General features: G+C 40.1%; 2 protein-coding genes across 2 annotated transcripts; one reads left to right on the top strand and one right to left on the bottom strand.

The window, feature by feature from the left end:
• The first annotated feature begins 27,872 nt into the window (after window positions 1–27,872).
• Window positions 27,873–34,016, top strand: LOC104441656 (endoglucanase 6). The gene is given in 10 exon segments (XM_010054826.3): window positions 27,873–28,738; window positions 28,857–29,069; window positions 29,327–29,527; window positions 30,578–30,667; window positions 30,991–31,087; window positions 31,090–31,154; window positions 31,668–31,952; window positions 32,182–32,530; window positions 32,644–32,694; window positions 33,141–34,016. Coding segments are annotated over 10 exon segments (1,863 nt in total). The 5' UTR covers window positions 27,873–28,522; the 3' UTR covers window positions 33,437–34,016.
• Window positions 34,017–35,549: 1,533 nt separating this feature from the next.
• Window positions 35,550–44,604, bottom strand: LOC104441657 (long chain acyl-CoA synthetase 4; the record flags this gene model as incomplete). The annotated part of the gene is made up of 19 exons (XM_010054827.3): window positions 35,550–35,890; window positions 36,194–36,313; window positions 36,400–36,582; window positions 37,435–37,574; window positions 37,665–37,910; window positions 38,110–38,227; window positions 38,332–38,407; window positions 38,927–38,993; window positions 39,208–39,295; window positions 39,561–39,671; window positions 39,816–39,983; window positions 41,138–41,232; window positions 41,313–41,352; window positions 41,665–41,741; window positions 41,993–42,041; window positions 43,295–43,351; window positions 43,430–43,519; window positions 43,599–43,662; window positions 44,186–44,604. Coding segments are annotated over 19 exons (2,256 nt in total), but the record flags the coding sequence as incomplete, so codon positions are not given.
• Window positions 44,605–72,089: the final 27,485 nt, after the last annotated feature.

Here is a 72,089-nt window from a genome sequence, read left to right on the forward strand (position 1 = left end):
GCATATGGTGTTATGAATATTAAAGATAGATTATTACGAGAACTTTCCATCTTGTCCCATATCTCAATGAGCGGTTAGCAGGTATGAAATTTTTATTATTGTGTCGTCTTAAATTTGCTAAATATGTATTGGTATTTATAGTTTAGTTGCACAATGATGCATTGTCGATATATGTGTAATTTGAATTTGTAGGTTTGCTTTTTTAGGGAGTATAAAAAATAAGACAAAAAAAATTATCGATCGGTCCCGGGTTGAGCTTGGAACCGAACCGAACCTATTAGGTCGGTCCGGTCCTTGGTCCCAGGCTCAATAGGGTCGGTCCTCGGTCCTAAAAATTGAGGACGGACACTGTATGGGTTGGTCCTAGGGTTAGAGGGTGGCCCGGACCAACCCGGACCATGCTCACCCCTAGGTACTAGGGTTAACTCAGTTGTTACTTGTTAGTACATCTCAACTATATCCATTCATTGATGCAGTTCAATTTAATATGAGAACAAAAGGAAGATGGAACAAAAAAGTGTAGTTAAATCGAACAGATTGTAAAAGATTTCTTCATATCGCATCGAGGATTTGCAGTAGAAATCTGCATAATACAATGCCTATGAAAGAAGATTTTGTAGAATCCTTGGAGTTGGCTCATTGGTTAATGAACGGACATGAGTATGGTTATGGAACACACGATGTAAATTTGAATCATCATGCCACCGAATGCCTCACCCAACCAACTTCTTAAGCAATTCTTCTTAATCTTTTCTTTTTCCCAACACCTGAGATTATCAATGATTAAAAATCAATGTTTAAACCATGATGATTTTTTTTTTTGGTTTAAAGCTCCTTATTTAGCATTAATGAAAGCAAAGATCAAGATTTTGACTAAATTTCTACAAGTTAATGCCCATCGTAGCTGGTGATACTCAATTGCAAAGGAAATATTGTGCATTCATATTCATGATGTAATATTGAAAAGACTATATTTTCTTTTCATGGTCAGAGGAAGTTTCATCTAACTAAATATCAATCCATAGATTATAAGTTATAGATATAATCTAGAATTATTTATTTCCCTAAAAGCAAATTTAATAAGGTTAAGCGGTCTAATCAAGAATGATTGGAAACTCGACTCCCATCAATGATGTCTCTCTTTCTCTTTCTTCGTTCCCCAACTAGACTTTCTGTTGAATAATAATTGAATTTGTGCTGTGGGCAGTAATGAGATGTGATGGCCAAATTTGATAAAAGACATCATCACCATGGATCAATCCATTTTTATGGGTAAGTACTTTACCATTTCTTTCAATGTCTTGCTCCGTTTACTTTCTAAAACAGGGCTTAAGTCTGTATTTGTGCGGGTGCATCATCACAGTTGACATACGGGCCAGAAAAAGAAAGAAAACATAGAAAAACCACGCGATCATCATCACGTGTCGCACAGGTCCACACATGCTTTCTTTCGTGGGAAAGAGCGAATCAGACGCCAAAAGCTCTCCAACCGACCACCGATCTGTTCGTGGATTGCGTTCTTTGACCTCTTCTTCTCCCAAATAAGTGGTCACAAAAATCGTCCACCACCACTATAATGTCAACCAAGAAAGCGGGACCTTTCGAGTTGGGTGACAGAAGCCCATACGCATTGAAGATGTAAAGTGCTAGAGTATCTTCCTTCACACTCATCTCGCAAGATGGCCTAAAAATGGACTCGGTCATGTGAACCGTCCCACCCCCCCCTCACCACCTTCCCATAAGTCAAATCCCGTCGTCCCGTTTTCACCGTCTACTTGAGAATTGCCCTCGCCGATAAATAAGACCAAGATGTGACAAACGAATCATCCCCCCTCCAATTTCGCGTAGGGAAGCATCTGACTTAACATCACGATCCTCGGTCGCCCGTATCCATATCTACTAAAAATATCAAGAAGAAAGGAGCGCAAGACTTCAAGACGCCATAGGAGACCGACAGCGATGCCAAACCTTACCAAAAAGGCCTGTGTGTGACTCCGATTTGGTTTGGCTTGGAAACGGAAGACCTTTGGAGATAAAAGATGGAGGGTTGAAGGGCGTCGAGGTAACCGCGTATGAGAACGCAAGGACGTCTTGCCAGACTGTCGGGAGACAAAAAGTAGAATGAGACGAGAGCTGGGGGAGCCCGCGCAATGGAACTCTGAAAAAGTGGATTTTTGTCGGCACGCGGACTTGGTCCAAACCCAAGTTGTCACGCCTCAGGCGCCACCGACTATCCAACTAGTCTTCTCCCTCTCTCCCTCTCCTGAGAGCGACACGTGCACCCTGTCCTTCCTCACTTCCTCTCGTATCGCGACCAGTGCTCACGAGATACCGCGAGTCCTCCTCTTTGGTTACGTCACCATGAAAAGTTATTGCAACACGATGACGCCAGAGGCCCATTGACAAGGGCCATAAAGATAGAGAGAGAGAGAGAGAGCGTAGCATTATTCAAATTGAGTCGGTCCAACATTTACTCTAAAATCAATCCGCACAGCATTAATTTTCAATTTTTGGGATGAGAAACTGACCCTTTTGTGCCGGGAACTTAGGATGGTATTGACTTTATGGTTCTGGTCCGATTTCAGGATCCACTCAGGATCAATCGAATTTTTTTGTTTATTTTTTTATTTCTTAAAAGGAAAAACATATTATTTCAAATTCATCAATACTACGACATTAAGCGACCAAACTATGAGCATTAGTACATATCAAATATAAATATAAGATGAGGTAACAACATAAATTTCACTTGTTAAAGTAATAAACCATAAACTGAATACATAAAATGAGTGAATAGAGACTAGAGGTGAGCGGCAAGGTGAGCAAGGCAAGTGAAGAGAGGTGAGCCACACGAGGCAAGCTGAGAGCAAGGCTAAGGAGAGTGAAGAGGGTTTTTTTTTTTTTTCTTTTGTCGAGTTGAATTTGGTTGGTTCACTTTCTACTTTCTAATTTATACAGTAAATTGAATTGCGAAGAGAACAAAGGAAGAAGTGCTAGGGTTTAGAGTAGACAAAAGCGCACGCGCGCGCGCACACGCACACGCACATGCACACGCACACGCACGCACATATATATATATATATATATATATATATATATATATATATATATATTGGTCCAGGTTGGACCAACCTAAACTTTTAGGACCGAGACTAACCCGCATAGTGTAAGGTCCGTGGATATCAAGATCAAGGATTGACCCAGCCCCTTGGGTCCAAACAAGGACCAATTGTTAGGGAAATCCCTTATGATGTTTTGAAGATGACAAAATAAATCAAATGCTACTAACATGTTTGATGGTTGAGTAATAAACCATGCAGATGTTAGAACATATAAAGGATATTATCAAAGTCAGAAAACGACCAGAAGACGGAACGTAACATATGCTCAAAGTATATTCTGAAGATTTCCAGACTTCTGTGTCAAAGTCTAAAGACTGCGCGACTCAAGACTCAAAGTCTCAAGATCGCTGACTCGGACTCAGATTGTAAAGTCTATGGCTATCGACTTTACATCCAGATTCAACAGATCGTAACTCAAGCCCAATCATATAACGGCTAGTGATCTGGTTTGGATTCCACATCAAGATTGATTTGATTGACTCAATCTTATTGATTGACGATTGGATCTTGAAGACAATAACTTTCTATACGAAGAAGCTTTACTTATGGAAACCAAGATTTCGTTTGTATGGGCGATCGGAATCAATTTGGGATTTTACCTTTGTCACTCAACAGCTACCAAATCTTCTAGATACGTAGCTGTCCAATGGGTATATTGGAAAACGATTCTCCGGATACCGTCCAACGGGTAGTTTGGAAGTGGAGGAGTATTTAAGGAGATCATGGACCGATGAGCAAGTAAGAGACGGAGCGTAGAATTTATAATTCCAAAGTCTGAGCGACTTTCGATCATATACTTGTCTCTTGAGAGCTTAAATGTTTGTAATCATGAGAGAAATACCAAAAGAGTGACTTAGTGAGATAGTGTGATCTACTACTAAGTGTTTGCACTCGGTTGTAATCTCTTGTTGATTGCATAGTGGAATCCAGCCAAGAAGGTCACATTATCGTGGGAGAGTGGACGTAGGCTTGGATTAAGCCGAACCACTATAAATCTCGTGTTCTTATTCTCTTCCCTAACTCCTTTATTTTGTTCATACTAGCACTCACACCAATCAGGTTAAGCCGATCCAAATTTGGTTCAGAGTTGACCCTAGACCGATACTTACATGGAGCACTTCCAACCAACTACTTCTTATGAATTTACAAGCCTCTAGTTTTCTGCAAGCCCTTCAATAGTTTTGCATCAACTAAAAAAGATTGACCAGAATCATTTCGTTTAGCGATCTATGGGATCATGGCTTGAGTGACTTCAGGCGGAGCTTATCTGTTTAGGAGGTGGCTGGGGCATTGGTGCATCAGACAGGAAGCTCTGGAACATATTATGTGCCTGAGAGGAGAGATACACTGGCACTTCATGTCCGGCGCCATTACGGCAACGAATGTCAAACCTTCACATATCTTGATCCAACCTCCAAGCAGGGAAACCAAAGAGTCTAGTTTTAGTCGTTGTGGAGAACTTTGTGGAAGCTTTTTGTAGGCAAAAGAACGCTTCAAGTGTCATAATTTTGGCCAAAGGGACACTTAAGTGCCATAACTTACGAAAGGTACACTTAAGTGCCACATTCGAAGAAAAACGGATCACTTGAGTGCCACTCCGGCCAAAGTCCGGCCAAAACGCCGACGTGGCATTTTTCCGGCAAAGCACGCCTAAAACGACGCCGTTTTGCACGCTAACGTGGCGAAATAATGCAAAAATGGCGTCGTTTTGGGCTGACGTGGTAAAAAATAATTAATTAAATTTAGTTAAATATTAAAAAATAATAATTTTAAAATTAAATTTAGTTAAAATATTTAAAAAATAATTTAAAAAACTTTAAAAATTTTAAATTTTTTTTTTAAAAAAAAAAAGAATGGGGAGGCGGCCGAGAGCCCTCGCCCGCCACCGCTACCGCCCCCACCGCCGCCGGGAAGGGCCTGTCGGTGACCGCGGGGGAGGGTCGGCAAGGGTCGCACCCTCGCCCCCAATCCAACGGCAAGGGCTCGCGGCCCTCGCCCGATCTAGCGACGAGGGCTTGCAAGCCCTCGCCGCGCCGGGCGAGGTCGCCAACCCCGGCAAGGCCCGCGACCCCGGCCGACCCTCCCCGCCGTCGCCGGCCCTTCCCGGCCGCGACGGGACAAAGGGCGGCAACCGAGGGCCGATCCCTCAACCGCCTCCCCGGTTGCCTTTTTTTTTTTTAAGTTTTTTAAAATTTTAAAATTATTTATTTAATATTTTAACTAAATTTAATTTCAAATTTAATTTAATTAATTTTTTATTTATTTTTTTCCACGTCAGCCCAAAACGACACCGTTTTGGCCACATCAACGTGCAAAACAGTGTCGTTTTGGCGCGCTTTGCCGGAAAAATGACACGTCGGCATTTTGGCCGGATTGGCACTCAAGTGATCCATTTTACTCCAATTTTGGCACTTAAGTGTACTTTTCATAAGTTATGGCACTTAAGGGTGCGTTTGGTTGTGTTTCTGTTTAAAAATTGTTCCGAAATAGAAAAAAGTGTTTTTGTTCCTAACAATTTTTGAACAAAAACGCGTTTGGTAAATTTGTTCGGGAATAAAAAATAAACAAAAACACGTTTGGTAAATTTGTATAATTTTTTTATTTCTTTTATTTTTTAATATTTTTATTCTATTTATTCTATTTTTTTCTTATTTTTCCTTTTTTTCTTTTTTCTTTTTCTTTTTTCTTTTTCTTCTTTTGGCCGGTCGCCGCCTCGCCATGGCCGGCGACCGGCTACGAGGGCCGGCGGCCTCGCCCGGCCACGGCGAGGCTCGCGAGCCACCGCCCAGTCGGCGTCGCCCGGCGGTGGCCCGGGCGAGGCCGAGCTCGCCCGGCCCAAGGCGAGGCCGACCCTCGCCGGGCCGGCGAGCCTCGCCGTGGCCGGGCGAGGCCGCCGGCCCTCGTGGCCGGCCGCCGGCCATGGCCGAGGCCGGCGACCGGCGAAAGAAAAAAAAAAGAATAAGAAGAAGAAAATAAGAAGAAAAAGAAGAAGAAATACAAAAGTGTTTCTCAAATCTGTTTCAGAAATAAGAAACACAAATTTTGTGTTTCTTATTTCTGTTTCTTTTTTTGTTCCTGGAACAAAAGAACAAAAAAGGAACAAAACGCGTCCAAACGCGTTTTGCCTCCTTTTGTTCCTAGGAACAAAAAAAAGCAGAAAAAGTGTTTAAAAATAAAAATAAAAAGAAACACAAACAAACGGGCCTAAGTGTCCATTTGGCCAAAGTTGTGGCACTTGAGGGGTCCGCACGTCCTTTTCTGTAACTTGATTTGAATTGTGTTTACCAGATCGTGATGGTACCAGGGTACCATTTCTCCTTAACTTTCAATTTTGGTGCTGCAATGTCACGTCGAGTTGTTGGCAAAGGAACAGCTACATCTGTTGTCCAACTACTCAAGGAAAGGCAAATAATCCATGTGAGTCAACACTCGACACCACTGACAATGGTAAAAGTCACCTTCGTGAGGAATTAGAAGAAACGTTGGTTTCCCCATATATATGAATGTTTGTGCACTAATCCTACCAAACATATCTATGTTATCTTATAATAAAAGAACGGGTCTGACAATAAGTGGGGATAAACATTCGCGAAAACCATTAAAAGCATCCAGGAAAAGCAGAATCTAACACCAACCTTTTTGTTGATAAAAATGTAGCACAGGCATTGGATGGATGATGAATATGAGAAGGGTTGAGGAACTGAAACTCAACATATAGTTTGGAGATAAAACCCAGTTTAGACTGGAGACAAGCATGGTTGATTAATAGCAGAGAGATCAAAAGTTAATCACAAGGGGAAGAAATGAGAAGCTAAGGATATGAGTCATATGACCTTGCCGTCAATTTCGATACTCTCAGATTGGATTTCATCAAGAGGCCTCTGAGCTCAAAAAACACAGAAAATCAAGGCAAAATATAAACCGAATCAAACGAATAAAACACAGTTTTGGCAAATTACTTCGACAAGTTTCTAGAATAGATGGATGATCATAGACTACTGACAATCCTTGTTGAATTAAGTAAGTAGTTGCACAGAAAACCCCTGATCCAAGTAGCTTAGAAAACAACTCGTGACCAAGTGAACTTAAACAATTTAAGGTGTTGAACACAAGCATAGCTAAACTTGATAAAGCAACCCAAATTTTATCTTTCCGTTGTTGGAGAAATCTTTCCAGAATATTTTGAAGCTGACAAAATGTTTCTATCAGTCTAGTCTGGATAAGTACAGACCTTCTGTTTAGAGTCTAAAGACTTTCAGATCTCAAGACTCAAGACTCAAACTCAAGACTATTCTCATTGACAGTTTTCTAATCCAAAGGACGAAGGCAATCCAGAGCCGAAGTATTTGGTTGAGGATTTAGTCCATCCTCTCGGAGAAGATCTCTTGGCTGGATAAATATAACGGATTCTTTTATTCGTAATCAAGATCGTTTGAAGATCCGATGGTCGACGAAATATTCTTGGAAGGTTCTATTCTTGGAAACCAAGATCCCGATTATATGGGCGAACATGATTGATGGGCTATCGTCAGGTTCCTTTAATAGCTCGAATGATCTTCTTGATTGATTCCGTCCAATGGGTAGATTGGAGGAATTCCTTTGGTAAGTGCCAACGAGTATGATGGCATAAAGGAGTATAAAAGGAAGACATTCTAGTTGCTTTAGTGCATGATCGATAGAGAAATTCCAAAGTCTGAATCACCTTGATTATTAGTCGATACATTTTGAGCGAAATTGTATACACAAAGAGTGTCTATACTTAGAGATACCTTGAGCGAGTGTGGTAGATCATCTACACCGAGAGATCAAGGGAGAACAACGCTGTAACATCTCTTTGTTCATAATGGAATCCAGCCAATAGGCTGTCAGTGCAGAAGAGTGGACGTAGGCTTGACATAAGCCGAATCACTATAAACCGCGTGTTCAATTTTCTCTTCTCTCAGTCTTACTTTGATTATTGTTTGTCTCAAATCTATCAACTGTCTAGTATTGTACAATTATCGAGAAAAATTCTTTATATACCTATTCACCCCCCTCTAGGTGCTTATACTAGCTATATCAATTGGTATCAGAGCCTGTGTACTCACTTTATTTGAAGTGTTTTACTTCAGAAAAAAAAGATCCATGGCTAGTATGCTAGCACCAGGGCTGATGGAAGGGCAAAGCAATACCAGACCACCCTACTTTGATGGAAAGGATTACAACATCTGGAAGAACAAGATGAAAGCTTTCCTACGATCAAAGGATCCTCTGGAATGGGACGTTGTAGAAAAAGGAATTACTCCTACAGCTGCATCAGTCTCTGAAAGAGGGAAAGAAATTGTTGAGACCAGCGGAATGACTCAGGAAGAGATAATTAAGAGACAAGCACTTGATGCAAAAGCAATTTACTCTTTATATTGTGCTTTGTCACCAACTGAATATAACAGAATATCTTCTTGTGTTACAGCAAAAGAAGTTTGGGACAGATTACATATCACCTATGAAGGAACAGGATCGAGTGAAGGAAACCAGAATTAACATTCTCCTCGGTCAATATGAAGCCTTCAAAATGAAACCAGGAGAATCTATAACTGACATGTTTAGCCATTTTACAGATATTGTCAATGGTCTTGAAAATCAAGGACAAACAATTTATGATCCCATGAATGTAAACAAGCTACTGCGTGGACTCTCCAAGGATTGGAATCACATAAAGACTTCAATAAGAGAGACGCAAAGGATTATGCCACTATCTGTAGACGAGCTAATTGGAACTCTTCATCTTATGAAGTGGAACGAATCAATGAAGATGAAGATCCAAAAGGTAAGAAATCCATTGCATTAAAATCAAATGATGATTCTGATGATACCGATTCAAGATGATATGGACGATGAGGAGCTTGCTCTCATGATAAGAAGATTCAGAAAACTGAATAAAAAAGGAAGAAGGTTCAACTCAAAGAAACAAAGTCTTCAAAGACAAAAACCAAGTTTGTTGATGATGAGGAACCAAACAAAGATGTAGTTTGCTTTGAATGTAAGAAAAATGGACACATCAGACCCAACTGTCCTCTTCTGAAGAAGAAGAGAGGAAAAGCTGAAAAGTTTCGAAAAGCTCTCAAAGCCGAAACCTAGAGTGATACAGAGTGTGAAGAAAGTGATAATGAATATGCCAACCTATGTCTAATGGCACAATCGACTCGACTCGGGATTCGGATCGGACTCGGATGTGTGAATTTGAGGCAAGTAATTTTAAAATTCATGTCAAAGTTTCTAAATACATTGATGAACTATGTTTTAGTCTTAAGACTTCTCTCAAAAGAATTTCCGAACTTAAAAAGGAAAACTCAGCTCTAAAACAAAAGGAAAACGTTTTAGAAGAAAAAGAGTTAAAAGTCTAGACTTGAATTTTTCTATTCTTAAAGAAAATGAAGATAATATTTTGAAAGAAAATGCCCTTTTAAAACTGACTTATCAAATATTTCAAAGAAATTTTCAATAGGGTCCGAAAAACTTGAGAAAATTCTTTTTTCAAAGGCCTTACTTCAATAAGTCCGGTCTAGGTATGACAGCGAAACAATTCCTTGATTGATTTTCCTAAAGTAAAAGAAAGAATTAAGAAAAGACCCTCGAGAGAGGCTTACAAACATCATTTCAAGAAAGTTTTTGTAAAGTCTCGTAGGTCGAAATGCTCTAAGATGTTCAAAGTGCAACAATCCGGATCACTTTGAAAAAGAGTGTCCTATGGTTTGGAAACCCATTAAGAAAGTATGTACTAGTAATGTTTATCTTACTAACACCAAAGGACCCAAGAAAGTTTGGGTACCAAAGAAAGCTTGAGACTCTATTTTAAATGCGGGTCTCCGTCAAAAAAAGGTAAAGTGGTATCTTAACAAAGGATGCTCAAGACACATGACAGAGACTCAAATTGCTTCATAAAGCTTGTTCAAGTAAATGGTGGAAAAGTTTCATTTGGAGGAAACAACAAAGGAAGCATTGTGGGATTTGGAACTGTGAAAATTGGAAATCTCACAATAAGTAATGTTTCCCTAGTAGAAGGACTCAATTACAATCTTCTTAGCATTAGTCAATTGTGTGATACCGGTTTTAAGATCTTCTTTCAAGAAGGAACATGTTCGGAATCAAGCAAAGACTCTACTCGCCTTTCATGGGTCGAAGACATGGAAATATCTATCTCCTCTGATGTGAAACCAAATGAATCGCAATGCCTTATCTCAATTCAAGACGAAGCAAGCTTATGGCACGAAAAGCTTGGCCATGTCAACATGAATCAATTAGCCAAAATCTCATCAAAGAAGCTTGTTCGAGGTCTACCCAAATTACCATACCAAAAGACTGATCCATGCACTCCATGTATTCCGGGGAAAGGTGTAAGAAATTCATTTAAGCCAATAAATCATGTCTCTACTAATCATGTACTACGCTTGCTGCATATGGATATCTTCGGACCAACCGAACCCGAGCATTGGAGGTAAGAAATATTGCCTAGTAATTGTGGACGATTACTCCCGTTTTACTTGGGTATATTTTCTTGCAAGTAAGTCCGAAACCTTTTCGTATTTTGAAAAATTTGCTAAAAAGGTTCAAAATGAAAAAGGATGTGTTATCTCAAGTATAAGAACAGATCATGGAGGTGAATTTGAAAATCAAGATTTTACAAAATTTTGTGATGAATCTAGCTTTAAGCATATGTTCTCCTCTCCATATACTCCTCAGCAAAATGGAGTTATGGAAAGAAAGAATAGATCTCTTCAAGAAATGGCTAGAACTCTTTTAATTGAAAGCAAAATTTCTTCACGATTTTGGGCTGAAGTCTTTGTTTCAAAGATGCTATATTATCAATAGAGTCTTTTAAGACCTATTCTAGAGAAAACCCCTTATGAGTTATTCAAAGATAAAAAGCCTATTGTTTCATACTTTCATGTATTCATTGTGCTTTATATTGAAAAATGCAAAAGATCGTTGGTAAGTTTGAAGAAAGATCGATGAAGGCATCTTCCTTGGATATTCTACATCAAGCAAAGCCTACGAGTCTATAACAAGAAGAGTCGGTTAGTGGAGGAGTCAATGAATGTCAAATTTCAAGACTCAACGCAAGATGAATCCGGTCAGACTCATCATGAAGAGTCTAAACCTACTCTAGACCCTCCAAAGCTTACAACTCAAGAAGCATCTCGACTGAAGACCAACATCAAGAAGCACATGAAGATTCAAATAAAGAAAGAGATCATCAACTAGGAAAAATCAACCGAACGGAAGCATAAGTCCAGTCATCCCAAAGATCTCATTATCGGTGAAATTAATGAAGGAATTCGCACCGATCCAAAAGGCGTGAAGAGTCTAGTCTTTGTGGCTCTCATTTCTGAAATTGAACCAAAGAGCATAGAAGAAACTTTATCGATGAAAGTTGGATTGAAGCTATGCAAGAAGAGCTCGAGACAATTCAACATTAATGATGTCTAAACCAAAAAAAGGTAAAACTCGTTATTGGAACTAAATGGGTGTTCAGAACAAGATGAATGAGAAAGGAAGAGTCGTACGAAACAAAGCAAGACTCGTGGCCAAATGGATATACGCAAGAAGAAGGAATAGACTATGATGATACTTACGCACCAAGCAAGGTTAGAAGCTATTCGACTATTACTTGCGTTTGCTTGTTATAAAAATTTCAGGTTATTCCAAATGGACGTCAAAAGTGCCTTCCTAAATGGATTTATCCATGAGGAAGTTTATGTGGAACAACCACCAGGGGTTTGAAGACCCAAAGAAGCTAGACTCGCCTTCGACCGAAAAGGCCTTGTATGGTTTAAAGCAAGCACCTCGAGCTTGGTACGACGTACTAAGTAAGTTCTTAATACATAATGGTTTTGTCAAAGGTAAAGTAGATACTACTTTATTTATCAAAAAGGAAAACAAAAGTTTTTTACTTGTTCAAATATATGTGGATGATATTATTTTTGGATCATCTAATGAAAGTCTGTGCAAGAAATTTTCTAAGTCTATGCAGGACGAGTTTGAAATGAGTATGATGGGAGAGTTAACATTCTTTCTTGGTCTTCCAAGTAAAACAATTGAAGGAATGAACTTTTATTTATCAAGAGAAATATGCTAATGATCTTGTCAAAAGTTTGATTGGAAAAGTGCAAAAAGACCGACATACCAATGTCAAGTTCTTTGAAGATAGACAAAGATGAAGAAGGGAAGAAAGTTGATCAAAAGCTATACAGAGCATCATTGGTTCACTTCTTTATCTTACTGCTTCTAAACCTGACATTTTGTTGAGTGTTTGCATCTGTGCTAGGTTTCAATAAGATCCTAGAGAATCCCATCGCAGTGCTGCAAAACATATTAATACGTTGCTTCATCTTCAAGCATCGGTCTTTGGTATCCTAAGAAGGGAGACTTTAATCTTCTAGGATATTCGGATGCAGATCTGGCCGGTTGCGAGTCGATAGAAAAAGCACTTCGGGGAACTTGTCAAATACTTGGAAACGGGACAATGTCTTGGTTTTCAAGGAAACAAAGCACCGTGGCTCTCTCAACAACGAAGCAGAGTATGTAGCTCTTGGAAGTTGCTGTTCGCAAATTCTATGGATCAAAACAACAGCTACAAGACTTTGGAATTGAAGACTCATGCACGAAATTAGATGTGACAACACCAGCGCAATCAATCTCACTAAAAATCCAATTCTTCACTCAAGAGCAAAGCATATAGAAATTCGACATCATTTCATTAGAGATCATGTTCAAAATGGAGAAATCTCGATTCAATTTGTTGATTCAAAAATCAACTAGCGGATATATTCACAAAGCCTTTGGAAAAAAATCAATTCATTTTATCCGTTCAAGACTCAACATTTTGAAGCTTAAGGAAGTTAAAGTCTAGAGACTCTCTTTCAACCTCGGACTCGGACATTCATGGCTATAGATTGTAAGTTGTTATTATATTTTCATTTATCTCAAAAGGTATGATCATTAGTTCGGTTAATTTATAATTTCCGAAAAACTGAAATTTGTCTTTTTTTTTAAAAAGATTAACTTTTATTTGGCGCTTATCGATTTTAAAAGAGTGATAGTTCATTTTCCTTTGTGCCGATTGGTTTTTTCCTTTTTAAACTAGTTATATATATACAGTTTTCTTTTCTCCAACTTCAAAACCCTAAAAGGCATTCTCCTCCCAATCTGTCTTCTACTTCGTGTTTATCTTTGAGAAAGTTGTCCTCTTTTCTTGGGAAAGCGAGTAAAAGAATCTTTCAACGACAAAAAGGATGTCTTCCTCGAGAAAGTCTTCAAGAATCGCAAATAGGGGACCACAAGAATGGAGAAGGGACCTACCCATTTCAATCTCACCGAAGAGGAAGATTTACAAGTCAGCGACAAAGCCCGATTCACTCTCCACCTCCACTCTTCATCATCTACCACCACAAGGTGTGAGCCATCAATCGGAGGAAGAAATAATCGAGGACGCAGACCCTATAAGAGTCCAAAAACCCTCTTTTATTTACAAGCTCTATCGTGCACTGAAGAGCATTGGGACTCCGCTGAACTATATAGATGATTTTCTTAAAGATAAGAATTATGGGAATGAGTATATATTTTTGCGTCAAAAATGGAGGATTTGGGAATTGCTCCCAAAGGAAAGGCCGAGGAAGCACTTGCGAATATTCCAAGTGATCCTCGTGTGCGGGACAAAATTTACTAACGGGAACGATGATGATAAAATGTTCCTTGAATTTCAACCTAGAATGGGAGTTGCAGCAAAGGTGAAGGGAAAAAGGATGGACTTGTTTAAATCGAAGGAACATGAGAAAAAGTGTATTCCGTGCTGTTGAAACGAGGGGTGATAAACCCTAGAGTGTTAATTTCGATTTCTTGGATGCCATTAATGTGAACTTAAGAGAAAAGTTAAATTTGTTTCAACTTGAGCAATTTTGCTCCGATACCACGACGGTTATGCTCAATTAACAGCATACTTTTATTCAATCTTAGCTTTTTAGATGCGAATAGAATATCATTTAGTGTTCGAGATCAAAGTCTACGAGGTAGATGTTGACATGTTGGCGAGACATAATTGGAGTTGAAAGAGGACGATATAAACCAATCAAGGTTTCACCGCTCGTACTACACTGGAACTTGTCAAAGACAGGGAGTACGCAAGAAAAAGTTACCTATTCGAGAATGCATGCCAACAACATCTTGCTTCACAAAATTGTGATCAACCGCCTTCGACCAAAGTCTACATCAAAGACTTCGACGTATCTAACTCGAGGCGAAATTGATGTACGCGATCAATTCAGGGAAAAAAATTCTCTCTCCCTCACACCATTCTCTTCCACATGTACGAGATCAATGGTGAAGGACAAGGGCCAATTGCCTTATCCAGTCTTGTGACCAAGATCTTTAAACACTGAACATTGAACCTCCACATACTCTTTGTGTTCAACCATGCGACAAAATGGTGGTGGGTTTGAAAATGCTGAAAAAATGCATTTGAAAGAGCTTAATAAGGCAATGGAAAAGTTCAAAGTGAAGACTCCTATCTTCTGCATCAAAGAGAAAAGGAAGGAGGCCATTGGAGCCCATCCAAAAAGAAAAGAACTCTTATCTTGGAGGATGAAGATGAGGAGGAAGATGTCACTATCTCTGCTTTGAAAAGGACCAGACGTTTTGTACCTGAATCAACAGAACAACAAAAGAAAGGAAAAGAAGCGTTCAGAAAAAGAACAGAAGAAGAAGAGGGGACAAGCAAAGAACAGAGAAGAAGAGGAACAACAAGAGAAAGAGAAAGAAGACGAAGAGAAAAAAGAAGAAGGAGAAGCAAGAAAGAAAAGTCTGCAGATGAAGCCGCAGAAGAAGGGAATCAAGACGCTAAAGAGCATGACCATCACTCTTCCCCAATTGAGGTCCTAGAGACAGGGGGAGATGGCGAGCAAGGAAGGACTACACCACATGCTATCAAATAGTGAAGGTGTGAGTCGCTCACCAGCAAATCCGGAAGACTTTCGGGCTTCTCAAATGCCCGAGGAAGGTGATACGTCAACACCAAATCTGCAAGACTATACGTTGAAGTTCCATCATATACCTTACTCCATCCGAAAAAGCAAATTCAAGCACACGACGGACAATACAGCAGATTTTCATCGCATCCTGATGTTCTTTTAGAAATGTAGGGTCAAATCTATGCTCGGAATGTGAACTTCAAGTCATGAAGAATGCTGGAAAAGCATCTTCTATTACCCTAGAGGACAAGATGAAAGACCTTGCTCTTCAAATTCAAGCCAATGCCAAAGGAGAAGAGGTGGCTCATCTAAGAGAGGACTTGAAGAGGCTAGAAGGCATCGTCCAATCGATGGGAGATTTCTAGATTGTGCGCATTCCCAAGCGGACATGACTCTTTTCTCACCCTCTTTTAATGATGACAAAAAGGGGGAGAATTGCAATTTGAACTCATTAAACTCTTTGAACTACTTTAAACTTTGACGTTATTTGAATATTTGAGTATGAACTTGGGTGTGAACTTGAATTTGACTGAATTGTGTGGATTTTGAAGTTTGACTGTTTGCATTTATATCAAGTGTTGTTGTATAGGTATTACTCATGAAAGACTAACCAATTTTCTGTGGATGCGAGTCCGGTTGTTTATTAATCTTTATGAGATAGCCATATTGCTTGAGTAATATTTTGTAGGTCAAAGTTGTTCAAATCTATAAGAAAGTTTTGTCACCATCAAAAAGGGGGAGATTGTTGGAGAAATCTTTCCAGAATATTTTGAAGCTGACAAAACGTTTCTATCAGTCTAGTCTGGATATCATTGGTTTAAAGTCTCAAGACTTTGTAATCTCAAGACTCAAGACTCAAGACTCAAGACTCAAGACTATTCTCATTGACGCTTTTTCTAATCCAAAGACGAAGGCAATCCGAGCCGAAGTATTTGGTTGAGGATTTGATCCAATCCTCTCGGAAAGATCTCTTGGTTGGATAAATTTAACGGATTCTTTGATTCTTATCTAAGATCAATTTGAAGATCCGATGGTCGACGAAATATTCTTGGAAGGTTCTATTCTTGGAAACCAAAATCCCGATTGTATGGGCGAACATGATTGATGGGCTATCATCGGTTCCTTAAATAGCTCGAATGATCTTCTTGATTGATTCCGTCCAACGGGTAGATTGGAGGAATTCCTTTGGTAAGTGCCAACGGCTATGATGGCATAAAGGAGTATAAAAGGAAGACATTCTAGTTGTTTTAAGTGCATGATCGATAGAGAAATTCCAGTCTCGAAGAACCTTGATTGTTAGTCGATATATTTTGAGCGAAATTATATACACAAAAGTGTCTATACTTAGAGATACCTTGAGCGAGTGTGGTAGATCATCTACATCGAGAAATCAAGGAAGAACAACGCCGTAACATCTCTTTGTTCATAGTGGAATCCAGCCAATCGGCTGTCGCGCGAAGAGTGGAAGTAGGCTTGACATAAGCCGAACTACTATAAACCGCGTGTTCAATTTTCTCTTTCTCTTTAGTCTTACTTTGATTATTTTTTCTAAATCTATCAACTGTCTAGTATTGTGCAATTATCGAAGAAAATTTTATATACCTATTCACCCCCTCTAGGTACTTATACTAGCTTATATTTCATCAAGAGGCCTAGCTCAAAAAACACAGAAAATCAAGTATAAATCAAACGAATAAAACACAGTTTTGGCGATTACTTCGACAAGTTTCTAGAATAGATGGATGATCATAGACTAACATTCCTTGTTGAGATAGTTGCAGAAAACAACTCGTGACCAAGTGAACTTAAACAATTTAAGGTGTTGAACACAGGCAAACTCATCGCCGACAATAGATAAGCTTCCAGGCAAACTCATCCTGTCCAAACTTTCGGAACTATGGCCATTTTCAATAGGCAAATCAGCGCCTTCACCTTCGACGTCAGCTTTCTTGGCCGAAGGAAGAAAGCAAAACACCTTCAGCTTCAGGGGACAAGCAAAATTCAGGCTATGGATAGATACGAGAGAGACAACAGAAGCAAAATCTTCAAAAACGGAATTGGAAAGCCGCAAAATTTTTGGTTGATATTTCTCATTTAGTCGTGGGTAAACTTATAATGCCATTGCTAAAAAAATGCGGATATGGCAGTCAAGTTCCTGTTAAACGCCATGTTGGCATTTCATGGGCATCCTAAGTGCGTATTGCAAACCATAAGATAGTTAAATAAACAATATTTGTCAAAATTTAGAAGAAAGAAACTAAAAAACAAAACAAAAAAAACAAGAAGTTGTTTCTAGTTCGAACCTCTAGAGCCTTTAGCTCTCTTTCTTTTGAAATTTGGTAGATAAGATTTGAAATTTGCCTAACTAAAACAAATATCTCATAAACCCTTGCTTTAGCTTTCTCTTCGCTTGTTTGAAATTTTGCAAATCTGCTTTTGATCTTTAACCTCATTTTGGAATTGAAATTTTTAGTTGTATTCAACTTTGAATCTGGGAAACATCCCTCTTTTTCTCCACTGGCGACGAGTTTCTAGAAGCATCCATGCTTCTTTCGACAATGGTAGCCTCTCTCAATATGCAGACATATTTATTACTCTTGGACAAAGTTGGAAACCTCACAACACTATAGTTACATTACATTAATAAGCCAACTACTGGAAAGCACAAGAAATTTCACACACCCAAAATGAATAACCAAAGACAAGGGAGGAGAGGCAAGAGATTGCTTATTATTTATTTATGTGCTTCTTGCCTGTCTCAATCTCTTTAACTTGGCTACATTCACCACTATAGCCACATATGCCTTTTCTATTACATGATCCGCAAAGCTGGAATATGTACATCTCCAATCCTTCTTGAACTGCAAAACCCCAAAGAAACCCCAAAACCCCATCACAAATCCAACCATTATGACCTCGAAGAACATCACCTTTTCAAGCTTATCCTCTTCATGTGTATCTTTAGGGTGAGGGATCTTGGAAGGTTGAGGCGCGTTGACACCGAAGCATTTTCTTCTCAGAAGATCCCCACATAGTAGAGGTTTGCCGGCATATATGGAAGGATCATCTAGTGTCTAAGTCCGATTTCCTTTTGAAATTTGCCCCATAAAGTTGTTTTGTGATAGGTTGAGGTGGCTCAAAAATGTTAATGCTGAAATGCCCTGTGAAATTGTCCCCGAGAGGTGGTTGTTCGAAAGATCAAGAGACTCGAGCGACACCATGTACCCAATGTCAATGGGCATACCTCCACAGAGAAGGTTGTGCGACAAGTTCAAGCCATGCAACCTTGAGAGAAAAGTAAGTTCTTCAAGAATTGACTTGATCAAATTGTTGCTTGAGAGATCCAAATTGACCACAAGTCGCATAACACTTTCAGTGTATTCATTGTATCTTCCCTTCATGATCTTAATCACAAGCTCTTGATCCCAAAATTTGATGATGAAAAAGTAGGAAGTGGTAATGGAATATCTCGTATAAGAACAGCTGCAAATCCAATTGATTTGACTTGATCGAAGTTTATCATGCTTCTCATATTGCCAAGACAACATGGGATCGTTCCTGTCAAGTTGTTCACTGCCATGCCTAGTATTTTCAATCCTGAGGGTGAGCAGAACTACGAAGGGATGCTTCCAGTGAACCTATTCTCTCGTAGCCTCAGGATGGACAAGGATGGAAAGCTTCCATTGAACCATGCTGGGATGCTTTCGGAGAATTTATTCTCTCCAAGGTCTAAAATTTCTAGACTTGTGCAATATTGCAAAGATAGAGGAATCTCCCCATTGAGACGGTTTCTATTCAAGTGTAGGGTTGCAAGGAAAGGTCTCATTAGGTGTGGATGGAATGGGACGACAGATGAGGAATGCTTCCAACAATCTAGAATACTACCAAATAGCTTATTATTGGCGAGATTCAAAGTAGTCAAGCCCCCTACGTCACATAACGATGATGGCATTGTGCCATTGATTATGTTATCATTGAGACACAAGTATTCAAATTGGTACATAAAACCAATATATGTAAGAAGAGATCCGGAGATCGAGTTGTGGGAGAGATCCAAGTAGGAATAGTTAAAAGATAAGTTGGGCAAAGGTCCGGTAATTTGATTGTGAGATAGATCAAGCCCGTAAAACGTCAAGTTGGCTAACCAATTTGGCAGGAGGCCAAAAAGGTAAGCATTGGAGAGTCTTATATATTTGGTTGCCACTTGTGTCTGAATCCATTGGGAAATGGAGTTTCGAATGTAAAAGATCTCATCCCAATGAATATAAGTTGGAACTAGGGTATCCAGCTAAGTTCTGCCTTGAAAGTCAAGTTATTATTGTCGCTAACATCCAAGGTCTCAAGCCTTATATTTAAAAAAATGGACTTCCAAAATCAAACCTCCCAAAGAATTGTTACCAAGATACAAACCTGAGAGTTGAGAAAACTTTCCAAAACTATTGGGTATAGACCTAGCCAAATGATTACTTTCAAGAGCTAAGTATTGTAAACCCCACAATTTCCCTAATGATTCAGGAATATGCCCCACCAATTTATGATTAGAAAGATCTAACGATATCAATGATGACAACCGACCCAGTGATTATGGAATGGGTTTGTTTAATTGATTATTTGAAAAATCTAGTGTTACCAAGTTCAACAATGACCCAATGACACTAGGGATTGAACCGGAGAAGGAATTCAAGGGAATCCAAATGTGTTTTAAGTTAGTAAAGAGCACTAACCAATTGGGCGAAGCAACCTTAAGATGATTACCAATCACCGGATTCACCATCTAAGTGCATGCAATAAGCTAAGTTACAAATGAAATTATGGCTCTAATACCAAACCCGAGGGGCTCGGCCTCAAAAGACGCCTTGTGAGGTGAAGGGAGCCGCAATGGTTTTCAAGTGGATCAAAGGGCTTTTTCCCAAGCGAAGTGGAACTGCCTTGCATAGCAACGGACAATAATCAACATACACTTGGATCCACCTTAACTTGGTTATGATGCCAATTCGGGGGACCCAACCTCAAAAGACATCTTGTGAGGTGAGGGAGTCATAACGGTTATCAAGCAAAGGGCTTCTCCCAAGTGATATTGGACAGCCTTGCATAGTAATGGATAGGAATTAGCATATACATGGTTTTGGGGTAGAGTCAAACTTGAGTCGGCCCAGAACCTAAGAACTAGATTGGTGAGAATTTGTTTGGTTCTAGATTCTAAAATATGTAGAGTAGGTTCCATGTTTTTAAAATTGGAGAACCTATTTCAATGGGTAGGTTCTAGATTATAGGTTGATGAACCTAGAACCTATAATTTAGAACTTAGAATAAGTTTTTGTGTTTTTTTTTTTTTTTTTTTCTATGTGTGATCTTGCGATATTTCAAGTACTTAGTGATAAATGTATCATCTAGAACCACTAGTTTGAGCTTCCATTTTTATGATAGAGATTTTCATTTTGTTAATATTTCATATTTTTCATGTGTCTAAATATAAGTTATAGATCAGTAAATTGTAACAATAAGTAATGGTCATTAAAAATAATAATTCATTACAAACATTTAATTAATAATACAGAGTGGAACCTTGGTAGATCTTGAAACCTATGACAAGGTAAGTTCTAAGTTCCAGGTTCCAAAAAATGAGGAACATTTTTAATGGATAGTTTTTAGGTTTTAAATGGAATTTGTAGGAATCTAAACCATTCGCCCCTAATTACAACACTATTAAACCAAAAAGAGTTTGATTTTTATTTATTTTGTAAGGACGAGAATACATTTGAGTGACTATATTCATTGCTTCAAAGTTGTTGCGTAACTCAATTATTAGGGTGCTCAAGTCGTAAGTGTGTTCACCTTCCTTAGCTTGAGTTCAAATCACCTCGTTTATGAGTACAAACTCGTGTCTCTTCGATGAATACGAAGTGCGCAGGGAGAGGAGTGTTACGCCGGACGGAGATTACACATAAAATCTATTGTGATAAGGAAATTGATTCGATAATTATAGAAAGTGGGACAAATCTATCCCTCTCTAATTGATTATATTTTTCAATGACAATCCGCGCAACGCACAGAAGTGTCTAATTTTATCTTAAACAACAGAAGAAAAGGTGATGGATCTAAATCCTAAACTAAAATGTCCATCCAAGTTATGGATCTTGAGCTCCCATATCTCGCACAGAAGTAAATGCCCATCTCTGGTATCAATTCCCTGGACCGAACCAGGAAGGACTCCAACTCCAAGTGGGCTTTCTCTACAGGCCAGCGCAGAGATTCTATCCTTTTCGGCGTATCTCGGATCCTCCTACGAACAAAAACCCCGTCTTTTAAACCCGAAATGAACGACAGCATTCGTATCATGCCCAAACGCGCGGTCTTAGATCCAAGACGGGCAAAATTCCACTCGGTAATTGGAATCTTAGATCCAAGTTTGAGATGGCAAAATTCCATAACCATATAGTTTAGTGATATAACATTGACATGTCCCATGTCAGCTTCTGCTGAACATAGGTTTTTCCTAAGTTGGTCACCCACCCCACCCCGTTTTCGGACGCTCCAGATAATCTGGCTAATCTCGAATTCCAGATCCTGCCCACCTCGGCCGGTTCCGTGTCTTTTCCCGTATCGGCTATACAACTAAGCTCGCATGCTGCTTCAGTTTCAGTCATTAAATTTTGGCCCCTTCTAATCCTGCGGGATATTCGGCTGCACAAACACCAAAAGCTCCGTACCGTTGTGCTTGCGTTCTAAACCTCCAGCTTGTCCTTCGTTCTCATGACCCCGTATGTGAACGCGCTATCTTTCGGTGTCGCTAGGAGGTATAAGGCGTTTGCCGATGACCAACTAGTCCCAGGGGATAGAGATAGACACGATAGGATAAATTACCCAAAAAAAGACTTTAAAACTGTCAAATGACGATTAATTCAGTCATAAACTTATCGAATGATCAATTTAATCCTAAATTTCAACAAAAAAATATAGTTTTGAATCTTTTGATAATTTATTTATATAATTTTTTCAACCAATTTTGACAAACAATTACTAATGCGGACATCGGCTCTCCTACGTAACTAGCTAAGGGACAAACTGGGAATGGTCCCTTTGGGGGCATTCCTCGAGTATCGAACAATCAACCTATAACTAGTACGAATAAGGGAAATTGACCATTTAATTAAAACAAAGCTTTGCAATGGTCCCCGCGGATGCATATTCTATTCCTCTCATGTCATTTCACAAAGTTGGATTAGAGTCAATCTCAAGAGGGTCTTCTTTCCCTTTGCCAAGGTTGTTCCCTTGGTTGTGGTTTCACTATATTTAAGTTATCTGTAAAAAACTCAATTTGATGCTCAATAGTGATCGTGCTTCAAGGCAACCCACACATTTCATCAACGACATGTGCCCTTTGGAGAACAGGTCCCCTACCTATTACGAATGACGCTTGATGAGGAATTAAGGAGCATCAGACGATAATGCAAAGATTGGAATTGGATATATAGAATTGAATCGCTACGGTGTCGCGTCAAAGTAGATGCCAATTATGCTACAGTTATCGTTAATTAATGCGAATGGGTAACTTTCTTGTTTTTATTCACGTCTCGATGTGGTGAGGTTAGAAAAGAAATAACGAACAAATCATTGTCCAAATGGAGCCAACATAGAAGGAGCATGTGAGACGTAGCAAGCAAAGCACCAAATGAAACGAAAGGAAAGCCAACAGGACCACACCCGCACACAGCCGCACATGCACGTTTTCGTCCCTTTGTGTGTACTGTCGGCAACGGGGAGATGATCCGACGCGATGCGTGATAGGGAGTGGCACGTTGTGGGTCTCCGTTCCGATGCTGATTAAGGAAACCACGAGTCCTCACATGATCCAAGATGGTCGTTAGCGCCATAAATCGATTTCAAATCCTGCAGGATCGTCGGTGGCCGTATTCGACCATGACCTATTGCGAACGTGGTCCAATGAACAAGTGTTGGCCATGATCAAGATTCATTGCTCTTGATTTGGCCATTCAGAACACCGGCGATGCGGTGACGATGATAGGAAATCATCCGACGGTGACGAGAATTAGATCTCAAAGGGGGCAATCCAAGATCGTATCACACCCTTCCTCCATCTATACGGGGGCATATGTCAGATTTTAGATGGTGGGTCTCGTTACTTTCTGGAGGCTTCGTTGCCCTTTGTCGGTTCTTTGGCACCTTTAACAAAAGCACACCAAAAAATGAACAGTCCCTAATGCAAATGTAATTAGGAACGAGCAGATGAAAGGGTCAAATCACAAGCCAACTTTTAACGTAGAGGACGTGATCGAGGTAAAGGTTTCGGAGTAGTGGCTTAGCACACATTAGAGTGGGCTTAAAGCTGGAGATAGATGATGGTCATGAAGTAGGAAAGGTGGATCATCGGCATACAAACAGAGGCAATTTGGTTGAACGAAATTTCTTTGCAAGCCAAAGCCATTTTCCGGCGGACCATAACACGATCGACTGATAAAAGGACATTTAGTCCGGTAATAGGAAGGCGGATTGTCTGTCGGCATACACTCGGGTACTTTCTCCCTCCCGCTTTTTTCGCATCCAGGAACACACCTCCTTCTTCAATTTCTCTCATCTCTAGTGCTAGCTTGAGTATTAGAGGGCCAATCCCGGCACCAAACCCGGATGTCTGGACTCGCTTGTTTTGGTACATAGCAATTTTCCAGTGAAATTGCAGAGCAAGTTGGTGGTTCCCATCTCGAGCTTCACCAGTCTTCCTGTGCAATTATCGCCTACAATCTCAGAGGCATTTCGTACGAGCGGCAATGAGGCCTTTGCTTCTCCTCATGCGATAACCCTTTTGTAATTGATACAACTCGCGTTGACCGTGACATTGACAACAACATAACCTAACCCCACTCCCCCGGAGGAAGTAAAGTTACTGGCCGCACATAAAAGTGAATCCTACGTGGGCTCTACTCTACGTTAAAGTATCCTAACGTAACGTGTGTCGTTTCCGGACAAAGCACAAAAGGTTTGATAATCATTTTCCTGGTCTCTCCGACAAGTGAGGCGCCACCGGGAGCGGATGAAGAATTTCTTCTATTCGAAGCCACGATCAGTTGTCTTTGATGTGATGCCAAGATATTTTTGAATCTGTGGATATGTGTCGCAATGTATAACTAAAGGAAGAAAATAACGAGTTTTCATGTCAAGGATTTGAAACTTTGTACGTTGACATTCACATTACTCTCACTCTTAAAACTTACGCGTTCCCACCCCATCTCCTGTAAAGGTGGGGATTTGAACCCCCACCTCTCCATTCCAAGCCACCGAGGTGAATCCCAGTAGTTTATTGATGTCCATATTTTGAATGGTCATTTATAATTAAAAGAAACGTAAAACTTTAGAAGAGATAGAAATTGAGATTATTATATCTAGAGATAATGTTTGATTCTAGTGTGAGATGAAATAAATAACAATGAACCGGTCCTGTCAAAAGCATCTTCCAAAACCTCATCGAAAGCTCAATAGCACTTGTGATCGAACGAAAAGCCACGTTAAGATTTTTTTTTTTTCATTTGTAGAGGAGAGCGTTCTTGCTTTTGTGTTTTGTCTCCTCATGATGTTTTGTAGGCCGGTCCATTTCACGAAATAAAGAAAGGGAAAATATTAAAAAGGGCAAAAGGGGAGGGGATTGGTCTCCGATAAAAAGTTCTCCGCGATTGATTCCTCCATATTTGGCCCACCATTCATTAGGTGGGGTTACATTCTTTGCCTAGATTTTTATATTGGCGTTCCGGAATGTCAATCGGACCTTTTTCTTCTTCTTGTTTTCAAATTGCAATTTCGAATTGAATTATGCTGAAAGTCTGGCTGCCAAAGCACATGAGTTCTGGAAGATAGCTTGCCTTAATTACTACATTGGTGGTCAAAACTCCGGAACATGTCTCTCTTTCCAAATAGTGAATAGGCTACCAACTACTATATTAATATTTTAAATGATGATTAAAAAATTAGCTAAAAAAAAAAAAAAAAAGATCAAAATGATGACTAATATTCTCGGGAAGGGCCTTAGGTCCATAGATCAAGCTTAGAAAAAACAGTTTTTGCAGAACTTAAAAAATTTCGATATGATTATAATGTCCTAAGCAAGCATTTACAGTCTAGCTACTGGGGCAGATGGATAGTGGGGGGGGATCAATCATTTCATGCATGCATGCCAACATCAACCATTCATTTCTCGTGTGAACGTCCTTTCGAGGGCCATTCGCAGCAAATGTCGATCATTTAAAATGATGTGGATGGGAATACCGGAGGGAGTTGATCGATAGACAAAGCACCTTGGGCACTCCATTAAAGAAGGGGAACATGCAAAACCAAGCGTATCTCAACGTGAATCTTCGCTAGGTCCATTGGTGTCTCCCTTCGAGTTCGAACTCGCACGTGTGATGATGGGTCCGTACCCAAAAGTTCAACTTACCTTTGAACCTTAGAAAAAGGGCTTCTGAAGTTGCTGTATGAAAGTGGAGTCATGATGCAACAACTGTTCTCACTTTGTGCGGAAGAAACCCTAACATGCACCATCGGCCTCCCCGGTCAAGGCTCGGTTTCCCACGGCGTGCACATCTCAGATCGAAGGGGTTTCATAGTTAGGCTTATGAACGAGAAAGTGTATCATATTCATATATAGCGTGCTTATATCATGGTGTAAATTAAAATGGGTCAAACCATTTAATTGATCGGCAATATTACACAATGCAAAAATCATATTACGCATGTTAAAGATTATTACATGAAACATTTTCTCTTTAAGGATGGCCTCTATTTTTGTGGAGGCTCTTTCGTGCTTCATCTCTTATTAAAAATTAGTAATATCTAGGAACATTCTTTAATCGAATTCCTATTCCATCCTATTAAATTATAAAAAAGCCACACCTCTCTCTCTTCCCCAACATTGCGTCTCACCTTGTCCAGCGCACGTAGTTGTTGCTCCTTCGAAGGTCATTGCCATCGTATCCACATCAGGTGCAAGGCCAACAATGGTGGTTGGGTTTGCTTAAGGATAGTCAAGGTCAAAGGAACTTGATTTGGCGGCCATGGCCACAATGCTCGAGCTTTGTTGTAGGGCTCAGATTTGTGATAGAACTCCATGTCTCGGACGCCACGGCTCGCGCGAACTTTGCCACCCTCAAATTTGAGGCTAGCAACGATTGTTGGCCTGGCTCAAGAGTAGATTGAGGTTGACAACTACTTTAATTGGCATTAGCACAAATTAAAGTTATTAGATTAGAGAATATACAATATAGATTTTGAAATATGAGAAGACTATTTGGCATTTGGAAAAAAGAAATAGATGGATTTTGTAATTATGTTGATGCAAATTATGCTGGCGGGCAAAGATCCTTGTCGTGTGCCGCATTCGGTTTGTCATTTCAGGTGATCTCACTGTGGAGTGAGGAAAGAGGAGAATGAAAACATATGCCGCCATGGACGTCGCAGATCGGTGCCAACCGGTCATCTCAGGGAGCCTGCTCATTTGACTTAGAATGGGGTGGTGTCCACTGTCCACAATGTCAATTTGGCTCTCTGTTTAAAGTGAAAATCACTCGACCAAAAAAAAAAAGACCTTAAAAAACACAAAAGCGATTAAAGGAAAAGAAGGAAAGTACAGACAATGCCTCTTTTTCCGCGAGTCCGTTGATTGCGGTTGGGAGATAAAGCGCAACGACATAGGAATCAACCCTTTTGACCATTTTGCTGCTTACTTCCTTTCCTATTGATTATGTTCCTTTACTCTTTTCTTTTTCCATTTTCAATTAATCAATATGCTTTTGCTCAAACATTTCCGGTGAAATCTATTCAAGAATTTGATTCCGGGATTGGTCTAAGCATGTCGGTGGGAGGCTTCAGCCCACCTATTGAGCAAGGTGAGCATGGTCCAACTTAATTTTTAAATTCAAATATTAAATTGTTGCCATTTTAAAAGAATGCGAGAATCTTTCAAGAAAATGATAAATGGTTACAGAAATCCAAGTAGGGAGGCACCTGTGCACATGAAGCAAGATACAACTTGAATTCTCACTTTATTAAGTGCAATCATATTTTAATCACCTCTTTAAATTTGTCTTATGCCTTATTTCATTTATTTTGTTGATGAAGTGACAGAAGTGATTTGGCAAAAAAAAGAAGAGAAAAATGTGATTTCTCTCTAAACAGTAAAAAAAAAAAAAAAACGAAAGTTAAACAGCCTAAACTCTACCAAATAATACTCTCTTTAGTCCAATCAAAACAGAATCTGATTTGAAAACCCCCAAAGAAACAGAGAAAACAAGAGAATAACCTGGGGCTCTCACTCTCATGCATTCGAAATTTCAAAAAAGTGCCAATTTGCTCAAATCCCGAAAACCCAAGTGAGCTTCCCGGAAAGAGATGGGGAGAGACTCAACATCGACATTTCAGAAGTGGGGGTCGCAATATAAAAATGACATTTTTAAGGGTTAAAAAAAGAGCCTAAAACCAGCTTCTCTGAGCATTTATTTTTGACCTCTCCAGACTACTGTAACGTAACTGCGGCGAACTAATTGCTCTGGGCAAATTGCACGTTCTTCTTTCTTCTTTTGGGTAATTCTGGTTGGCTCCAGGGCTTCCATTCTACCTGCGAAAATGTCGCTGTTCCATGCCCCTAGTCCACAATCTCGTGATTAAATCTCGGTTAATGCTTGTACTTTGCTGCCTCTGCCCACCGCTATATTCTGCATATATCTTGTTTTTTTGCCAAGACAAATGCTGCACTGCACTCTGGCTCCGGACGTTTTTCTTCCCAACGAGAATCCTTCAAAACCCTCACTCATCCTTACCTGTAAAGAGCCTGGCACAGCCACATGATTCTGTTCCGTTTTTCAACCGTTCCCATTTGCTGCGGTCACCCAAAAGAGAAATAATTTGTTGCAAGAAGCAAATTAAAAGCAAGGGGGAGACAGAGAGAGAGAGAGACTGCTTTTATTGGCCCCATTCAGCAATTTCTGGGCATTAAGGACTTTCCTTTCCTCATCAGTATAAAGGATCACTTCCTGCTCTTACACTCCCTCACTCCCTCCCTTCCTCTCTCTCTCTGTTCCTCTCTTTCTGTCCCTCTCTCTCTCTTTTTCTTTTTCACTCTCTGCGAGTACCAAGGAGTAGTCACTCTCTGCTTCCTGGGGGGTTTATCAGAACATTTATCTGATAAATCAGACCGACATTGCCACCTTCCCTTCAACCACTTCACTCTTTTTGTTTTCTGGGGTTCTTTTTTGTGTTCAAACGTTGGAAGCAAAGAATAATCCCATTATCATTGTTTCATCTTATATTTCTGATTCCCCATTACAAACCCAAACACTGTCCCAACACTCTCCGTTTCCTAATACTTGGCATTTCTGGGAAGTTTCAATCACATTTATGAAGAGGCCTGCGGGGCTCATCATTTCCATGGCTCCTCTGCTTCTGGTGCTGGTTCTGTGCATACCCACGACGGTTCTCGGTGGTCATGACTATGGGCAAGCTCTGAGCAAGAGTATCCTCTTCTTTGAAGCTCAGAGATCTGGCTATCTCCCCAAGAACCAGAGGGTTCCATGGAGAGCCAACTCTGGCCTCAATGATGGCAAAGCCAGTGGAGTAAGTCACATTTTCATCATCTCTTTTGAAAACAAGAAAATGTGAGACGTTCTCCTAAACGGAACTTGATTTTTTTCTTTTCGGATATTCATTCTCTTTTGGGGGGGAACTGCTGCAGGTGGATCTGGTGGGAGGGTACTATGATGCAGGGGACAATGTGAAGTTCGGGCTGCCGATGGCGTTCACAGTGACGATGATGTCGTGGAGTATACTGGAGTACGGGAGGCAGATGGCCAAGAGCGGCGAGCTCGGCCACGCCATGGAGGCTGTGAAATGGGGCACCGACTACTTCATCAAGGCTCATCCTCATCCCTACGTCCTCTACGGAGAGGTACCCAAGACTCTGTTCAGAAACCTTCTTCTTCCTCTTCAAAAATGAATCTTTAATAATTACATGCATTGATATCGATTATGGGGGTCATCTTTCTGTCTTCCCTTTCCTCTCTGTCGCTTTCAGTGGATTCATCTCGTGCATTTTCCATAGCTAAAGCAGAGAGCGATTTGATTCGAACATTAGTTTATGAGCAGATGCTGATAGTTTTCTTTCGATGTGGTGTGGGGAATGCGATTGTGGACATTGTCGTTTAGGTGGGGGACGGGAACAGCGACCACTACTGCTGGCAGAGGCCCGAGGACATGACCACCGACAGGAGGGCGTACCGGATCGACCCGAGCAACCCCGGGTCGGACCTCGCCGGAGAGACCGCCGCCGCCATGGCCGCCGCCTCCCTTGTCTTCCGCCGCTACGACCCGGCCTACTCCGCCGAGCTCCTCCGCCACGCCCAGCAGGTTTAATGCTCTGTTTCTGCATTTGAGCTTGGTCGGTGCGAGAAGACACCTGTTGCTTGCATTTCATAGAGATCGACCAGCTAGCTAATTCCTCTACATTACATTGTCCTTGGCCAAAACAAATCTTAATAAATAAATAAATAAATAAAAAGAGGATTTAAAAGGAACTATTATTAAATTAAGAAGCTGCTGGTGTAAGCTAATCTGTTTATGGTATTCTATTTCAATTAATGTGACATGAATATCCCTAAAACAGAAACTGTTTTTGTAATTATGGAATAGATCCTGGGCCCTAATGATTCCTACCCTTTTTTTTTCCTTTTATAGCATGATGCCTCCTTTTCCCCTCCAAAAGATTAGGGACCAGTCGGTTTAAAGTCAAAATTATGGCAATTATTGATACTACTATCTTGTCATGTGTATAGGGTCTAAGTGGTCTATGCAAATAATCTAGAAAAAGGGGACTTAGCTTAATATCGAATTTGAAAGCAAATTATTTGTTTTAGACCTCTACATGAAGGACAAATTCATATTCGAATTTTAAAAGTTTATATTAAAATTTTGGGAGTAAAAAAATAATATTAGAATTAAGATAAAAATGGTGGCAATGAAGCTCGGCGTACGTTTTGGATCTTGCACGTATTTTTTGCGCCTATCGCGCGTAGCGTCTTGTGGACCGTACAAAATCTAATCGTACCGCCGAATCTGGGCCGTCCACGTGTACCGATGTTCTACAGGATGCGATCCTCGTCGTCCTTTTGTTATCTCTTGTCATGTGAGGGGACACTGTCGGCGTCGGCCTACCCGCCCTTTACTAGCTTTTTTCTTTTTCTTTTACTTTATTTTTTTGCATTATTTTCCTACGTCTTCTATTAAATTGCAGGAAAAAAAAAAACCCAATTAATTCTTGTAATTGCACAGCCCAAAAAAGAACAGAACAGAACAATTATCTTTAAAATTCCTATTTTTCTTTCTTTTTTTTCTTGGGTGAGAAAGGAAAATGACAAAGGGACTTTGCTTGGGTGTCTTGTTGTTTCTTCTCGTTTCCAGCTATTTGAGTTTGCGGACAAGTACAGAGGGAAATACGACAGCAGCATCACCGTGGCCCAGAAGTACTATCGATCCGTCAGTGGTTACAACGTGAGTGTCTCATCATCATCACGACTGTCCGGTTCTAAGTGTTCATTTTTATGTCTAGAGAACTGGTGGATGCATGAACATGGTGATTAGTTCGAGTACTGTTTGATAAGTTCCAGGGTAGTACTGCTTTGGATTTATTTTCAGCTGCTTTCAAGATTTCATCCGTCTGAGAATCGTGAGCTATGGATATATGCACTTGAGATTACAGTACGATCGTGTGTTTCGATCAAAACGGAATAATCGAAGTCAAGGGATGGTTTGGATGTCGGTGTCATAAGGAAAGCATTGAGATGGGCTTAGTTGATTCTTTTGGGGTGGTGCAGGATGAGCTCTTGTGGGCAGCTGCGTGGTTGTACCAAGCAACAAACAATCAATATTACTTGGAGTATCTGGGCAAGAATGGCGACTCCCTCGGTGGGACTGATGGGCCATGACTGAATTCAGCTGGGATGTCAAGTATGCCGGTGTTCAGACGCTTGTGTCCAAGGTCACTTCTTTCTCAATCACAGCACACACCAAGCACATCTCTTGTCACTCACTTGATTACCCATTTTATTCATTTGGCTAGAGATGAAATTGAATAGTACGCATTGGGCTCACCTCGTCTCGTTTAGTTGATCATTGGCATTATAGTTGTCGCATAATGCCTGTGTAGCTCATCGCCACTCGGCTCTGTGGAGCTTGATTGCTTTTTAATGGAATGTATCCTGATATATGCAGTTATAGACATGAGGGGTTGATTTCTTATCATTCAATTAGCATATTGGTGGACATCAACTCACCACAGATCTTGTGTGGTTTCTCAATCAAATTTGATGAAGTCTTAGCTCGATGAAGGATAAACTCGATGAGTTAGTAAAATCGATCTTGGATAGATAAATAGGCGGTTTTGTAATCATGCAGTTAAATGATTCCTCTATATTAGGCAACAACAGCACTCTGTTATAGTGGTTTGCGTGAGGAAGCTTAACTGGGTTATTGTGTGTTGCTTCCACTGCAGATCCTGATGCAAGGAAGAGCAGGTCACTATGCACCGGTGTTCGAGAGGTACCAGCAGAAGGCGGAGTACTTTATGTGCTCGTGCCTCGGCAGAGGGACTAGGAATGTCCAGAGGACACCGGGCGGTCTCCTGTTCCGCCAGCGGTGGAACAACTTGCAGTTCGTCACCAGTGCCTCGTTCCTTATGACCGTCTATTCTGATTACCTTGCGTCTTCTAAAAGGAACTTGCACTGCTCCTCGGGTGCTGTCGCTCCTTCTGCACTCGTCTCGTTTGCAAAATCACAGGTATGTTGACTCTCTCACGTCTTTTCCCGGTTCAATTTAAACCTTTTTGATATAGTGAAGTACAATTCGAATGCTAATTCATTGATCTTACTAACACGTGTTGTTCCTATACTCATAACCTCATGAATTCATGAGAAATACAATAAGGAACTCAGCTAACAAGTGCATTGACAAGATAAAAGTGCGAAGATTCCATCAATTGCTGGAGCCTAAATCATTAAACTTGCAGGTGGACTATATTCTTGGGGACAACCCGAGAGCGACAAGTTACATGGTGGGTTATGGAGCCAACTACCCGAGGCAAGTCCACCATCGGGCTTCTTCAATTGTCTCTTTTAAGGTCAACCCCACATTCGTGAGCTGCCGAGGAGGTTATGCAACCTGGTTCAGCAGAAAGGCCAGTGACCCGAATCTCTTGACTGGTGCAATAGTCGGCGGACCCGATGCATACGACAACTTTGCAGACCAGAGGAACAACTATGAGCAAACCGAGCCAGCCACATACAACAATGCACCTCTTTTCGGAGTGCTTGCAAGGCTAAGTGGAGGCCACGGCGGATATAACCAGCTTCTTCCAGGTGAACGAATCATGATAATGAATGTCATATCCGAATTTTGTTTTGATTAGAAGAAGCATCTTGGACTATGTCTCTGGTTGTTCATCTATGACTAATAAGCATATACTTTGCAGTTGAGCTTCCTGCCCTAAAACCGATTGTTTCGCGACCAAATCCAGTCCCAGGTAATTGAATTATCTATAATTGCATCAACACATTCACGTTTCTTCTTTTCTGGTGGGAACTTCTACATCATAGATCCGACTTAAATCATTCATACTAATAGTAACAGAACCATTATGGCAAGGAAAAGTATAATTCAACGAGAAAAGAAGAGGGAAAAAACTTGAACAAAAATATCATTTGATCCATTGATCCTCAAAAGAAGAAATAAGCAAAAGTTTTACATTAGTGGGCAAAAATGGTGATGACTGGATGAGACATCCGTGCTAAAAAATAAAGAGATTCGTCACTGATTAGTACGACTTCTAAATCAGATTCATTCATGTAATGTTCTAACACAAAGCAGTAAAAGTGATTTGTTTTCCACTGGCATATGGTTTTGATCGATATCAATTCATTGATCTTGCATTTTTCTTTCCATTGTCGTGAACATTTTTTCCTTTCGCAGCTATCACTAGTCCAGTTGCTGTAGAGCAGAAGTTGACCTCTTCTTGGAACAGCAACGGAAGAACTTACTACAGATACTCAACTATTGTAACAAACAAGTCCGATAAAACTCTGAAAAACCTTTGGCTTTCCATATCCAAGCTCTATGGTCCCGTTTGGGGTCTCACAAAATCTGGTGATTCATACACTTTCCCTTCGTGGCTCCACTCATTGCCAGCCGGAAAAAGCCTCGAGTTTGTCTATATCCACTCTTCTTCTCAGGCAGCAGTTTCGATCTCAACCTACACTTTGGAATAGGTATTGAATCACCTACATGACAACGGCAATCCGAAGTCGGAAGACAAAAGAAGAGGTTTGCGCAGTTGTAGTGTAAGGATTGTGCATCTGTAGGATAGGCATTGGAAGAAAAAAATCAGTGCTTTTCTTGTCCATTTAGTTTTATTACCATCTTGAGTGGAATGTGCTTATGAGGTGTCGGATGAAACTGGAATAAACTAAGGTAGAAGATGGAAGGCCAGAAAGGTGTGAAGAGACAGAATGCAAAAGCAGCAGAGCTCATCCTCTTTCTCCTGCCACTTCACCTGATGCTACATAGAGGACATTATAAAGGTGATGAAAGAGTTGAAAAAACCTTGAGAGGTCAAAAGAATGGCTTCCCAACAACAGGTTACAAAAGAGTGGTTTTCCTTTCGCTTTTCTAGCATTAGACAGAAGATTTGGCTCTGTTTTGTGTTGTGTTGTGTTGTGTTGTGTTATTTATGATGTTGTAAGCTCTGCAACACTACTTGTATCTTCTGCAAGAAATTGTGTAACTTCTGTTCTTGGCGATGACCCAGTTTCTTATTTCTTTGCAACAATTTGACAGATATTCCCGTCACACGAGTCTGTTCTCCATGCTTTTTAACGGCTTAAGCATTCGTACTCTGTCAAAACTCGAGGGCCAGGATCTGTTCTGAGCAAATTGACTATCATTTCGGAAGTTCGAAAGCATTAATTGTAACAAGTATACTCGACTAGAAATCCACTTACATTGGTGTAAAAACTACACTAGGGCATAGATGTGCTCTGGATCTCAAAGTCCACAAAGATCATCATCCCTCCATCTTGAGATAAGATGCAAATGAAAGGACAACAATCATTCATTCTTCTTTTATTAGGGCAAGTTAATCCCCACTATGGTAATACTTTTTTTTTTTTGGGTCAACACCATGGTAAGTACTTAACCAACTGAATTCTAATGAATCTTGTGGGTTTTCTTAGTGTGATCCAAAGTTAGCAATCAAATAAGATTAGAGTTGACGAGATTGACTTTTTAACTGATAATTTAATTTGCCATCAGAATATGAAAATAAAACAAAAACTTGATTCTGACCAATCAGGAAAAAAAGAACAAACAAAACAAGCAACGCTTGGTCAATTTTTAGTCATGTTCTCATACGAGAGAATTATAAAAAAGAAGAAATTATAGACCTATTGCAATTGTGCTAATTTAGTTCTTAACTCTCTTTTTTAACTAATTTAGTCTTTAACTTTTTGCATTCGTGCTTATCCGGCCAATTTTAACTTACCCAAGTTGACATGGCACTACCGATGCTGATAAGACACTTTTAAAATAATACTTTAATAATTTTTTGAATTTTTTTTTATTTTTTTTGCTTTTCTTTAATTTTTCCCCATTCCCCTTCCCTTGGAGCTGACAAGAGTTGCCGGTCGACCCTCGCCAGCCAAGGCGAGGGCTAGAACGCCCTCATTGTCTCTAGGCAAGGATGTCTCGACCCTTGCCTAGTTGAGTGAGGCCGCAACACCCTCACTCAATTTGCCCTCACCTGACCAAATCTGACCAAATCAGACGAGGGGGTGCGCGCCCACGCCCTCGCCGGCAAGGGCCAAGATGCCATTGCCTATGATCGGCAACCCTCGCTTGCTCTAGGAGAAGGGGGAAAAATTAAGAAAAGAAAAGACAAAAAAATTATTAAAATATTATTTGAAACATGCTACATAAGCATCAGCAGTGCCACATCAACATCAACGCCAACCAACCAAAACTGATCTAATAGACTCAACTAATACTAATGCAAAAAAATTAAGCCTAAATTAGCAAAAAAAAAACGATTAAATTAACACAATTGTGGTACATTTAAGACTTTTTTTCTTTTTTATAATTTTCCCATTTTCATACTTACCCCTTATACTATTCCTTGTTCTCACCTTATATTCTGATATTTTCAAACCGGCTCAGTTTGGGCAATTCATCAATTTGCGCTATTTTTTCCCTCGTTCCAAGGGAGAGCGCAACCCTGACCTATTAGCAAATTCATAAATTGCTCATTGCCACGGCCGGTTTTCTAGATTTCTAATTTTAGAACATTAACAACTATAGCAACTGGCTAATGGGACGCTTCAAAACAGGTACGGAAACACAATTAATGATACAAAATAGCAAAGGACAACCGTACAATGGCCTGTGGAGCTTCATGAGTTCCAAAGCATCACTTCTTTGTAATGGTATTGTGTAAACGATACAACTATAATGTTTGAGTAAACGATCCAGCTGGAAACATATCAGCTGTTCAAATAAACATATGTACAGTCTCCGAAATGAATGCTGGGAACAGCCATTAAGGCAGACAACGAAACTTCTGTAACTCAGCTTATTTGCACTCTTGTACAGGTTAAATAGCCACGAATGCAGACGAGGACGCTTCAGGCACTAGGCTTGTTTGCACTCTCGTACATCTTATCAATGACATCCTGCAAGAAAGTTTAATTTAGTATTCTTGGTAATAGAGATTGTCAGAATAAATCATAAGATAAAGCATAATAATGTTTCTAAAACAGCTGACTGGCAACTGCACATGCGAGAACTCATACAGACATATGATTGTCCCAATCAAACATTCGATCTTAAAGAGAGACATCTCACACAAATTTAAGAGAAACAGCGTCTTGCGCATCATGACGAGATTCCACTAACTTCATGTTGTACAAGAGTGATTGAGAAATGAATAAAAATAACAGAAAAATAAGACCTTTGTCTTAGTTTTTAAGAGCTACCTTATAGTATTTGAGCAATTGAGGCCTCTTCTTCTTATACGTAGGAGTGAGAAGGTCACGTTCCATATCGAATGGTACAGGATCAAGGTGTACAGCCTTAATAAACTCAAATCCCTTCAACTGCAAAGCACAAAACTCTTTAGTATTAGAAAGATGCCCGAAGACAGGAAAGAAAATGTTTCTGCATAACCAATATAACTCGGAACCTTCTTTTCTTTCCCAGTCTTAGCGAGCTCTCCTATGATGAACTCCTTGGCTTTGGGATTTTCACATAAAGAATTGAAATCCCCGCTAACTCCATTCTCCTGAGCCCACTTTTCAAGAGCTTCTTTGTTGGGGTTAACCACAGCAACAAGGAAGGACTCGAAGCTGCTACCATAAATCCATATCTGAAGAAAAACAAAATGACCAGTCAGATAAAACGAGCAAATGCTGATAATTCATGAGGAGCTGGAAGACACAACGAGCCTATGTTTAAGGGATGACAAGTATTTGGCCAAAAAAAAAAAAAAGAGTAGGTCAGAAAATAGTAGTAAGATCTTAACTGCGCCTTTGATCAAACATTTTAAGTCTCTATAGAATGGCAAGGGAAACAACTTGGATTAGGTTGTGCACTTCTGCATTTCTTGTGGTAGGGGAACGTAATACAATGTATTCTGACCAGAATGCACCACTACTTCAGTAGACATTTTACTACCATAACACTGTAATGAGCAGCTTGTAGAAATTCTTGTCAAAAGTCATGAAAAATGACAAATATCTAAGATCATTCAGGATCGAACCAATGTATAAGTGCAATTCTGAAAGCAGATGGCATTGGCAGTGGAAAGCATAAACTGACATGTTAATCATCCTGCTAGATCCAAAACCATGTAGGACAGATAGGACGGGTAATATCTTCATGGAACTGTGTGTTTACATCCTTTCGATGCCCACGAGAGGGTATCTATCTATCTAAGCCATAGAATTCTCAAAGAATGTAGGAGCCAGTAATCATTAGGATTGCTATGATCTGAGTCACACGCAATTTAAATTGATAGTGACTGATTTTCCAGTCAACAGGACAATAAGACACCACACTTCAGAAGGTAAAAGCAAACAGGAGGAATAACTCCACGAAAGATATAGCAGTAAATATGTATCAAGCTCATCAGTACCTAATGAAATAGGAAATTTGCATAAAAATGTAAGACACAAATCAAATGCCAAAAGGAAGAAAACAGAAGACTAAGGAAGCATACCGAATCAATAGCACTAACGAGGTCATAAATGTTTTCCAGGTTTTCAACAGCAACGTATTCTCCTTGTGAAAGCTTGAAAATATTTTTCTTGCGGTCAATTATTCTCAAGCTTCCATCAGGTTGCCACTCGCCAACATCCCCTGATTCAAAACATCCATACATTTTGACTTAAGAGACTCTGAATGGCACAGGTTAACTTTCACTAAATCTAAGAAGAGGGCTACAGATACCTGTATGAAACCATCCATCCACCACGACTTCTTTAGTCAGATCTTCCCGTTTATGATAACCACTGAATAAGGTCTTCCCCTTCACACATACTTCTCCTCGTGGGGTGCTTGAGAGGGCATCATATCCCATTTCAGGAACAGATTCCAAGCAAACATCAACATTAGGGACCGGAGGGCCCACTGTGCCAAGCATTGAGTGCGCATTTGGTAGTGAAACAAATGTGCCAGCACAGGTTTCAGTCAGACCTACAAGTATTAAGAGAAAAAGTAATCCCAGGATAACACGGTATGCTCGCCATCATCCATCTTTTTGAGAGCTTAATTCTTGCTATTATTATCTCTTGCTATATTGCAATTTTAACAATGATTAATTCTTGAAGTTTAGAATCAACAAGAAAAAGACAGAACATGTAAAACATACAAAGAGGGAGCAATTCATTCATACCATATCCTTGTAGAACATGCGCACATGTAACCACCCTAAGGAAAGCTTCTACGTGGTTAGATAGAGGGGCTGCCCCTGATAAAATCAGTCGTACATTTCCACCCAGCCCTTGCTTCACCTGATATATGGTTAAGCCAGAGAATTTGAAAACGTCAGGATTTAGTTGGATATAAGGTTGGGAAGCACAATTAGAAATGTGCACTACAAGTCTATTTTGATCACCTTATTGAAGACAAATCTGTCAAATAAAGGAGCTGCCTCTCCATATTTGTTCCCCTTCCTCAAGCTATTTAACTTACTACAGCAAATTTATGAGCATAAATTATAATCAGATATGAAAGTACAATGCAGCAATCCATTCAGTATAAAAAACCAAGCATAAAAGAGAGGCAAAGACATCAACAAATTAAGCAGAGAAATTATTGTGATCCTAGACATAATTGGACAGGTTGTCAACCTCATCAGTCCAACATTATAGGAAGAGATCTCAAAAATTGGAATCTGAGATACAATCGGCTAATTTACTAGTCATGTCACCCAGCAAGTCTTAACTGGGAGACGTCGTCATCATTAAGCCATTTGATGCCTGCAACATTCTGGACAATCACACATCCGAGGAAATCATTTCTAGGTATACAGTGGAAACAATCAATAAGCCAAATTTCCATTGGAAGAAACAGGACCCAAACATTAAAACATTCTGCAAGGAAGCAAATAGAAGCACACTGGATAAACATATGATAAATTTATCTTTATCATGCCCAAGGAACTTTATCCACTCCCACAAGTAAAATAAAAAGTTTAACAAAGAACTTACTATGAGTATGCAAAGTTGAACAATGTATGTTTTAAGAAACCACCAGCAGAGATCTTCTGATTCAACCCTGCTTGCATAGCAATCATTTGTTAATGAATCGGCATACTTCTGTTAAGTCTCGAAGGAGCATTTAGGTAAAATGATTTTGCACACGCACGGTCCAATGTTATGTCTCTACATTCATGAAGGCAGAAGTAATCCAAATTGAAATATCAAATGCCATGAAATAGACATTAGTAAAGTTATTAGACTAAGTGAATTGGATGAGAAGAAAATTTTACCTGAGTATACCCTATCTAACACACGGGGTACGGCACAGAAAATAGTTGGTTTTAATTCTCCAATATCCTCAATCAACAACTTAACATCCTGGAACAAATAAGACATGAGCAACCGTGACAACAAATTCTTTATTGGTAAAAGAAGGAAAAAAAAATTGTAACTGAAAAAATATCCTCAATCACAATAATTGGAAAGATTTCACTCTGTGTCCCATGTAGCAAAGAAAAATTCCAAGACAAACAATGAAACTTCCATCAACCACCATGCTATTTTGCCAAAAAGCCTTAGTAAATCTTCAGTATATGATTTTCCTAAAAAGCAAGGTGTAATGTATCATAGTCAGTATCCTTACCCCACGCCAAAATCCAATTGAGGCACCATGATGTATAAAACACTCCTCAATCACCCTATCAAAGATGTGGGCCAGTGGAAGATACGACAAATACACATCCTTCTGGTGGAGCTGTCAGAGTAAGAAGATATAGTGTTAAAACTAAATGAACCCTTCAATGTTCGTATCATACAGTATAAATCATATAAGCTGCAATTGGTTGCAAAATGTTTGCTCTCTTCAGCAGATCTGGACTTGAAACTGGAAAAAGCTTACCTCTTCATTGACACTCTCTAGCAGACGCTTCACTCCAGCTATAAGAGTGACAATGCTCTCATTAGAAATCATTACACCTTTTGGATCACCAGTTGTTCCACTAGTATACATGATCGTACATATATCTGTTTTCTCTTTGGCAGGAAGTTCAAATTGCTGATTATCTCCCTGCAAGTGAAGGTAGGCAGCAGATGTTGGAGCTACTATAATTAAGCAATCGCAAAGCAAATTTTTCATTTTAGAAGTTGAAAGGCATGCATGTATGAGATGCAGTATTCACTCAAGCTATCCTTTTTTTTTTTTAAAGTGTCAATGAGCCTAGACACACTGAATACAGATCCATCAGAGTTCTATTTAGCACCGGTGAGCAAATGTAAGCAAATATTAGCCATCAAATTCAAAAGCAGCCAAAAGATAAACCAGGCAAAGCAGATTCTACATTGACCTTCAAGTTTACAATGTGCAAAAGATACAAAGACGGAAAGGTCCACACCGCCCAGACCAAAAGTTGCAGCACTGATCATTGTTCTTATCTCAACAGAACTACAACAATCTAACAGCTTTCAGTGCATAATATTTCTCAAGCTCAACTTGGTAGAGAGTATGGAAATGTATCTGGTTGACTCATCTCTGTATTTAGTTGTGAGACATTTGGGTTTGGGATAAAAGAATATATAAAGCAAAAACTTGGAACCTAGTATGGGAACACAATTTTGAACAGATCACTCATATGATGGTTTTCTGTTGGAGGAGCTTCAGTATAAATTTTATTGCCATTGGGACGAATCCACACCCTTGTCATATCTAACTGACAAGGGTATAATAAAACCTCAATAGACAACTCGGAGAAGCGTAGGGGTCACTTAAACTTCTAATGCATTATAAGAATGGATCTACTACTGAACAACTAATAGAAAGCACAGAAATGCATCAAACTATCCATTGAGCTAGATTAACCTCACAAAATTACCCCACACGCAGAGACACAACACAGAGGCACTATGGAGGAAAGCAGCTAAAAATTTCCTAAAGCTACAATTCGTTTTGCAAGCACAAAAGTTTTGTGATGTCCAAAGAGAAAAAATGTCAGTTAGAAAGCTTTAGGAAAGGCTGCATTGATAATGAACATGAAGAGTGGGAACCCTTATATATAGCTTTCCAAGGATAAAGACGAAAAATGCTGACTTTAACTGTAATTTCTCACATGAAGAAGTAAAGGTTTGGCTTAAACGAAATATGAACATCCCTTGCAGTTGATGACACAAAGAAGCAGAGCAAATTTCAATGACCAACGGAACAAGAACATGGATAAGAAAACTGACCAGTTTCAAAAAATCATCCCAAGCATATATAGCCAAACCAAACTTCTCAACTTCCTGCCTTTGTTCGGGGGTTACCTTTCCAAAGCTCACGAGTGCTACAACATGGAAGACTTGATAAAAATCCAGCATTCCACAAGTATAGGTATCAAGAAAGTCGATCATCTTAATAACTTACTTTTCAAGAACTCTGTTGTGCGGGGAAATGTTTTCAATACCTGTATGTACAAAGAAAGATTGAATAATAATCAACGAAGAAAAGATGCCTCCATCAAAACCTGAGTTCTCATGCCACTATCATATTAACAATATACAGCGCTGGGAACCAAATAGGTGGCAATTAAACAAGAAAATATTTCCAGAGCAAATTCACCATAATTGATTAGCTACATTCTTGCTATCGTAATAAGTTCAGAAAACACATTATTATCAATTTCTTACTTATCAGGAAATTATAGTGTACATAGTTGTGGAATTTTCCATGAAATAGCTAAGAATGAAAAACAACTGAATTAGATTAAAATTTTAACCTCAGCAATCTTTTTCTCCTCTATGAAAGCAATTGAAACCTCAGCATGACATATAATGAATTCAACGGCACCAGCACCTGCAAATTGATGGGAAAACACATTGTCATTGAGAAAAACCTATCGGTAATATCACGCTAAGAAAAAGGCATGAACTAGCACAAATTATTCATTTTGCATCAACTATAAAGTTAGTGATGAAAATATTCTTGACAATGAATGCACTCATCAGTGGATATTGGTCACATGTGTTCCCAAAATGCTTGAAAACCATTCCAAACCTGCCGTCTCTATGTTATTACACAATTTATATCAGAAGGAAAATACCTACCTAATGTGTCATATAAAGGAACACAATAGAGCCCATGAGCATTGCAAGCCTGCAGTAGTTTCGGAATCAATTAATTCTGGAGCCAGCAGAGTACAACTTCAAATGAGAAAACACATCTAAAATGACAAGCAGCTTTTACCACACAACAGAGACGAACCACAAACACTCAACATGACACAAAAGCATTTAAAGTGCCTGTGGAAACAGATTACAAGTCTAAAACACCAAGGCACTTACCCATGATTTTAAAATACAATAAAAGCAGTTGAACTTTGAGCAGGCAATATCCTGTTTCTAATGATAGGCAACTTATTTCTGTTGCCCCTGCTCACTATTGATTCTACATGCACATCATAAAACCATAAAATCTACTTCATTACTCATCGGTATTTCTTAAATAATTTAAATCTTAAGTGAAAACCAGGACAAAAAAACTTAAAAACTCAGTGGTTTCTTCGCTTAGTTAACCGGCAGCGTAATATGAATCCAAAATCTCACTTAACAAAATGCATCTTTTTTTTATCCCAATAAAGTATATATTCCCATCTTTTGTTGAGTGATCACGTTTCAATCTAAACTTATAACGTCTTGGCAAGACCTTTTCAATTAGGGTTTTCACGACATCCTATGCTTTTTGAAGCAAATCTTTTGCATGTATGCAGATTGATTCTGGCATCAAAGGATGCCATTCTTCAAGTGACTAAATGAAGGTGTTAATTTATCAGGTGACCAGAAGTACTTGTATTGAGTAAGATGTGCTGATTCAAATTTCATATTAAATACCCTTTGCAGACTCCAATTCATACCTGGCTACACTAGTCTTTTACTCTGTAATTATCAGACCTTACAGGAGACATTGGATCTTGCTTCAATTTTTACTGCTGTTCATTGTGCCACTCAGCGTTCTTTTTTTTTTTTTCTTTTGTTTTCTTTCTTTTAAGTTGTACATGTCTACAGAAAGAAAAAAGTTGACAAACTTCAAGACGGTGCAAAGGATGGAGATCCACAAGCAACACTCAAATCCGAGGTAATTTTCTTACAGTCAACAAAGATGACATGTATCAATTGAAAAAAGAAAAAAAAGATGACATGTCCCTTTGCTAATAGACTGTTGGATATCTCAACTTGGGAAACATTAAATAAATTTTGGCATTAATAACCCAGAAAGTGAATCAGATGGCATGAGATTTGGCAGGACTATCCTCCAGGCTCCAGTGCCAATTCTTACTTCATGCTACCAAGACAGGTCACGTTTGCAAACAAGCTATAAGTCTAATAATATGTTTGAAGGGATCCACTGACCTCCATGCTCATAATCCACTCCGCGCAGTTGGCACCGTAAATTCCACATTTCGCCCTCTGTGTCACAGAAACGAAACAATTAAAACACACAACATATTATTCAACACCGGCAGTTTTATTGGTAGTATGTTTTACCGGTTCAACACCACAGCTCCGGATAGCATTCCCAATTCTGATCACTTTATCGTACACTTGTTTGTATGTTTGCCACACATATTTTCCAGCCTGCTCTCAAACAGTCCAGATATCAAGGCAAGGAATAGCAAGCAATGCAGCAAAAACGACCAATTAACCACGATTGTACCTTTCCATTCACGATCTCACGTCGACCGAGCATATGGTTATCGGGATATTTCTCGACGGTTATCCTGTAGAAGGATGTTATTTACTATCACAAGCATCACATCTAAAACAATCACTTATGCACAATACTTTCAGCGAAACAAAACAAAGGCAATCAATAGGATCGAGTTGACCAGTTGAATTAACCAAAATACACGCTCTACCGAAGCACCAGGCCAGAGAGAATCAAAGACTTGTTAGGTCTCTCCAATGAAATGAACTGCTTCACTAAAGTAACCGATCGGAATCACGCATGCAAGCAGGTCTTCGCATTCGACGGAAACACTATGGATTGCAGAAAGAGAGCATCGAATCTGAAGCACTTCACTTCATACGCATACTAAAAGAACAAACTTTAAGGACAAATCAAAACAAAACGATCCAATTTCGAACCGGAATCGACAACTGAACTTCGCCGGAAGAAACTCACTCCCACTTCGCACCAGGCAACAAGACGCGCGCACACACTCAAAAGACCTCATCATCGCGCCCCCTTTCATCCAGCCCCAACCGAACCCCACGACGACGACGACGACGACGACGACTCACCGGAAGACGTCCCAGCAGCTCTCCAATCCGGGCACCGGCGGGGGGAAGCCGTCCTTGGCGAAGACGCTCCGGTACACGGGGCCGACCGACGGCCTCCCGTCCCTGGCCTCCTTCCCCTTCTCCACCTCGATCAAGTACTTCATCTCCGCCGCGTTCACTCCGTCCACGCGCAGTCGCACGCAACCCCTCCCTCTCTCTCTCGAGCTCTCGAGCTCTCTCACCTGCCGCCGTCGCTCTCGGCGCGTGCGCGGGTTCGAATCTCGATCGGCCGGAGTTTCTCTGTGGCTCTGAACTCGCCGATGGATGGATCGATATCGAGGGGGGGTGGGTGATCTGAAGAGAGCGTGGAAACGAAGGCTGAGGCTCCAGGATCTCGAGAGGGAGAGGGAGAGAGAGAGACTATTCCCTGATTTTATTATTTAAGTGAAAAAAATTGGTCAGCATTAGTTGGCGCAAGTTGGGAAAACTCGTGGATGACGGTGTCGAGAGTTTTGACCCCGAGAGAGAGATCAGATATGGCTTTGATTCGGCGGCGAGAGTTGAATTAGGTTGGGGATTGGTCAACCCATTAGCGATTGTTTTATTCATTGTTTACCATTTCCTCCAATTTGGATCAAGATTAATTTTTCCCAATTCCGTATCATTGAGAGTGATCGTCGTATTCGACTTGCTTGGAGAATGGGACTGAACTGATTTATTATAATCGACTAGGGCCTATTTTAGGGGTGGTTCTTCGGTTTGATATCCAGCTACGAGGACTTTGGATTGTTTCTATTTCTAATTCCAAGGGTCGGAATTGTTGGCTGATTCCGTAGAGAGTTCAATTAAGTTGGGGATTAGTCCACCGATGAGCGATTGTCTCGTGAATTGATTGTTTTATTCATCATTTAACGTATCTCTAATTTGGATCGAGGTTAATTTTTCCGATTACTCTCTTGTTAGGAGTAAGCACCGAATCCAACTCGACTCAAGAATATGACTGAAACTGACGTGGATTAATCAGCTTAGGCCCATTCTAGGAGAGAATTACTTCAATTTCAACTTTTCTATTTTAAGGGCTTAGGATCGGTTCGATTTATGATTCCAAGAGTCTAAATTATTCATTGATTTTACTCACAAAAAAACCAATTCAATCAAACCCAATCCGAGCGAACTTGCTTTAAAATTGGATTTGAAGCCTTTTTTGAAAAGAAAAATATTTTTGCATAACCACTTAACTAATATATGTTTTTATAATGAAATGGTGTAGTTTATATATTTGCATAATAACAAGTGCTAGAAAGGATATTGTTATTATATTATATAGTGACACTCTAGTATAAATTCGCTTGATGTATTGTCCATTTTCATCCATTCATATAGAGCCGCATATTTCTTATGTTTAGTCACCCACCTTGAGCAAAGATATGCGGATCAAGCTGAATAAAACGCTAGGCAACTCCTCTTTCTTTGCCTCAGACTGCATAACAATGTAAGAAAGAAAGCAAAATGGCAAAAAAGTCTTAGGGTGCTTTTCTAGAGTAGTTTATCTGAATTTTCTGTTTGTCAAATCTTATTCTAGGTTAACCGAACGCTTCCTAGGACCGGATTTAATTATATTAAGGAAATTACTTGGAACATATTAAATCTATTATGTGAATTCCGACTTAATTTTAAAATTTAAATTATGCAAATACAATTAATTCTTTTTCAATGATTTTCTAATTTTGTCCACCTAGTGCCGTCCTATATGGTTAGGGATCCATTGTGTACCATTCCCCTCAAAACATCTTCATTATGAGAAATTTTGTAAACTTTTTGATTTCTTTCTTTCTTTTTTATATTGTTCCTGATCTCCTTCTCCGTTATTAAATTATTATTATTTATTCATCTTCTTTTTAGGCCATCCACCTGCGCCGGAAATGGTCGGCAGAGATCATTGAGGCCTCGGTGATAGCCAGCTAGGTTGTGCCCCTATCTAGATGATTTAATTACGTTGAGGAAGTCCCCAAAACATATTAAATCTATTATATGAATTCTGATTTAGTCATAATATTATTAATTTAGTCAATTTAATTATAATTCTTCGTTACTGAATTATTAATATTTTTTTCCTCTTTCCTCATTATTCATCTTCTTTTTAGGCCATCCGTCAGCGCCGGAAATGGTCAGAAAGGATCGTCGGAAATGGTCAGCAAGGATCGCCGAGCCCTCGGGATCGCCGGCTAGCCTTTGCCCATACCTTGATGCTATCCCCGAATCCCTATCGAGATCGGGCTTCTTAAGGCAGTGGGGTCATCAACTCCATAGACGAATCCTGCGGAGCAGGTCCTTCTGGAGCTTGTGGAGATGTCTTCATGTATCAGCGAGTCATCGGGTTTTCGTCCGTGGGGGGCGACGGAGATGATGAGCTCAGGGCCAGCGGACTCTGCAGCTTGAACTTCCTCACCATTGTAGCCACCAGGGGAAGCATCCGAAGATGAATCCAGTTGAAGATGATGATCAGTTATTTTCTGTAAGGCAGAAAATAGTGGCGCCGGCGAGGTTCATCGGCCACCGCCGAGGCTCCGATGAGAGTCGCAGACTTTCTCCAGGCCTGGGTGAGGGTCTCCGACCATCGCCGAGGTCCCCCCGGGTCCACCGCCCAGCCTTTGCCGGGGACGGTAGGGCAGGAGAAAAATGAGAATGAACAGTGATGTCTTTTTGTCGGTACAAAGATGATGGAGACATAAAGAAGAACAGTGACAAGAAAACGAAAAGGTTAAAATGAAAAAACAAAAATCAGATAATTTTATAAAAATTGTAGAATCATGCAATTTGGATTTATTTCTTGCACATCACGAAAGACTTTCGACAATTAAAAAAAAAAAAAACGAAAGACGATTAGTAGAAAGGATGGGAAGCACTTATTGGACCTCTATGCAAGCATTTTCCGGCTTAAATTAACAGAATGAATTATATTGAAAAATTATTAAAATATTTATGGCTATGTAGGCTAAATTAGAAAGTTTAGCATTGAATTAAATTTTATTTAATAAATTTATGAATTTTTGAGTAATTTCCCTTATTATATAACCTTGTATTGTTGGATAATATTCCAAACAAGTATTCTATCAAAGGGATTTATTTTTTGAGTGATTCTATCCATGCTTCCAATTGTTAAAAACATATTAACGCTATATTCTCTTGGTAAGCTCGCTCAATCTCTACTAAATACAAAGTGAATTCTCAGTGAGGTTTTAAACCTCAAACATTTTATCCAGAGATTTCATGAAAGCCCCATATAAGTTGTCAAAATGAATTTGTGTTTTTGTCTATTCCTAAATTACGAATAAAGTCGTAACTTAAAAAAAATTGACGAGACCACCAAAAGGGTTTCTTAAAAAAAAAAAAAATCACTCTTTCTATGATAGAATCTTTCCAACTTTTAGAAAATCTGAATTCACTTTTATAAAATTGATCAAATCTTCAAAAGCTGTTTTCTTCGTTACTTAGGCTGCGTTTGGGAGTGGCATTTGCAAGCCACTTTGAACCCTCAAAGCCCTTTCGGCTAATTTGTGGGTGTTTGGTAAAAATTTCCCAACCCCATTTGGGGAATGCCAAGCATTCCCAAGGCTGAAAGCCCAAGGCAGGTGGGGGGCTACCTTGGCTTTCAGCGCTTCTCGGCATCTTGAGCTGAGCTTAAATAAAAAAACTTCCTTCCCAAATTGTCCCCATTGATTTTCGTTTTTCCCTTTTTACCCTAACTGTTCATCTTCTTCTTCTTTCTTCTTCGTGAGCAGTTGTCGACGAAGGGCACGCAATCGCCGGCGACTGTCGCGCCCGCCACGCCGACCCGCCGCACCACGATCTCCGCCGCGGCCGCACAACCCTTCGGCGAGGTCGCGTGACCCCGCTTGAGAGGTCGCCGCGAAGGTCGCGGCTGCGACCCATTTGGTTGCGAATCCGGTCGCCGCCGCAACCTTCGCGCTGCGACCGGATGGGTCGCCGGCCGCGACCTTCGGGCGACCTTCGCGAGAGGTCGCGACGCGGTGCGTCGCCGGCCAGAGCCAGGGCGACCTCCGCGGAGGTCGCGACCTTCGCGCAACCCATCCGGTCGCGACCTTTGCGGCGCGACCGAGATGGGTCGCCGGCCCAGCGACCTTCGCGGAGGTCGCGACGCGGATGCAGTAGCGACCGGATCCGTGTCGTCGGCCATGCTTCGGGCGACCTCCGCGGAGGTCGCGACCTTCAGCGCGACCCATCGGTCGCGGATCCGGTGCGACCACGGCGCGCAACGTTCACGCGCGACCGGATGGGTCGCCGGCGACCTCTCGCGGCGCGGTGGGTCGCCGAGGTCGCCGGGGGTCGGCTAGGCCGTCGGATGCCGCCTTTGCCCTTCTTGGTTTTCATTTTTTTATTTTTTTTATTTTTCTTTTGATAATTTTTTTTTCACAAAAGTCCTTTGTCCCCCAAACACCATTTTACTCGAAGGTACTTCACAAAGAACTTTTAAATTACAATTTACCAAACACGGTTTGCATTTTGGAAAACACATTTAACTCAAAGGCCTTTGCATTTTCGTAAAGACTTTCCCAAAAGTCTTCCCAAACGCACCCTTAGTCAACTTTTTCCATTACCTTATTCACTTGCAATGCGTGTACTTTTTTTCGGGTGGTTGGTGCATAAGTATTTTATATAATAAAATAAATCGAAGGAAGCATCATCGTCCTACAACGTTATTAACATTTAGTTCAAGATCCAGTCAGGCAGAACATTAAAATCGACCATAACCACGCGTGGTCCATCCCCAACGAGCAGGCTAGTGGTGCCACCCCATGGAGATAGAGTCGCACAATAATTCACAAAAACTCATTGATTGCTTCCCCCTTTCGATCGTGTGCAGTTATGGATCGCATGTCGAAAGGATAAATTATCAAAAAAATCCTAAACCTATTACGATTTTTTTTATTCATCTTTAAACATTTTTTTGCGCCAATATAACTCTAAATCTTTTGTAATTATATCAATTAAGTCCATCCAATTAATTTTAACCTACGGCGCTAATTTGGACAATATTTTAATAATATTAACTTTATTTCGATTTTTATTTTTATTTCTTTCCTTTGACTAGTTGCTACCTTGCCAACCCTCTGGGAAGCTTGGCCATGGCTCGGCGACCTAATCTAGGTTGCTCGTTGGGCCGGATATGGTGAGGGTCAAGTCTCGCTAGTCATGGGCGAGGGCTGCCATTGGCTGGATGAGACTCGCCCTTGCTAAATCTAGTGAAGGTTGAGCCTCATGGGCCATGGGTAGGTCATGGCCTTGCTTAGCCATGATGAGGGTGGCCTCAACATCATAAAGTGAGGTGTGCCCTCACTAGTGGCCGACAAGGCGGACCTCGTCAGTGCTTGCCGCCAGCTGGACGAAGAAGGAAGAAGAAGAAAAAAAGAAAGAAAAATAAAAAATTCAAAAAAATAAAAAATAAAACATTATTAAAAAATTTGTCTATGTCAACGTTGGCCGGGCGTTGATCGGTCAAAATTGACTGTTGACCGAATTGGTACAATTACAAAAAAGGTTTATGAATGAATTGAAAAAAAAAATTAGGATTGAATTAAAAAAAAAGGATTTAGCATTGAATTTTAAAAATTGCAGTAGATTTATAATTATTTTGGTAATTTTGCCCACATTGGAGAGACCATTAGGTTGGGCCGGTTGAACTTAAACTCATAATGATCCTTCCTTTTACAGGAATTAAGGAAGCTAGTTTCCTTCTTGAAAAGATGTTATTGCAATTGCCATACTAGAAAGCAGACCAAAGTAATTCACGATGGTTGTACACCACATTAATCATCGGGTAATGTCCTGATGCTGTCCGAAATTTAAGGCCTCTGACTTTTAAGCACGATATATGGTCATAATTCGAGCACGACATGATTTCAATTAGAGAAATCTGAATTCAGGGAGCACGAGTACGACTAGCTCCAAATCCCAACAAAAGTTAGGCGAGCTATGGCCAATATTTAATGAAAATGACTTATCGTTGTACCAACCCGAGCTCAGACCAATTCATAACGACTCGAAGGATAAGAATATGACAACACCATGCGAATGGAAATACATATTTTATGACTCGGTGTCCAGTGAGTATGTGTACGAAAGAGGGCGGTTCTAGGAGTACAAATGTTCCTCAAATTTGATATGAGAAAATTTCGTTTTGGTGTGCACCATCTGAGCTTTTTACACACCAATATTCCGAATTTCCTTTTTTTTGGTACTGTTAAATCAAGAGTCATTAAAAAAAGATACTCGCGACTTTTCATTATCAAATGTTATCAAATCAGAAAAGTCATCTTGCACACTTTCGTGGCAGTTGATATTGCTCATCTGAAGGTGCTTTCCTTGAGTCTATTATGGAAATATGACTTTGACACAACTTCTTGACCCCGGGTTCTCTTTGCGACTTAAAGCCGTAAAAGGCAGGCAACCAGATGGGTCCTTGACGTGCGGTGACCGGTGATGGAGAATTCGATTCTAGAAACACAGGGAAAAGGGAAAAGGTTTGAAAAATCACATTTCCTGAGATTTCCATGAAGTTTCGAGCATTGGAGTTCGTCAAAGTATGTTAGGACTTCTATTTAAGAGCACAGACTGAAAATAAGCTCAGAGAGTTAATGTGACAAGGGAAAAAAAAAAACCCTTCGTCCTCTAAACTAAGTCTGCTCGAGTCAATCGCTCACATTTTTATCTAGTTTGCACATGAGTGACGTTTATAACTTGTAATTCACTCAAGAGGAATGACTATAAGAAGTTTCCTCCAATCTATACATTAAAAAATAGCCCTAAAGAAAAGAAAAGTAAAACTCGAATTGATAGATTCAATAGTTTTTGTTAGTGTGCCACTTACTCGTCAAGATTATCGTCATCGACCATTTCTGGGCACCTGCATGTTCAATGAGTAAATATTCGATATTCGATGCATCGATGGTAGAATGAAAAGAACAATGAGTGTATTAAACATCGCAATATTTTCTTACCCAGTTGCTTAACAAATGTCTTGTTAGCAAAATTCATTTAAATATGAGAACATTCAATCTGGCCATACATGCATTTTGTATCTGGGAATGAATCAACGCATAAATAAAGCACAAACGAAAGATCATCCATCCCATCCCATCCCGTTGCCCAACCCCAACGTAAGAAAACTCGAATTAGATGGATTGATTGCTCGGTATTCAACTGCTTTTCTCTATTCATACATAACACATGAGAGTTTTAAATCCAACGGAAGATAAGGGTGGACGTGCCTTGCACGTCCATGTTGAGTATCCGTAAACGGAACGAAGAAGTGGTTTTAAACAAAAGAGACATGCTTGAAGACATGTGGCCTTTGCGCAAGCTCGGCCAGCGGAAAGACGTGTGGAGTTAAATAAGAGAGAATATGATATCGGCATTTAAGCATATTCTAAACAGAAATTATCCGGAAATGTCTCTTTAGTGGCATTATTCAAGCGTGCCATGTGATGTTTTCTTTTTTGCTTAAAGAATAAAGGGTTTGGACGGTGGATGGACCTATATTTATAGCCGATGGAGTGCTCGGTTTAAGGCGCCGACGAAGGACCAACTCTTTCGCTAAGCCTATTCTTTATAGGCCAGCCAAAGTTTCCTAAAACGGAGAATAAATTGAATAATCGAAGCTGTGACATTTGACTTGCAAATCAAATCTTGGATCACATGACCTCCAATCCGATCGATGCGTGTCATCTCATATCTTATTCATTGAAATGACAACAGCCTTGCCATTCTTTTATTTTTTTTCATAAGGGTTACTTCCCCCCTACCTATGTAGTTTGTTTTGCGAATCACCGAAATGGAATGGGAAGGTCGTTAGGGCATGGGCTCTAGATGACTTGCAGGATGAATGCAAATGTAGCGTGAGGGGTTTATTTATTTTATAGAAAATGAAATGATTTCCGAAAAAATATTTTCATTATCAACTGTAGGGAATGACTGATCCCCGAAAAACCGGATTCGACACCGAATCGAACCCCTAAATCAATGCGGAAGACGAAGCCCGGGAAAACACGCATCACCGATCGTAAAGCACACCACGGATTCGAGCGTACCTTTTAGCCACAGATTAAACACCGACGCCAATGGAGGAAGAGAAATCTTAGTCCCGCTGATCCGGTGAAGCAAAAACACCTTCGGCGATCCTTGTTTGCCTTTGGAGGAAAAACAACGAGAGCGGGAGGGAGAGAAGCGTACGTTGTTTCTTTTGATTAAACGGTACCTTTTCTCTCTCTCTCTCCTCCCTTTTATACCCCTTCTTTCCACGGGCCCTATTCCCGTGGGCCGGGCTTTCAGGGCCCAACTTGGGCGGACGGGCCTTAAGCCCAAATCAAATAAAGCCTTCATCTCCCACTCGCACATGGTGGGCCGAACAGGATTCTCTTTACCTCTCTTCAACTTTCATACCGGTGAATAATCCGTGCGACCAGCATACTTTGAGAGCTCGTTCTATATCATACGTTAGGAATATGTAGCAGCTCATAATTGGGCGTCACACTCCGGTAGATTTAGTATGCGTCCTAGATCGATCGATCACATTTATATCTCTCTTGATCTCTTTTAAACAATGATATATATTGTATTCACAATTATAATTATCACAAAAACAATCATAATTGGTCGACCAGTGAATACAAAAACTACAATGTGATTCTCCAAAATCGATCTTCCTCTTTCCTTCAAACTCTCAATTTCAGTCTAGCTTGCTTTTCTAGAAATGCCCCATTAGATCGAATCATCTCATGACCATTGGCAACATCCTAAGATAGCAAACACTAAATAGAAATCTTGAGAATAAGTAAGAGTCTGAGGGACTAAAATTGAGGAACTCTTTTCCTCAAGAGTCTCACACATCATAAAAGTTGAGATCAAACTTTTTGACACTCTTATTGGTCGTCTCATGCATACGTAGTATGAAATACGTATTACGGTATTAACTCTTTTCCCATGGAGCGTATGTCTGCACTTTTCAATACCGTACAGATGATAGTTCAGACATACCTAATGTCTAACTTGAGTTCACATATTTACTCAATCACAAAATTCATCAGAACTCACATCTGGCATCATAGACAGATAAAGTAAAATATGTGGGGTATTTTACTTTCGGACATCACAAGTATTATGTCCTCATCTTAACACTTAGTTAAGGCAACATGTGTATTTTAAGCTTGAGCTCTCGATTATCACCTAGATAATAAGCTTAAAATCAGTCTCATCTCTATTTATCACACAGTAAACAGAGGCGATTACCCGTGTGAGTGGGCTAATCTTTTATCTGTCCGACATACTTCTCAACTTAAAATAATACACTAAGTATTAAGATGCATAAAGATCATACAAAGATTCATAGGCATTAATCAATGAAAAACAAAATTTCATAAATGTGAACAACTCGGGAAATTACAATTCGGTACATCGGACTCTACGCAATCCTAGAGATTTTACATGACCACAAAACACATCTCTAGGTATTGGCTTTGTCATAGGATCTGCTACCATTCTATGCGTAGATATGTACTGTAAGTTCACATCATTTCGTGCAACCATATCTTTTACAAAGTTATACTTGGTATCTATATGTTTGGTCTTGCCATGATACTTTGGATCTTTGGTGTACGCTATAGTTGATTGGCTATCACAGTTAACCAACAATGGATTTGCAGCTTTCTCAATAACACATAAATGATCCGAGAATCTCTTAAGCCAAAGCTGCTTCTTGTCTTCTCTTGATAATGCCACGAACTCAGCTTCCATCGTGGATAAGGCTATGCGGGTTTGCTTCTTACTACTCCATGATATGGCGCCATTGCTCGAAGAAAGCAAATCCCGAGGTAGATTTCTTTTCATCTAAATCTCCTCCCCAATCGGCATCGAATAGCCTTCAAGTCGCAGATCCTTTCCTTGGTAATTCAACTTGTAATCGCGGTTCCCTTGAGATACCTCGGTATTCTTTTGACAGCTTTCCAATGTCTTTGGACTGGATTGGATTGGTATCTACTCACCATTCCAAGCGCAAAACATATGTCGGGTCTTGTACACATCATAGCGTACATCAAGCTCCCAACAGCACTTGCATAAGAAACATGTTTCATTTGTTCCTTCTCTTGTGGAGTCCTTGGACACGTCTATGGCTCAATCCTTCACCTTTTGCAATAGGAGTGTCTATGGGTTTACAATCTTGCATACGAAACCGTTCTAGAACTTTGTTTATATAAGTTTCTTGCGAAAGAGACAACGATCTCTTCGAACGATCTCTTGAAATCTTAACTCCAAGAATGTATGCAGCCTCACCCATATCCTTCATCTCAAAGTTGGAAGACAACCAACTCTTGACGGTCTTAACAAACTCCATATTGCTTCCGGCAATTAGTATATCATCAACATATAATGATATGATCACAAATTGATCCTTGGATCTTTTGATATATATACACAATGATCCTCATCAATCATTGTAAAATCATATGCCATTATAGAATTATGAAAACGTATATACCATTGTCTTGATGACTGCTTAAGACCATATATCGACCTCAAAAGTCGACATACTTTTCTTCTTGGCCTTTCACTATGAAACCAACGGGTTGTTCCATATATATTTCTTCCTCTAATTCTCCATTGAGGAAAGCAGTCTTTACATCCATTTGATGTAATTCAAGATCCGAGACTAGCCACTATTGCCGAAATAATGCGAATTGAGGTAAATCTCACTACGGGAGAAAACGTATCTTCATAATCAATTCCTTCTGTTGATTATACCCCTTCGCCACAAGGCGAGCCTTATGCCTTTCAACCGAGCCATCAGCCTTTCGCTTTATTTTGAGAACCCATTTGTTCCCAATAGCTCTGCGTCCTTTTGGCGAGATCAACCGGTTCCCGAGACTTGGTTCGATTTCATTGACTCCATTTCCTCTTCCATTGCATTAATCCATTTTTTTCCTTACTAGGGCAATTCGAGCCTCATTAATATTTCTTGGCTCATCCTCATCTTGTGGAGCAACTATAAAAGTTTCCCCTTCAATGTCAAAACGTCGACGGGGAATACTTTGACGACTTGTTCGCCGTATGGGAGATTGTACACTTTGCACATCACCCCCATCATGCTCCCACTTGGATTAGGTAATGATGATGTCGTCTCATCACGTGGTTGCAATTGAGAATGAGTTGAATTTAATTCATCACTTCTCATATTACTCCCACTTGGACGAAGTCCACTAAGGTCATTATCTTGATCCAAGGTTTCAAATAGGGAACAATCTTCCCATATTTCGCCTTTCTTAGGAAATTCATCCTCTAAGAATGTGACATCTCGTGATTCAAACTCAGTTATACTCCCACTTTCCTGCTCACCTATGAACACATACCTTTTGAGTGTTACGAGTATCTTATGAAAATACTCTTCTTTCCTCTCTGGGACCCAATTTCCCAAACTTGTGAGAGGACTCATGCGTGTAGGCAGCACAACCCCATGGCTTAAGAAAACTTAAGTCCGATTTTCTACCTGTCCATAACTCATATGGAGTGGAAGTAACTGATTTGGAAGGCACACGGTTAAGTATATAGGCAGCCGGTTAACAAAGCATCACTCCAAAAGGTGATGGGTAAGTTAGCATGCGCCATCATGGACCTAACCATTTCCGGTAGGGTTGTTTCTTCTCTCTGCAACACCATTTTGTTGAGGAGTATATGGAATAGACAAATGTCTTTCTATTCCTTTTTCATCACACAATTTTCTGAACTCATCGAGACAAATATTCTCGACCTCGATCGGATCTCAATGCTTTTATTTTCTTGTCTAATTGATTCTCTACCAGGTTCATAAACTTTTGAAACAACTTATTGCTTCAGATTTATGAGAAATCAAATAGACATATCCAAATCGAGTGTAATCATCTATAAAAGTGATGAAATAAACAGCCACATGCCTTCCTTTCACATTCATTGGACCACAGATATCAGTATGGATTAAATGTAGAGGAAATTCAGCTCTTTTTCCTTTTCCAAATGGTTTCCTTGTCGTTTTCCCTTCTAGGCAATGCTTACATATGGGCAAATCGACTTTTTCAATATTACCCAACAAGCCCTCTTTGGCTAGTCTATTCATACGTGTTTGTTGGCCAATGTGACCAAGTCTAGCATGCCACACATTCACATCATTATCATATTTATTAGGAGACGTGAGAAGGGAATAACAAACATTAGTATTAACATAATCAATATCTAATACAATAAAACCATCCAGAAAATAACCACAACCATAGTAATTTGTATCCAAAAACAAATTCACACCTCTATTACGAAGTTCATATTAAAACCTAATTTAACCAACACTAATACGGACACTAAATTCCGACGAATCTCCGGAGCATACAAAGCACATCATGAAGGAACAAAGTGCGTCCACCACGCATATTCGGTTGGCATGTGCCAATTCCTTTCACTTCGGCTCTCGGAGTTGTTTCCCACATAGATCCACTTAGTTCCGGTTGGTACTCGTCGAATTCCACGAAGGATCCTCTATCCTTCGCTACATGGTCCGTCGCTCCCGAATCCACAGTCCACAAAGGATTAGACTCGGTTAAGAATATAGAACTCGACACAAAAGTAAAGTTCTGAAAAGTACAAGGGTGCATACCTTCTTTGGCTCACGACAGTCGCGAGCATAGTGACCCTTCTTGTCACGGTTGTAGCATTTCACCCTTGCAAGCTTTTTCATGCGGGGACGCTTCCCTCTTTTATGTTGGTTAAACTTGGGTTTCTTCCCTGAAGGACCTGCTTCTTCCTTGCCTTTTCCCTTATCAAACCAGTTAGGGCGCTTGCGCTTGGAGCTCAGCTCCATTTGAGCTAGAACTAGCATGATAAAGTTCAGCTTAAAACAGCCGCCAACAAAGCGGTCCTCTTCCAGCTCAAGATGACGCATTGCATTCTCAAAGGTTTTGATGTTTTCATTGTGAGTCGGTGCACCTTCATGTGCTCCCAACTCTGAGGCAAGGAACGAATCACTGCTTGCACCTGCTGCTCATCTGTGAGGACATGGCCAGCATCTCTCAGCTCAGTTATTATGTTTGACATATTTCTAAGATGTTGCTTCATGGTCTGACCATGAGGTTTCTTATAAGAGTCAAACCCGATAGTGAGCTGCCTCGCCTAGTCACCGAAGTATGACCAAATCTAGCGCCAATGCCTCCCACATTTCCTTGGCATTGTCAAAACGCCGAAACTCTCACATGACGTCATTTTCCATGCTGCTCAGCAACGTGATGCGAGCTAGAGTTCATTCTTTCCACGCGAGAAAAAGCTTCTTTGTCTCTTTTGTGCGTGCGGTGGTTCCTTCTTCGGGTTCTACCATGGTCATGACAAGAGCCTCAAGTGCTTCTTGCTCTTCCAGCACATCTTGGATTTTCATTTGCCAAATTTCATAGTTGTCTCCATTGAGCTTTTCACCTTTGTTCAGCTCGGCAACTATGCTCTTTGTGGCTGAAGCCATTGATCTCGAACAAATCGACAAATATGCACGAATTATTAATGTCTATCATTTATGCATCCCTATTTACATAAACCCATCATATTAATGAATAATTTCAAGTAAGGTTTCGGAATCAAAAGGTCACTATGTTTCCAATCATCCTCCAAAATCCTAACTTTAAACTATCATCAATATAATTGTCTTATGCAAAATCAATTCTATGAAGCTACAAAACTTCTAAAACTACCCACAACTAATTACCCATAGCAACCAAAGCAATAACAGAAAAGCAATATATAATAGAACATCCAATAAAAACAATAATGCTTTCAATTAACACAATTAGGTAGTAATCATTACATAATATGTCCACAAATCACACTTAACACATATCAGCCAATACAACTAACACCGAGTCAGCACACGAACTGGGAAAGATCCTCTTTTGTTCAATTCTTGATCTTTTCCCTTGAAACAATACAATAATATTCATTTACAAAATCCATCACAATTTTCTTATAGGAAGCAGCTCCGTTGACATCCCATATGCGATTCAACACATCTTGCCATTCAGGTGGAAGAGTGTTTATGAAAAATCGCACCATCTCTGACTGTGACATAGGACGACCATTCCATATGACCTGTTGAATTTTCCCGTTGACTTCAAGGACATGATCAATTAAGTCACCTCTCTCCCATCGATGATCAGTCAGCTCGGCTATCAACTTAGACAGCCTTTATCCTTTTTGTTCATCGGTAGAATCGCGCGAATAGGTGTGCGCAACCTCGGGGAGGCATTGTTCCTGCAACAAATGCAGAACAAATAAGGGATCATATTATAATCCATATAGACTTAATTGAAAAAAAAAACACATTCTTTCTTTTCTTTTTCTTTTTTTTTTTTTTTTTTTTTTTTTTTTCGTCAACGGTCCAACGGTCAAAGTCAACGGTCAACGGTCAGAGGGTCAACGGTCTTCGGTCGTCGGACCGGTCGGACCGGACGGACCGGTCGGGCCGGTCGGACCGCTCGCGCGGACCGACGCACGTGCCTTGCGCGTGCGGGGGATGACGTCACGCAGACGTCATCCGCACGTGCCTGCCACGTCTCCGGTGGGTCGGGTCGCCGGCCGGTGACCATCCGGCGAAAAGACATCAGTGATGACATCATCGGTCACGTCATCCGAACGGTTACCGACCGTTGGATGACGTCACGGTGACGTCAGCACACGTCGGTCCGCGGACCGGCGCGTGCCAGTTTGCCCGCCGGCGGCGTGCACGTGCCGGTTCGCCGACCGGCGCGTGCGCCGCACGCACTGGCCAATGCCAGCGCTTCGGGCGCGTCGCGCCCACGCGCAGCGCCTTCCGGCCGCGCGTGTGGGCGGGTGCGGCGGCGCCCTGCGGCGGTCGACACATCGCCGGACTCGTCTCGACGTCGTGCTTCTTCCTACGCAATCACAAAACAGTTTCGACATACGAAAACTCAGTAAAAGGCCGAAGAACGCTCGGGTGTCGGGATTTTTGTCCCGATCCGTACGGCCGAGAGTTTCTTCGTGAAAACTCAAACAAAAAACATCAAATTGATCGGGAAAACGTGAACTAGGGCTCTGATACCAATGTAGGGAATGACCGATCCCCGAAAAACCGGATTCGACACCGAATCGAACCCCTAAATCAATGCGGAAGACGAAGCCGGGAAAACACGCATCACCGATCGTAAAGCACACCACGGATTCGAGCGTACATTTATGCCACAGATTAAACACCGACGCTAATTGAGGAAGAGAAATCTTAGTCCTGTTGATCCGGTGAAGCAAAAACACCTTCGGCAGTCACTGTTTGCCTTTGGAGGAAAAACAACAGAGAGCGGGAGGGAGAGAAGCGTACGTCGTTTCTTTTTTATTAAACGGTACCTTTTCTCTCTCTCTCTCCTCCCTTTTATACCCCCTTCTTTCCACGGGCCCTATTCCCATGGGCCGGGCTTTCTGGGCCCAACTTGGGCGGACGGGCCTTAAGCCCAAATCAAATAAAGCCTTCATCAACAATAGTCTATGCCTACACATTTATTGATCATTTATTTTTTATGCGATATGAGCAATGTTTTTTAGAAAAATATTTTCAAAATCTTAAATTTTTAGGAAACACATTGTATACTTGAATATCATTCAAGTGATTGTACTAACAAAGGAAAAAAAAAAAAAATTAACTAACACAAGAAAGGAGATTCCACGCAGGTATGCATAAAGATGTTCCCATTTTCTAGTCCTGATTTAACGGAAGAAGTAAAATCCTTATCAAGGTGAATTACTTTAGTAATCATAACAGAACACAAATCTCATAATTTAGAATTCTACAAACATAAATTAAAGGTAGACAAACTCTACGTGAAAATTACCAAAAAAAAAATCATAAATTTATTATAATTATGTCAATTTAATCATTTTACAATTGTGTCAATTAAGTCCATTCGACCAATTTTGACTAGGATAAATTACTATGAACATTAGCCGGAACCGGCCATCTGGTCAACATTAACTTAGCAATTTTTTTATAATTTTTTGTTCTCTTTTTTCTCTTCTTCCTCCTTTGACTTATTTTCCCTTCGTTGGCTTGCGAGGCTCCAATGAGGGCAGCGAAGCCCTTGTCAGGTTTGGGGATTGTGGGTGAGGCCAGCCTTGCCATAGGTGAACCAGATCTGGGCAAGGCAGGCAAGGGCCGTGAAGCCATCGTTGAAGCCCCGCCAGCCATTGCAGGGAAAAGAAGCAAAGGAAGAAGAGGAGAAAAAAAGTAAAAGTAAGAGTAAAAGTAAAAAAAAAAAATTCGAAAAAAAATACAAAAATTATAAAAGCTAACAAACATGACGAAGTGCCTGGGGTCATGTTAGTTCTCAGTCGGTCTTCCCCAAAGAAGATGAGGCCATCTTAAGAAAGAACGTCGACCAGTTTTGTCTAGTCGTTTTCTCTTTCCGCGTTGATAAGAACAAGTACTTGATGCGTCAGCTAGCTCGTGGCTGAAAGAATTCGATACCTTCTTGAAGCTTACAAACAAGTAACGGACGAGTCGACCAAAAATCATGCACCATCTGGCATGGCAATTCTCTTTATTTGTTTAGGGTTTTGTTCCTTGCACTTGAAGATGTAATATTAGTATAGGAGGTTCTTATATACTCCTACATGTAAGCGCACGCGCGCGTGTTTGTCTGGTTCTCTCGCAACTCTAGCTTTTGGTTTAAGTCCTCGGACTTTACTCCATCTCTTTGTTCATTTACATATAACCCAGTCTTTAATCTTCGTCCAATTCATCGGTATCGATTCATGCTTACATAAGCGAAATTTAATAAGCATGCCATGCTCCATTTTGCTCCAAAATATGTCCAGAGATCATATCATATACAAGTCAACATCTTGTTACTTACGCGAAGAAAGCAAACTTATAAATCTGTCAATGCAGGACCCAGCTCCGCTGGAACTGGATTGATTGCCCATAAACACCGCATCGGAACTATCAAATAAAGTATATTTGGACCGGTAGCTTAAAGTACATCAGTTACAATTTAAGTAGTTCTAGTTAGTGATTTCAAATGAAGATGAAAATACTTATACGTCAAGTCGAATCTGTCAATTTTTTATTTGCTCTGGATTGACGAAACTCGAAGTAAAACCTTGGTTTCCTTTTCACGTCACTTTTTTCTTATAGCTGACATTAAATAGACTAAAAGATTCCTTTACATGGTTATTTTTTCCAACATTACAATTCTACAGTTGCTTTTTTTTTCTCCAATAAGCGGAATTTTGAAAGAGTTTGTAAGTGTCAAAAAAAAATATTGGTAAAAAAAGTTACCGATCACCTGATTTTTTTTATACATTTTTGATCATTTTTACTGACACTTTAATGATATTTTTTGAATTTCTTTTTCACACCTTCCTTGTGGTGCACTCATGGAGCAGCCAGACTAATTCTGGCGGTGCCATTAGCTCTTGAACATTCAACATTTTTGGACTCCAAGAGTTCTTCATTTTCTATCGACGCTCCAGACCGCGCTGTCTTAATATCGTAACTCATCTGTTTTGCCTCCGTGGGGATGGCCACTAAGGGTGCGTTTGGGAGTAGCCTTGAGAAGCCACTTTGAGCCCCTAAAGATCTTTGGACCAATGTAGGGGTGTTTGGTAAAAAAATTCAATCTCATTTGGAGAATGCCAGCCTTATGAAGGCTGAAAGCCCAAGGCAGGTTGGGGCTGCCTTGGGCTTTTAGCCTACTCGGCATGCTGAGGAGGGCTAAATAAAAAATATTTTTCTAAATTATTCTCATTGGTTTTTTTATTTTTCCGGTTTTGCCCCCACTATTTATCATCTTCTTCTTCTACTCCACGAGCGATCGCCAACGAAGTTGCATGGAGCCCCTCGCAACAAGCTGGATAGAGGTCAACATGAGGCCAGTGTGTCACAGCGACTATCAGTGGCCAATCGTGTGACCTTGGCGACCCCCTGCGAGTCGCGTCGCCGCGACCACTGCAACCCCCAGCAACCACCCAGATCTATGTCACAGTAAGGTCACGCGATCGTTGCAACCCCAACGACGCTGTGATTCCCAGCAGATCTGGGTCATCGGAGGTTGCGCGCGCGCGGCCTAGATATGGGTTGCCGAAGGTTGTCGCAACCCATATTTGGGCTGTGCAACCTCCGGTGACCCAAAATCGAGCGATTGGGATCACGCGATCTAGGCGCGATGATCTAGTCGTGATTGGGATCGCGCAATCTGGTCGCGACGATCTTGTTGCGACGACTCCAATCGCGGCAACCCTCGCAGCTGCATCCTCCGCACGGCAATCCTCGCTGGACGCTTGCCCCTCGCCGGACCGCCCACCCCTCGCTGGCAATAACTAGCCAATTCTCCTCTTTTTTTTTTCCCTTTTTTTAATGACAAAAGTCTTTTGCAAAGTTAATTTGTCTAAAAGCTATTTTGCTCAAAGATACTTCACAATGGACTTTCACAAATACAATTTATTAAACATAATTTGCATTTCGAAAAACTCCTTTAGCTCAAAGGTCTTCACATTTTCTCAAGGACTGTCCCTAAAAGTTTTCTCAAACGCACCCTAACCTGGTTTTCAAAAATGAATTTACAAGTTCAATTAGGTTATGTAAGGGATAAAAGTGTGTAGGATAGAAAAATGAATGCTTTTCATCAGTTGAAGATATTGAAATTTTTGTTTGAGTTCATCTATAATATAGACACTCGAAAATCGATGTAAGTGAAGGTAAGGGAGTTCTTTTCATTTTTTACCTTGTTGGGGGGGGGGCGCTTCTTCATAGAGTTAAGTCGAAAGAAATTCTTTCAATCATTCAGACTCAAATAAGTTATACAATGGTTCACCTGCACAATTTGTAACAAGACAGTTTTATAAAGAAGATACAAGAGAAGATATGGTTACATACTCTCGATGATTCCAACACGAAGGACAACCAGCATTTTCTTGAGCCATGGATTGATCCAATGGGCATGGAAGCTGTGCCTGCACTCCGGGATTGTCCGCAGCACCTCCTTCAATTCGTACTCAGACAAGCATATCGATCAAGTGTTGTCCCAAAACATCGATCCTCTGCAGTCACCAATCAGAGTCTTCGGGTACAATTCCATTGTGGGAGTGTCCATACCAGAGATAACAACAAGGGCTTGAGCTCGAACAGTCTGAGACAATGGATCATTTCGACCTTGTTCAGCCTAGCATCGAGCTCAGAAATTGCTGCTCATGTAGTCAACAAGCTTGCGATGAACATGAAACACGGTATGCCGACGCCCACGAACATCAACCAATCGGCGGATGCACCCTTTGGATCCTTTGGATTTGCTATGAAGAGAAGAGACAATTTGAACAAAAGTACTAAGTACCTATTTGTAGATATATTTTCTAATATTAGCGTCCAACTATCAATTTTACGAAGAAAAAAATTAGGAAAAAAGAAATACTTGGGGCAACACTTCATCACGAGGCTTAATAACGTCTTAACGTTATGAACGCTTACTTCTAATTGGATGATCTAAATGCATGTGTGGCGGTGCGTCTTACCAAGCTGACGTTTATGGTGTCCATTACATTCACCCCGAAGAAAATGACGATCTCTTACTTATTGACGTGAGTTTACGCCACATTTCTATCTTTCCAAAGTTTAGGGATTGGCGACAATTATGGAGTTAAAAAAAATCGGGAGTAAACTTTTGACCTCACAAAAAAGATAAGTGAAACATATATTGTGAAGAGGCATATTGACGCGGGTTTATTCTACATTGTAATCCCTAAGGGAAGCTAAAATAATGCAACGAATGGAGCAAAACAAAAGTCAGAAATATACTTGCACAACAAATCTAATAGAACCGTGCGAATGTTATCTTTGGCTCTCGGATTATTTACCAAGTCCGGCTATTTCTACTGCAATTCGGAAGAAACCTAGGACTACGCACCAATCACCACGCGAATTGACAAGAACTTTTGCATCAATGACACCGAATTGACCTTAATTGTGAATAGATAAGAAGAACATTTATATGAATAAAATAAATAAAAGCAAATCTAATGAAGACGGGCACAAAAGCTACAATCCAGAACAAACGCATACAAAAAATATAAGTTGACATTGTTAGGACATGACCATTGCAACTGTCTAGTTGCAACTTTGAAGTACAAGGGTAGAAGCAAGTGCCTTATACTCCGTTTGTTTCACGGAAAATAAATGATTCTTAAAATATATTTTTTTAAATGATCACATAGATCCCTTACAAAAAAATGAATGGATGAAAAAATATTTTTGTCGTTCATAAAAATGTTTAGACATAAAATTCTGTCAATGTGAAAACGCATTTCATTGGCCGATTATGCTGAGCAATATAAACGATTACATTTTTTGAAAATATTCTCCAAATCATTTATTTTCACAAAATAAATGGAGCCTAAAAGTGCATAAACTTTTCGATTCTCGCACAATCCTATTCCTACAGAATCTCACTGAGCAGAACCTGAATGTTAGAGATATTTATCTTTCCTAATTGATTCTAATTGCTTTTATTTGACATTTCAATATTTTATTACTTTAAATAGTTGTGTGGAACAACCTATAATAGGCTATTATATTTTCTGTATTATACACACAGAAATATAGAGAAATTCCCTTTTCCACTTTATTCTACTATAATTCTATTAGGGTATTAGAGCCAAGTTTTTATCTGAGGAAGGGGTCACCATGTAATAGCAATACTGTCATAGCTGCACTAGTATCCATTACCAAACTATCGTCCTTGATTACTACCCAGAAAGTTTCGTTGCTTGTTTCAAAAATCTAACCCTATCATTAGATTTGTCTGTCTCAAACGAGTCAAATCATGAAAATTTATCACCAATTGACTCGGAGAGAAGCCACACCTGCCACCACGCTCCGCCGCATAACTGGTCCACTGATGCCGTCGACTGTAAGTGAAACTTTCAACCACTAATGCCGTCGACTGTAAGTGAAACTTTCATAGTCAATATTTGGAACTTTCAGCAAAAAACCACCATAAACAGGTTCTACATTCTCCAACGAGTAGAACAGCAACGAATGTTGCCAGAAAGTTCCCCACACGCCCTTATGTGCGTGAGATCCACACGCCTTGGCCTCATCTGCTGCGTCTGTTGAGCAGTGACGTCATACTCCACGTCATCGACATGTCAGCACCACGTCATCCTTCACGTTGACCGCCATTAACCGTCACTAATCAACTTTGACCTGACCGGTTCGGCCTAATTCCGATCGGTCCGCTTGGTTTTCCGACCAATTCGGAAAGATTCCAACCGGTTCTCAGGGTTTTCTAAGCAGTTCAGCCCAATTCCGACCATTTCTTAGTGTTTTTCGACTAGTTCGACTAGATTCCTACTAGTTCTCAGTGTTTTCTGACCAGTTTGGCCCAATTCCGATCTGTTCGGCCTAATTTTGATCGGTTCTTGGGGTTTTCTTATTGTTTCGGCCCGATTCCAACTGATTCTTGCGATTTTTCGACATTCTCAATCTATTTTCTACATTATTTTCTCCATATCAACTTTGCAAGTATTGGTTTTCTTCAAATTCATTATAGAATATGCTGAGTTTACTAATATCTTGCGTATCATGGACAAATGGATCAAACTATATTTTATGGGCTCAAGAAATATCAAGTTTTCTAACAAGATGTAAGCTTTGGCATTATGTTATTGGAAATATTCTCGAGCCTATTCAAGTCGTTAAAGAGGATGATGATACATTTGCCGAACATTTGGAGGAGTTGGAAAGCAAGAATCACTAGATATTCACATGGTTTCGAAACACTTCGATTCCATCTATCAAACTTCAGTTCGATCGCCTAAATACTACAAAGGAAGCCATGGATCTTCTTGCTAGTCGTTATTTCACATTAGAGATTGCTCATCAATATCAACTATTAAGGAACTTACATCGCATGCATCAGAAGACAAGTTAGTCTATTAATGACTTTCTTTCTTCCATGCATGTTATATGGGATCAGCTAGTTTTGTCTAAACCAACATGGGTTTCGACTACTAATGCTCGTAAGTTTGCTGAATATCGTGACCGTATGCGGGTTGTGCAATTTTTAATGGCTATCAATGATGAGTATGAATCCTTGTGAGCCTCACTTTTGCATTGGGATCCTTTACCTCATTTTGAGGCAGTTGTCTCAGAACCATTAACTAAGGAAACTTGACTTGCGACTTTAAAAACACAACATGCTACTCCACTAGTCTCCACTCCTACAGATGTAGTGCTAGCCACTTCTGGCTTTTCATCATGGTGCAAGCCTTATTGTATGCACTGTCCCCGATCTAGTCATCATGCATCTAACTATTATTAGCTACAATCTAAGCAACCTACAAGAACAAACAACTGATCTTAGTTTAAAGGTCCGCTTGCACGCCACCCATCCACTGTTGTTGCTGGCATACAAGATTCTTATAACTGTTCGTTGTCACACTATCATTAGATGATCTTTGGTCCACAGTTTGTTCCATTCTTCAAGAAACTGGTACTTCTAACCCTTCTGCTCTATCAATCACTCCAGGTACTCCTACTTCATGGTTTTTTGATTCTGCGTGTTGTAATCACAGGACCTTCGATTCCAATCTATTCAAGTCAAAATCATATACTTCACAAATACCTATTATTCACACAGCTCATAACTCTCAGATGCTAGTTAGTCATGCAGGGAATGTTTTAACATCCAAATTGTCCTTACCCAATACATTTATGATTTCCAAACTCTCATTAAACTTGATATCCGTGAATCAGTTATGTGAGCTTGATTTTGACATTCATTTCTCTTCGAATGGTGGTCGTGTGCAGGATCACATGGACAAGACAGACAATTAAGACAAGCCATAAAGTGGGACAATTGTTTGAGCTTGTTTCGTTAAAGCTTTCCAACTCCTTCACCAATTGTGCTACCATAATATCATCTGAAACTTGGCATTCTCGTTTGAGTCATCTATCTTTTTCTCGATTATGTCCTTTTCTTTTAAGTAGTCATCTAGCTACCGTTGACAATAAAACCTTTGATTGTCTACCTTGTAAGTTAGGAAAACATCATGCTTTACCATTCAATATCAGTGAATCTATCTCTTATGCTCCCTTTGATCTAATTCATTTGGATATTTGGGGACCATCTCTTACTCCCAATATGGGAGGATCTCGTTATTTTGTAATTTTTGTTGATGATTATTCATGTTATACATGACTTTACCTTATGAAAAATCAATCCAAACTTACTCATCTTTGGTAATTGTCTTGTCATGATCAAAACACAATTTTCTTGAGATATCAAGGTTATTTGTACTGATAATGCTATGGAATATAGAGATAGAGAGTTCCTTAAAATTCTTTCTCGGAACGGTACTATTATTCATTGTTCTTATCCAGGAACTTCCCAACAAAATGATTGAACAAAACGTAAACATAGGCATATCTTAGATATTGTATGCACTATTTTAATCTTAGCATATTGTCCTGAACAATTTTGGGGGAGGCCTATTATACTATCATATACACTATCAATCATATTCCATCACCTACTATAGGTAATATTTCTCCATACAAGTGCTTGTATGACAGCGTTCCTAATTACAATCTCCTTCGAGTATTTGGTAGTGGATGTTTTGTGCATCTTCTTGCAAATGAATGTACGAAGTTAGAACCTCATGCTCATCTCTATTGCTTCCTTGGATATGGCATTGAGCATAAAGTGTATAGATGTTAGGACCCTGTCTCCAATCAACTTCACGTGTCTCGTCATGTTATCTTCTTAGAACATAAGATGTTCTCATCCTTGCGTTCTTTTGCATTTTCTCCCATTATTCCAATTGTTCACTTTTTCATCAATCCTTATATCAATCTATTTCCTGAGGATGACACTCCTACATCTTCCTCTTTAGAATTGTCCTCTCCTAATCTTGATGCAAGTATCTCTAAAAATCCCACTTCGACAGCTCTTGATATGTCTGTGTTATCCACGGATTCACAACCCTTGGATGTCCTTTCCGTTCATTGTTCCACCCATATAAGTCAACCCTTTGCTCGGTTTCGTGATCTTCACTGTTATTCTACAATTGCCACTTTTCACAAGCCTCGCACATATAGAAAAGCTCATATTAATCCTCTTTGGTAGCAAGCAATGGTAGATGAGTTGCAAGCATTAGAAAAATCTCATACTTGGGATTTAGTTGATTTGCCTCTTGAAAAGTCGGTTATAGGTTGTAAATGGGCATACAAAATCAAAACTAAGATGGTACAGTGGAATGCTACAAAACTAGACTAGTAGCAAAAGGCTTTATCTAGGAGTATGGCATTGACTATGATGAGACATTTGCTCCAATTGCACATCTTAGTTCAATTCGTAGCCTCTTTGCTATTGCAGCTATCAAGTGATGACCTCTATTCCAAATGGATGTAAACAATGCATTCCTTAATAGAGATCTCATTGAATAAGCATATATGGAGCCACCTCCTAGCTGCATTCATACTCTTGGTAAAGTGTGTCATCTACGCCGAGCATTATATGGACTGAAACAAACTCCTCATGCATGGTGTTCCGGGTTCAATTCTACCATGGAATGCCTTGGATTTGCATACAATCCCTATGACAATGCTCTAGTTGTTCAAAGAACATCTCGTGGGAGTCTTCTGCTACTGTTATATGTGGATGACATGGTTATTACTGGTGATAATCACAACGGCATTACAAACCTACAACAGTATTTGAGTCAACAGTCTGAAATGAAAAATCTTGGAAGGCTTAGTTATTTTCTAGGATTGGAGGTTCCGTCATATTCCTTTGGCTATTGTCTTTCTCAAGCGAAATATGCCACTAATCTTCTTTCTAGAGCCAGACTTACTAATAACAAGACTGCTACCACTCCCATTGAGAATAACGCCAAATTTGAGGAAAATAACGAGACTCTTCTTCTAAACCTTACACTTTGTCGATAGTTAGTTGGCAATCTGGTATACCTCACTATTACCCACCTTGACATCACTTATGTTGTTCATATTGCAAGTCAATTTATGATTGCATTGCAGACAATTCACTTTGCTGTTGTTCTTCAAATTCTTTGCTACGTTAAGAGTACCTTATTTTATGGTCTTCACTTTTCTTCTAACTCAACCTTAGAGTTAACGGCTTATCCTAATGCCGATTAGGCTGGTGATCCTCTTGATTATTGCTCTACTATAGGCTATTGCTTCTTCTTAGCGAAGTCCCTTATTTCCCAGCGAAGTAAGAAAAAAAACTACTATTGGTCGATCGAGTACGAAAGCAGAATATCGTGCTCTTGCCGATACAACTTCGGAATTATTATGGTTACGGTAGTTATTAGAAAACATTGGAGTTCATTATAATGGTGGAATGGTCATTGCGACAACCGAAGTGCCATTCAAATAACTCATAATGATATTTTCCATGAGCATACCAAACATGTTGAAATAGATTGCTATTTCATACAATCTCATGTGCTACATGGTGCTCTCGTCTTGTTCCCACCTCATCAATTGATTAGACGGCTGATGTTTTTACTAAGGCACATCCACGTGGGCATTTTCAAGATCTTTTCTCCAAACTCCAATTGACCTCTTCTACGTCACGTTGAGTTTGAGGGGGATATTAGAGATATTTATATTTTCTAATTAACTCTAATTGATTTTATCTGATATTGTAATATTTTATTACTTTAGATAGTTGTCTAGAATAGCCTACAAATAGGCTCTTGTTTCTTCAGTATTATACACATAGAAATATATAGAAATTCTTTTTTCCACTTTATTCTATTATAATTCTATCACCGAATTCTAGTGCCTTGGTCCAATGTGGGTTCGAACAATAACTGAAGATTGCACATTCAAATCTGGTATGAGTCGAGAGTGCCCCTCAGTTTGAGACCGCTGACGTGGTAGTCCTAAGCAAACCAACAAAAATGAGTTAAGGTCTTGAGCAATAATTATTCCCCTAAAATCATTTGGTTAATTTGGTAATATATGAGAAGATATGGTTGGTGACATACCCTTGGAGATTTCTACACAGAGGACAGATAGCAACCCTCTTGAGCCATGGATCGATGCAATGGGCATGGAAGCTATGCTTGCACACCGGAAATGTCCGCAACATGTCCTGCGGTTTGTACTCCGACAAGCATATGGAGCAAGTGTTTTCCCGAGGCATCGGTACTCCATCGTCGCCTATCTGAGTGTTTGGGTATGATTCGATTGCTGCTGTGTCCATACCAGAGATAACAACAGGAGCTTGAGCTCGACCAGTCGGAGACGACCTATCGGTTTGGTCTCGTTGAGCCTGGCGTCGAGCACGGAATTTTCTTATCATGCGGCTGAACCAGAACATAATATAAATGAAACATGGTATGCTGATGACCATGAAGATCCACCGATAGTCGTCTCTTCTGTGCGGACTCCCTACGAGGAGAAGTGACAATTTGAAAAAGAGGTACGTATGTACATATAGATTTGGTTTCTAGTTTTACAAAAGAAAAACACGGTGCAATACTTCATTACGAGGCTTAATAACGTCTAAAGGGTATGGACGTTTGCTAAGTTGACTAGATTGTTTCCATTACGTTCGAGAAAATTATCTCCTAATTTCTCGCTTTCTCTTTCTTTATTTCAGGGTAACTAAACTTTTTCTTTTCTTTCCCTTGCTGACACACTAGAAAAAATTGAAAAGAGAAGCTTAGAGACTGCAGACAAGTACAAAATTCAAAAATTGGGAGTAGCTTTGGAACGGACGAAAAACGTAAGTGTAAGTTTATGTGGTGAAAAAACATATTGATGTGAGTTTATATTACATTTTAATCGATACTATAATTTGCGCAAATGTAAAAACCACACCAACGTTATCTTTTGCTCTTACGTTATTTACCATGTCTAGCTATGACGATATTTGATTCATGTGTACTATCATAGTGTATACCTAGTTTTGCAGTTTGGTAGTATAAGCATATTTAATAAATCAGTCGATAGTAATAACAACTCTCATGACATCAACTAAGCGGTTAAATGTTTGATTTGAATCCAAAAGAGACTAGACTAGAATCACATTGTCTCCTACTTATTTTAACATCGGGTCAACTCAACCACCTTTTACGATGAGTTTTTCCTAATGCACGCAAAATGACAGTTTATACCTATCGGTGAGGAAAAATATAGTCGAAAATTCCAGTAACTCACATTATACGTTATTAATTTGTCTTCTACAGTCTATCCAATCATGAAAAACGACAAATAATTAACTAAACATTTTGTCAGGCGAAAAGGCTCGTACCATGATCGACAGTGCATTTAATTTCCAAAGCCTTCTTCCCCTTGAATCCACACGTACCAAAGCGGGCTGCTCATGATCCACAAGAAGGCTCGATCCACGCCAAAAAAAGGCATATGGGTACGTCAGTACCTCGCCAAACAATGGATTCATGCTATCTACAGTCGGAATCGTCACGGTCCCGTTACGCTGCACCCAATACTCGACAAGCTACTCCTCTGTTGCGGCAAGTCGTCGGGCGTCACGGCCACAACCGAGTAGTTCTGGCCATCCAAGCAAGGCACGAGTTGGGGCATACCAGGATACCACGACGTCTTTGGACATTTGAAGAGCGTCAACTCTGTGTTGTGTTGAACAGTCCAATTGGAACCTGAAAGAGTGAAATCCCGGAGCCTCTTAAGGAGACAACCCTCGGAGTCTCCAAGCTGTATAACTTGTTGAGTGTAATCTATGAATTCTACAATGAATTTCCCCAAAATCGGAAGATTTAGAGTCGTTTGTCTCTGAACATTGCAAGAGAGGTCAAACCCGGGGTACACGAAGCCTTCGTTTGGTTGGGATTGTTTCAG

This window comes from Eucalyptus grandis, chromosome 4, assembly GCF_016545825.1.
Source record: "Eucalyptus grandis isolate ANBG69807.140 chromosome 4, ASM1654582v1, whole genome shotgun sequence".
NCBI classification, from domain to species: domain Eukaryota; kingdom Viridiplantae; phylum Streptophyta; class Magnoliopsida; order Myrtales; family Myrtaceae; genus Eucalyptus; species Eucalyptus grandis.